Source organism: Mobula birostris, chromosome 6, assembly GCF_030028105.1.
Source record: "Mobula birostris isolate sMobBir1 chromosome 6, sMobBir1.hap1, whole genome shotgun sequence".
Taxonomy (NCBI): domain Eukaryota; kingdom Metazoa; phylum Chordata; class Chondrichthyes; order Myliobatiformes; family Myliobatidae; genus Mobula; species Mobula birostris.
This window is the reverse complement of record NC_092375.1, coordinates 35,010,137-35,082,225: the sequence shown is the minus strand read 5'-3', so window position 1 is coordinate 35,082,225 and position 72,089 is coordinate 35,010,137. Positions and strand designations below refer to the sequence as shown.

The window sequence follows — 72,089 nt, the reverse complement described above, 5'->3', positions numbered from 1 at the left end:
ATCTCCCCTCAGCCTCCAGCACTCAAGAGAAAACTACCACCTCTTCTGGCACCTACAACCCTCTGTAAGAAATTTTTCTTCTTTACTTGCTTTAAACCTTTCCGTAGCTCACCGTTAATTTTGACTAGCTGTACCTCTCTTCATTTTATATTCTATAATGTCACAACTCAGCCTCTGACACTCCAGAAAAAGCAGTCCAAGTTTATCCAATCTCTCCTTACTGCGATAAAGACTCCCGCCAAAGGGTTTCGGCCTGAAACATCAACAGTATTAAATATAGACATTCAAATAATACTTATAACTCTCAATAATTGTGCATCTATTAGCTTGCTACCTGATAGATTAAATCATAGAACTCACCAGTAGACTTGGAAGCTATTCAAATGAGATAAACTGACCAGGTTTACTGACAAGGTTGTTGCCATGAATATCTATTTACAGTCTGTACCTCGCAGTTTAACTGCCATAGGTGGTTTCTCACAGCAGCTCCCAGTTGTTAATACTTTGATTAGTCACTCAGTACTGATGTGACATTCCTCCAGTTAAGCTGTTGGCATTTCTCTTGGCATTTTCAGAGAATTTCACATACCATAAACTTGTGTGCAGTCAGAGTCTCTGCATCAGTTTGGTTTAGGATTGAGACTACATGGGTGCAGAGTCTTGACCCCCCAAATACGATCCATTCATTTGTCTCCTCAAGACATTGCCTGTCCCACCAAGTTCTTCCAGAAGATTTTTTTTTGTTCCACATTCCAGTACCTATAATTATTTGTGACTTCTTGCTGTCTTAACCCTTGTTTCCACAATAATCTGTCATTCATATGAAGTAGGCTTTCAATTCTTAGCTACTGGCCAGAAGCAGCTGAAGTTATTTTCCAGTTGAGATGGATTCAATTATGAAGGGCTTAAAAACATGAATAAGACGCACATCTTCTCTTGGCAGAGGATATAGATTTAAAGTAGTTGCTAGGACAATTAGTAGAGATCATAGCAGAAATTTCTTCATGTAAGAGTTGATGTGCACACAGAATGGTGACATTCAATGCTGCACACCCAGTCTTAGAAGTTGATGCAAGGCAAACTATGAAAGCATTAGGCAGGAACTAGGAGAGTTAATTGGGAACAGTTGCTTTTGAGCAATTCCGCATCTGACATGTGGTTGGTCCTTAAAGACCAACTGCATGGAGTACAGGACAGATACTATCTGCTCTGGTCAGAAGGAAGGACAAGATGACAAGACAAGAAAACTTTGGATGTTGAGAGAGGTGTTGAATTTAGACAAGAAAAAGAGAAAGTACTTGTATGTAAAGCTTAGCAAGCTATAATCAAACAGAGCCCTTAAGGATTACAAAAGAAGACGGAAAAGAACTGAAGAAGGGAATTAGGAAAACCAGGAGAGGCAATGAAAAGTCCTTGGCAAGCAGGATTAAAGAGAATTCCGAGGCATTCTATACATACAGCAAGAGCAAAAGGATAACCAGGGAGAAGGTGGGACCACCTAAGAATAAAGTGGTGGGGGTGAAGGGATGTTTGCTTGGATGCGGAGGATATGGGTGAGGCGCTTAATGAGTATTTTACATCAGTATTTACCAAGGTGAAGGATGTGGGAGATAGGGAGATCAGTGCTGAGAATATTGATATGACAGGGCATTTTGAGGTAAAGGAGGAGGTAGTTTTGGATCTCTTAAAGAGCATTAAAGTGGATAAGTCACAGGGTCTGATGGGATACATCCAGGGTTATTGAAAGAGGCGTGTGGCCAAGTGGTTAAGGTGTCAGTCTAGTGATCTGAAGGTCACTAGTTTGAGCCTCAGCTGAGGCAGTGTATGTGTCCTTGAGCAAGGCACTTAACCACACATTGCTCTGTGACAACACCGGTGCCAAGCTGTATCGGTACTAGTGCCCTTCCCTTGGACAACATCGGTGGCGTGGAGAGGGGAGACTTGCAGCATGAGCAACTGCTGGTCTTCCATACAACCTTGCCCAGGCCTGCACCCTGGAAACCTTCCATGGTCTCACGAGACTAACGAATGCCTATATTGAAAGGGGCAAAGGAAGAAATTACTGTGGACTTGAACAATGTCTTCAAGTCTGCTACAGCAACAGGTGAGGTGACAGAGGACTGGCAAGCAACTAATGCCCTTCCATTATTCAAAAAGTGAAATTGTAGACCAGTGAATCTCACATCACATCAGTAGTAAGGAAGTTACTGGAAAGAATTCTTTAGGTATAGGGTTTATGACCATTGGAAGACCATAGCCTAATTGGGGAGAGCCAGCATTACTTTGTGCAGCTAAGTCATGTCTTACTAACTTGATTGAATTTTTTTGTACTGGGACCTCTGCTCTTTGTTCTGTTATGACCTGAACGAAAATGTAAATGGGTGGGTTAGTAAGTTTGCAGATGATATGAAGATTGGTGTTGCTGTGGATAGTGTAGTTGACTGGCTAAGAAAACAACAGTTAGATGGATACCTTATTGATCCCAGAGGAAATTACAGTGTCACAGTAGCATTACAAGTGCACAGGTATACAAGGGAAGGGAAGAAAGAAACAATAATAAAAAAATAAGTTACCTCAAACAGTCTAACAGAAGGAGGTCATCATTTCCCTGGCTATAGGTTGACTCATTATAGAGCCTAATGGTCGAGAATAAGAATGACCTCATAACACTCTATGGAGCAGCGCGGTTGTCTTAGTCATTTACTAAAAGTGCTCCTCTGTTCTGCCAAGGAGGCATGTAGAAAGTGAGAAACATTGTCCGGAATTGCCAGGATTTTCCATAGGTTTCTTTGCTGTACCACAGCCTCCAGTGTGTCCAATTTGACTCCAATAACAGAGGAAGTCTTTCTAATCAGATTATTAAGCCTGTTAGCATCATTCGTGTTGATGCCATTGTCCCAGCACACAACAGCATAGCATAGAAGATAGTACTGGTGACAGCAGACTGGTAGAACATGTGAAGGAGGGGCCTCCAAAGGATATCAGCCTCCTCAGGAAATGGAGGTGATTCTGGCCTTCTTGTACACAGCTTCTGTGTTAGTGCTGCACTCAAGTCTGTCACCTAGGTGCACCCCCAGGTACTTGTAGGTCCTCACCATCAATATTAACACGGAGTAATGCGGGCTTAGTCTTCCTAAAGTCCATCACCATCTCTTTTGTCTTACTGGTCTTCAGCTGCAGATGATTCAACTTGCATCATTTGGCAAAGTCCTCCACCAGGGCCCTGTATTCATCCTCCTGTCCTCCCTTTCGTCGTGGCTATCCCTTGAGGTCAAGGATGATGGTCTTCGTTCTGTTGATCTATTTATGGGCTCTCAAGTGGCTTATGAGTCCAATCTTGGCTTTGAAAGTTCTTCCGCATTCAGGACAGGTAGTTCCAGATGGCAGATCGGGCTTTATACACCCGATTACTGAGTCACCAGGGAATTTCTGCAGATGACATGACTCTGTGTTGTATCGCAAGTCCAAGGTATACAGGATAAACAAGAAGGGATATAAATCAGTTGCAGATATGGGTAAGAAAAGGCAAATGAAGTTTAAACTGCCTAAATGTGAAGTGTTGCACTTAGCTAGGTCTAATGCAAAGGGACATTACACTGTTGAGGGCAAGATCCTTAACGGTGTCGATAAACAGAAGTAGCTTGTGGTTCCAGTCCATTGCTTCCTGAAAGCGTCTACGCAGGTTGGTAGGGTGGTTAAGAAGATGTATGGCATGCTTGCCCTTTTTAGTCAAGGCATTAAGTTCAAAAGTCAGGAAGTTATGTTGCAGCTTTATGAAACTCTAGTTAGGCCACATCTGGAGTATTGCATACAGTTGTGGTTGCTGCATTATAGGAAGGATATCAAGGCTTTGGAGAGGGTGCAGAAGTTGTCTACCAGGATGTTAGGCAAACTTGGGTTGTTTTTTCTTGGAGCAGCGAAGGCTAATGAGAGATCTGACAGAGGTTTATAAGATTATGAGAGGCATAGACAGAGTAGACACAAACCCAGTGTTTAAATATCTAATACCAGACAGCATACATTTAAGGTGAGAGGGGGAAATTTCAAAGGAGGTGTAAGAGTCAAGTTTTTTTTTACAGAGTGGTGGATGCACGGAATGTGCAGCCTGGGGTGGTGGTCGAGGCAGACACATTGGGACTTTTAGGAGACGTTTGGATAGGCACATGAATATGAGGACAATGGAAGGATATAGAAATTTTGTGTAGGCAGAAGAGATTTATTTAGTCAGCCATTTGATTACTACTGTAATTGGTTCAGCTAAACATTTTGGACCAAAGGGCCTGTTCCTGACATTACGCTAGGTAGCTCCTTTGGTATGAACCATATGGATGTGAAAAATCTGCCTGGAACAATGCTACAGCACTGATAATCCTCTAGTCTAATGTAATGGTTCTTATCTCGAGTCTGATACTTTAAGAAAAGGTGAATTTCCTTTAGTAGCAATAACATTTAATGTTCAAGGCAAGTTGGAATGCACTGGGTTTGCTGGGTTATATCTTTGAAACTATTAAAGAGATTGAGTTTAAAGCCAAAATTTTGGAAGCTACACTAATTGCATTGGGCTAGGTTGGAGAAATAGAATAGTTAAGGACTTTCTTCAAACTGTCTCCTGAATATTTTACATTGAACATGTGACTTAATCTATGGTATTGACATTTGCAGTGGTGTCAACATCAAGAGACCCATATTACCCTGTGGCATTGGTCATGTAATCGTAAAGCCATCCTCACGACAAGGTAAGAATTTATAATCATATAAACTGATACTTTGGTATTTTAGAGGACATATAAATAAAATAGTGGAGTAGTTCCTTGGCATAAATATTGCAGATTTTTCAAATAAAATATAACTTAACAGTGTACATTTTTATTTTTGGAATTACATAAGCATCAGCTATATATCCTTTTAAAACTATAACTTATTCAGCAAAATGTACAGTTTAGTTGGGTTAATATTGATCCAGAATTTTACACTGAATGTATTTATCAATTTCCACCCAATTAGTGATTGTTATACAGGAGATATCATGACTAAGGTATATTTTTGTTATTTTAATAGATGTTTTAAAATATAATTTAAAGTCAAATTGCCTCTGTTCTAGGACTAACACCTCACTCATAGTCAAGCGCATTAAATGGTGGAGATGGACCATCATCAAATATACGCCTAGCCTGAGCATCTCTGTGAGATCCCCCCAGCAACAGCAGCAATAAATAAATTGGTGACTTTTTCCACAGGAAATGATATGGGTTAGAACTAGTGGTCAACCAGCTACTAATCACTGCAGCAATGCACAAATTGTAGATGAGTGAATTACCAGTAATCTTAAACAGTTTTGTCAATTTATTATTCATAATGTAACATTTCATAAATAAGGTGGTATACCATTTGCTCTTGATGCAGATACAGTATTGCAGTTTATCAAAGTTCCCTCTAATTTGGAATGTGCGCAAAATTCTTGTGCTGTGCAATTTTTTGCCCAGAGACAATAACGTGTGTGCACTAAATAAATAATTTCACCAATAAAAACAGTATAAATAAGCCAGTTCTAGAATCTGCAGACAAATCATCAAAAACGCCACGGTGTCAACACCGTACGCATCAAAATCCAGTAAAGGAAATGTGATCATGTACAATCGTGAAATATACTTAACATGCCAACGAGATAGAGGGTGACTATTTTTTGTGCGCAATTTAAATTAAACACACACACATCGGCCGACAGCATTATGCCAAACCGATTAAATTAGTAATCAAACGGCCAACTAAACTAATCTCTGCCTACAAGAGTGTCCCTATCCTTCCATTTTTCTCATAATCATGACACCACAACAGGCTGTGAATTCCACTACCCTATTTAAAAAAACAACAACAACTTGCTCTTTACATGTCCTTTGAAACCACCCCATCTCACCTTAAATGCATGCTCTCTGGTATTAAAAATATTGAGAAAAAGACACTGTCTGTCTAATATATCTATGGCTCTCAGAGTCTTATAAACCTCTCAGATCTCTCCTCAGTCTCTGCAGCTCCAGAGAAAACATCCCAAGTTTGTACTACCTCTCAGTTATAGCATATGCCCTCTAATCCGGGCAACATCCTGGTAAACCTCATCTACACCCTCTCCAAAGCACTAACATCATTCCTATAAGGGGCCGATCAGAACTGTATGCAATACTCCAGTTGCAGCCTAACTAGAGTTTTATAAAGCTGCAACATAACTTAGAGACTTTTAAACTCAATGCCTCAACTAATAAAGGCAAGCATGCCATTTGCCTTCTTAACCACCCTATCAACCTGTGTAGCCACTGTAAGGAAGCTATGAACTTGGACCACAAGATCCCTCTGCTTATTGACACTGTTAAGGATTTTGCCCTTAACAGTGTACTATTTCTTTGCATTTGACCTACCAAGGTGCAACACTTCAGCATGGTTAAACTCCATCTGCCTTTTCTCTCCCATATCTGCAACTGATTTGTATCCCATTGTATTCTTTGTCAGTCTTCTGCTCTTCAACACCAACACTAATCTTCATATCATCTGCAAGCACACTAAGCTAGCCATCGGCATTTGCATCCAGGTCATTTATATACATAACATCATTAATCACAGACCTCCAGCTAGAATAATTCCCTTCAACCTTCTGTTTTCTATGGGCAAGCTCGTTTTGAATCCAAGTGACCAATTCACCATGGATCCCGTTCACCTTAATCCTCCCAGGAGCGACTGTGTCAAACTTACTGAAATCCATGTAGACAATGTCCAAACTCTACCTTCATCAATTACACTCATCACCTCAGCAATAAACTCAATCAAGTTAGTTAGACACAACTTAGTGGCTGTCTCTAATTAGGCTATGTTTTTCCAAATGCTCATAAATCCAATCCCTAAGAATTTTCTTCAGTAACTTTCCTATCACTGGCATGAGGCTCTCCAGTCTATAGTATATCTGAAACACAGTTACATTCAACATTCTCACATAAATTCACTTAAAATATTACAAAATATCATTTGCTATAGAACTCAACTTGTCAATAACCCAGCAGAATATTTACTTGAATAATTGATTAGCACTTCTTAAAAAGAGTTACAGAAATATATAACTGCATTATTTGGAATGGACTTATTTAAATCTATCGCAAAAGAAAAGTCACAGAAATATTATCTTATTGCCGGTTTCACCAGATTCAGGACTACTTTAGCAAAGCAGTTCATGACAAGGAACTAATTAAGGTTGGATCCAAAAATAGATTCACACATGAAATCTGGTATCATGATCCAAGGATAGATTCACACCTGAAACTTGGAATCCCTCCCCAGGTATGGGGAGGGTTGTATCCCAGGATCAGGCTCAGCCCTTGTCTTGTCACTTTCTCTTATCAGAATTCAGCAGGTATCTTTAACATCCAGGCTGAGGGTGTAGGGGAAGATTGCCAGTTTAAAAAGGAGAGAGGGACAGGGAGATAGAGAACTAGATGAGGGAGTGTGGAGGGGAACAATGGGCAGATGGACGTATGGGGGGGAGGGAAAGTGTTGAGTCAGAGGCTGAATGAAGATAGGTGGAAACATAAGTGAAAAAGAAAACAACAGCAGTTGGGGCAGGTGGGAGGGCAGGGTCGAGACCAAGGCTGGTAGGTGATGGATGGAATCAGAATGGAGGGTGCTGAGCAGTTGGAACCATTTGGGGGAAGGGTTATGAAAGGTGAAAAAGAGGAGAAGAAATCCAGTTGGATAGGTATGGGCAGATGGGGTGATGGGGCAGGATAATGAGTTCAGGCTGTAGGAATGGAAAAGGGGAACAAACCAAGTGATGGTGTGTACTGGTGGTAGCGGGAAAGGAACGCGGGGGAATGGGTTACCTAAAAGTGATAAATTTCATGTTCCTGCAATTGGGCTGCAGGCTACCCTAGCAGATGCTCTTCAAGTTTCCATTTAATTTCACGACAGTGAAAAAGGCTGAGGGAAGGGAAGTCAAAATGACATACAACTGGAAAATCATGATAGTTATCTAACAAGGACACTCTGCAAAATGATTGGCTCTCTGTGACAACTACTCAAGATAGAACACAGACATCCCTGAACTTTTTGGTCTGAATGCACGGACGTCAGAGACACTGCATATATAGATCATGCTCTCTATATTCTACAGCTGGAGCAAGCAGTAGAAAGCACCTTTCTAATACATTATTTCCTGGTGCAGTCCATCACATCTGGATTGAAAACAATCAGTGGTTGCAAGTTTGAGGTTCAATAAATACTTTTTTTTAATTTTATCCTTTTAACTTCCAGTGCGGAAAATTTAATTGAAATGTAGATAGGGAGCTATACTCATTTGAATATAAAATAATAAATTGAGAGATCTTCTATGTCACCACTCCCCCAGGATACTCTAATTCATTTGAATATAAAATAATAAATTGAGAGATCTTTTACGTTACCACTCCCCCAGGATACTCTAATTCAGCCCCAACAAGAATCTTAGAAGTCTCTTAATTACCCAGATGACCTAGTACTGACTTTATTGACACATTATTATTAATGTCTTGCTTGGGTGTATCTCCTTTCTACGGAAGTTAGAACTCCTCACTCCAGAAAGTACTGGCAGCCTAGTATTTTTTTTTACCTCCATGTGTCTCGCTTTACGTTCAGCCACAGATCTTGGGGAATGTGTTCGGGGAAAGCCAATGCTATCACCATCTGGCTTTTATTTTAAGAACCGGTGGACATCAACGACCTGTAATATTCGTCACTTTGACACTCCTGCAAAAATTACAAAGTGCCTTCGTGGGAAAAAAGTTCATCTGTTTGGAGATTCTACAATACGCCAGTGGTTTGAATATCTGACTGCTTTCCTTCCAGGTTAGTTTGATTCATCATTTTATCTTTGTAACAATGTTTCTCTGGCACATTTAAATATAAAACGGAAATAAAACAAGACATAATTGCACTACTCCTGTGGAACTTAGAAACAAGATGGAGAAGTTCACTCTTGTGGGGATGTAAATAGGCTTCCCTATAGTCAGCACAAACTTGAGCAGGTGTGCAGAGAAATTGCTCTGTCTTTTGTACACTGGTTCTTTGTCAGTCTTTGTTTATGTATAGTTTTCATAAATTCTACTGTATTTCTTTATTTTCCTGCAAGAAAATGAATCTCATGGTGACATATACATACTTTGATGATAAATTTACTTTGAATTATATATTGAATTGAATTTATTTAAATCTTACATCTATCCCACGTGAGGGAGTGAAAATCTTTGTATTATGACTCCATCGCAACGTACAGACATAAATTTATAAGTCTAACGGCTTGTAGAAAGAAGCTGTCCCATTGCCTGTTGGCCCTGCCTTTAATGCTGAGATAGCATTTGCTAGATGGAAGCAGCTGAAAGAGTTTATGGTTGGGTGTCCCCAGTGATCTTCCAGGCCTCCTTTACGCACCTGCTGTTGTGAATGTCTTCAATGGAGGGAAGTTCACATCCACAAATGTGCTGGGCTGTCCATACCACTCTCTGCAGTACCCAGTTTTCTAGGTTGATGTAGTTGCCACACCAGGCAGTGATACAGCCAGTCAGGATGCTCACAATGGTGCCCCTATAGAAGGTCTTGAGGATTTTGAGACTCATGCCAAACTTCTTCAGTCACCTGATGTTTAAGAGATGCTGATTGGTGGGGTACGAGGAAGTGTAATGGAACAGGGGTACATAGGAGTACAGATGCTTGGTTCATTCCAAATAGCATCACAAACAGACAGTGTTGAAAAAGATGTTTAGTACAGGCTGTCATCAGTCAGGGCATCAAGCATAGGAGTTTGGACGTTATGTTGCATTAAGTTGTTGGTGAGACTATACTTGGAGTTCTGTGTAGAGTGTTAATGACCTTGTGTGTGAAACTGTATCACACTAAATGTCAGAATTGACTTCATCAGTTGATACGTGGTTGATAACGGTAAGTTAACTGGCTGCTGTGAACTGCCCCTAGCGTGGATGAGCGATGACAGGAAAATGCCAAGTTGATGTGAAGCAGTGAACAGGCATGAGGGAGAATAAGTTACCGAGTAAGTGCGGGAATGTGATTGACAGGAATACTCTAAAAGCTGGCAGAGTCAATGGGCCAAAAGGCCAAATTCTGTGTCATTAAAGAATATGAAATATAGAAACTCTGATAACAGGAGCTCTCCAGGTTGCAGAAGACCTGACTTATGGGAATCTGACTTGATGCAAATTCCCCCATAAATTTTTAAAGCATTTGTCAAAGCAGCTATGTTAGTTGCAGAAAGAACTATTTACATGCAAGTTCCCTGCAGTAAATAATCAGACATGTTATCTTTAAGAATTTAACTTCTGGCTTACAATGGGAGGCCACTTAATAGATTTACATTGTAAACTGACAAGGCAAGCTCTTCTATTGATACTTACAAAATCCTTCATCAAATAATATAACCTCCATTGAATCCAGTAGGATGGTGGCATGCACTGTCACAGCGGCCCCTCTGGATCCAATCAAAGGTGTAATTGTTCATCCTCTGTCTTTTTCCAATCACAAGACACTTTCCTGGTAAGTTTCTGGATAGTGATCAGATGGAGCCTGACTTGCTGCAAATCGTGTTGTTGCCTGGACTTGTTGAGTATTGTCATGGCAAAGGGGTGCGCGGTCCAGTAAGTAGTGAAAGTTATTAACCTGGACATTTTTATTGTGATCACAAGACCCTGTTGGACATTGTGTTATCAATGAGCCAGCGAACTGGGATTTGGAGTATTCTACATTGCCAATGTTCATTGATAACCCCAATAGCAGTGGAACGACATTGCTTTGCTTGTTGCACAAAGCAGGTCCCCATGACCCAGTCTCACCTGCAGCAGCTGTCCAGGGGAGGAGACACTGAAGGTGATGTGGGAGGGAGCATAAGCCTCCGTGGGCACCCATCGCTGCTGTTCTCCAATGTTCGCTCAGTGGAAGGCAAGCTAGACTGCCTTCATCTGTGGTCCCACTAGTGCGTAATGAGCTTGTATTTGCAGTAGTGTGGCTCCAGGACAACATACCATGCTCAATCTATCTACACATCCCTCATGCTTGAGTTACATTATTTTTTGCGACTATTTTTTTCCTCGTTGTAACTGTCTGAGCTGTGTGTGACTGTTGACTGTGTTTTGCACCTTACCCCCCCCCCCCCCGAGAAACAGTGTTTCATTTGGCTATATTCATCTGTATGGTTGAATGACATTGAAGCGTGAAATTGAACTACTGTAAAGCCATCAAAATTAACCAATCGATTTGAGGCATTCTGACTGTGTACCATTGTAACTGCTCAGGGGAAACAAAAAATCAACCTGATTAACATCATTCATTTTTGACTTTTGGTAAAAAATTGGTATATGGATATTCTGAGGAAAAAATATCCTTATGTAACCTGTGGACTGGCTTGTATTCTGAAATGCCAACAGTGAACCAGATACCAAACCAAATAATGTTTGCCATGATCCCTTTTGACTCACCAAGCCCCTATTTCTCTCACTTATTTTAAACTTACCTGATTTATGTAATTAAATGTCCGGGGGGGGGGTAGATTCTCTCCAAATGGGGATAGTCATAGGTTGGCACTTACCATATATAATTGGAGGAAACTAAATGATAAAGGCTCTATGATTCCACTGTGAGAAATACACCTCTTTATTCAGCTGTGACCTTGTGAGCTAGTTAAATCAATACCTCCGTTTGGAGTTATGCTGTTTGTAATACCCATTCAATTTTCAAAAAGATTATCATCAATATTGTGACTTAACAAGTTAAATATATTTTATTTAGGTCTCAGAATGTTTGATCTTGGCAACCATATCAAGGCTGGCCCTCTGTGTGCTTTGGACATGGAAAACAACATTATGCTGGAATATTGTGCTCATGGTCCACCAATCCAATTCAGAAGCCTTTCAAGCCAGCATTTGTATTATATTTCAAATAAATTGAATGAGATTAAAGGAGGGAAAGATACAGTTATTGGCATTACCTTATGTGCCCATTTCAACACTTTCCCAGTAGAAGTCTACATCAGAAGGCTGCAGTATATCCGGAGATCGATTCTACAGCTGCTCAGCAGAAATCCAGATACAGTGATTGTTATAAAGACTGCGAATGTACGTGAAGCTAACCAAGATTACATTCTTAACTACAATGACTGGTTCTCTTATCAACTCGATGTACTGATGAGAAGAATATTTGCATACATAAACGTTGCATTTGTGGACGCATGGGAAATGACCGTAGCCCACTACCTGCCCCATAATATACACCCTCCACAAATTATTATAAAGAACGAAATAGATGGGTTTCTTTCATATGTGTGCCCTTCTGAAAAGGAATAAAGGTATTTGTTTACCATGCAAAGCAAAATCGACATAATGACATTGGAAATCTTAGATTTGTCTAAAATTGGTTCAACTTGAAACATTATTTGTTTTTTATTTAAAGATGAATTCTATGCTTGAATTAATTTGTCACTGTAAATAAATATTTTGTCACAAGTGATTCATTTTCATGCATTCTTTACTGTAAGCTTCAATAAAAGTAATAGTGTTAACTTTGAAAGTAAACCATCTGGTTAGGAATTTGGGTTTTGAACATCTAGGTCATCATCTTTGTGTCTTGAAGTTGAGCAGCAGGGCTATTATATAAAAGGAAAGAATGCCCAATCTATTGGAATATATTCATGACTTACGAAATAACAATTTATCAAGCAACTGACTATCAAATTGTTTATTCTGTAAAAGACTCATTGAATATCAGAGAACTTTAGATTTATTGATTTTGTGTCTTAAATTAGGTGTTTTTTGAAGATAACCTTTATTGACAGAAATTATTGGTTAATAAGTCAAGTATAGAATTAGACTGAAAGAATTCACAACAGACCAGAGAACTGATATGTGAGTGATGATAAAATTAGATTCTGATTTGGGTCTCTATTGTGGACTGAGAGTGGGAAGGGGCAGGGAGAGGGGAATCAAGGTTGGGAAAAGAGAAAGGGAGCAGAAAGCACCAGAGACATTCTGTAATGATCAATAAAGTAATTGTTTGGAACCAAATAACCTTGGATTGGTGTGTCTACCTCTGCACCATTCCCAACATCCTTTGCTCCCACCATATTTACAAACTCTCTTCTCTGCTGCACATTGACAAATACATTGCTATACAAAAGACAGTCATATATTATATACAGTGCCCATAAGTAGTATTCACCCTCTTTGGAAGTTTTCATGTTTTATTGTTTGACAACACTGAATCACAGTGGTTTTAATTTGGCTTTTTTGATACTGATTAACAGAAAAAGACTCTTTTGTGCCAAAGTGAAAATAGATCTGTACAACAGACATACAGATCCTAGAACTTTTGCACAGCACTGCAAGTCTTTCCCTCTTTCAGAGTTATCATAACCAAGTAAGCACAATAACTTGTATATTTTGTAGCCTGGGAAAAATACACACTCAAGCCAACAAATACTTGTTAGGGTCTTTAAGTCCCTTATCTGTTTTGATGCAGAAAGAGGGTATCAAAATAAAAACAACAAAATGAATTTAAAAAGAACAGTTCCTGATTTTATAATCTCAGTTTAATTTCAGTCCATTAATATCAACTAGTTACGTATGCAGTATCAAAGAAAATGAATCAAAATATACAAAACTAATAATGTAGTGGCAATTCTTAAAAAAATAGAAACATCAGAATCTCACCAACCCTGTACCTTATACACAGCATCAACATATAAGTAAATACATCTTATCTTAACTAAGTACAGTATACTCGCTTTGGGACGCATATGCTCACGTATAGGCTAGACACCGAAATGAGTTCTCCTCGCTCACGCTACGTAAACAGAAATGAACACATTCACATTACTCTGTTATACTCACATTCAGTCATGAAATAATAAAGTAAGACAAAAATAAATGTTTACAATATACTGCCTTGTAGCTAAATTACTAGAAAAACTAACCTACTAGGCTGATAAGGAACTTCGCACAACCACGCTATCCAGCACCGATGCCTTACTCACAAAAATCTAAAGCATCGACATGTAAAACATGTAAAATAACCAATATTCTAGATTTACAAACAAGCATACACAAATTTACATGGATATTATCAAATATTATTGACCTTTCCTCACCATGCCTGGGAAAAGCAACTCCCAGCTCTCGACACAAACAAGAGAAAATCTGCAGGTGCTGGAAATCCAAGCAACACAACAAAATGCTGGAGGAACTCAGTAGGCCAGGCAGCATCTATGGGGAAAAAAAAGAGTACAGTCGATATTTCATGCTTAAACTCTTCAGCAGGATTGGAGAGGGGAAAACGATGGAGTCACATGGTGGGAGAAACACAAGGTGATAGGTGAAACTGGAAGGAGGAAGAACGAAGCAAAGAGTTGGAAAGTTGATTGGTGAATGTTACAGGGCTGGAAAAGGGGGGAATCCAATTAGAGAGGACAGGCGGCCATGGAAGAAAACGGGGGGGGGGGAGGAGGAGCACCAGAGGGAGGCGATGGGCTGGCACGGAGTCAAGGTGAGAGAGGGAAAAGGGGATGGAGAATTGAGGGGGGGGGGCATTACCGGAAGTTCGAGTAATTGATGTTCATGCCATCAGGTTGAAGCTACTCAGACGGAATGCGAGGTGTTGCTCCTCCAACCGGAGTGTGGCTTCATCCGCGATGGTACAGGAGGCCCTGAGTGGATGTGTCAGAATGGGAAGGGAAAGTGGAATTAAAATAGGTGGCCGCTGGTAGGCGGAGCGTAGATGCTCAGCGAAGCGGTCTCCCAATCGATTTCGGGTCTCACCGACGTACAGGAGGTCACACCTGAAGCACCGGGTACAATGGATGACCTTGTTCTTTCCTCCATGGCCTCCTGTCCTCTCCGATTAGATCCTCCCTTCTCCAGCCCTGTAACTCTTTTACCAACTTCCCAACTCTTTACTTCACTGCCCCCCCCCGTTTCATCTATCACCTTGTGGTTTTCCCTCCAACTCTGACTCAGCTTTTTTTTTGCAGTCGTGCTGAAGGGTCTTGGCCCGAAACGTTGACTGTACTCTTTTCCATAGATACTACCTGGCCTTCTGAGTTCCTCCAGTATTTTCCATGCGTTCCCAGCACTCGACGTTCATTCGAGAGCATTCTAACTCTTCTTTCCACTCCGCACGTGCACACCGACGTCACCGGTTTCTCTCAAAGGCACTTTAGCATTACACGTACCATAAGTTAATATTAACCGTCACCTGGTTACATGTAACACAAAGCATGGCTAATAATTTATATTACAACATAACAAGGTGCTATAAAAGAATGATGTGCTATGAAATGCAAACTTCAAGTACGACAACTACGGAAACACAGCAACACACAATACTGGAGGTTCTCAGCTGGTCAGGCAGCATCTGTGGAGGGGAAATGGATAGTCAGTATAAAGAGGTGAAGGGAAGGGGTGCAGCAAAAACTGGAAGGTGATAGATGGAGGAGGGGAGAGTGGGAATAGCGGCGGAGACTGGGAGGTGATCGGAAGCAGCAACAAAAGGCTGAAGCTGATGACCACCTTTAGCCAGAGGGTGATGAATTTGTGGAATTTATTACAACAGGCAGCGGTGAAGGCCAGGTCACTGGGTGTATATAAGGCACAGATCGATAGGTTCTTAATTGGACATGACATCAAAGGTTACGGAGTTGAAGAGGGGGATAAAAGGATCAACCGTGATTGAATGGCAAAGCAGACTTGATGAGCCAAATGGCCTAATTCTGCTCTTATGTCTTATGGAAACTATTTGAGCTTAATAGCTTATGGCATGTAACCATATAACCACATAACAATTACAGCACGGAAACAGGCCATCTCGGCCCTTCTAATCCGTGCCGAACGCTTACTGTCACCTAGTCCCGCCGACCTGCACTCAGCCCATAACCCTCCATTCCTTTCCTGTCCATATAGCTATCCAATTTTACTTTAAATGACAATATCGAAGCTGCCTCTACCACTTCTACTGGAAGCTCGTTCCACACAGCTACCACTCTCTAAGTAAAGAAGTTCCCCCCCATGTTACCCCTAAACTTTTGCCCCCTATCTCTCAACTCATGTCCTCTTGTTTGAATCTCCCCCACTATCAATGAAAAAGCCTATCCACGTCAACTCTATCTACCCCCTCATAATTTTAAATACCTCTATCAAGTCCCCCCCCCCAACCTTCTACGGTCCAAAGAATAAAGACCCAACTTGTCCAACCTTTCTCTGTAACTTAGGTGCTGAAACCCATCATGCAAATTCTGTACAATATACAGTAGGTTCATTTAAATTCATGTAAATTATGGTTGTAATACACTGTACTGCTGCTACAAAGAGTTAATATTCAATATGCATGCCCATGACAATAGACTTGATCTTTAACTTGTAATTGAAAATACCTTGCCCCAAATGATATTTAGTACTTAATGTGATATGGACACTGTCTTCTTAACATATTACACATAAGAATAACATAATGGAAATTTCGATGTTCTGTCACTACGTTCGTAGCAATCTCTTTGACGGCAGCAGCTGAATTTCTCGGCCGGAAACGTCGTCTGTTTAAAAGTTTCAAAATGCATTTACTGTCAAATTACAGTATGTATAAAGAAGACAACCCCTAGGTCCCTCCTCCCACAGGCAGCTGTAGAACAAAGAAACGCCATGGCACCTGTTCAACAAAACATCAAACACCCAACTCGCAAAAAAAATACATTGTGCATACGGCAAAAGTGAGTGAAGAACACATAGAATATCAAACATCAAACCCGGAGTCCAGTAGTATTCAGTTTAGTTGAGTGCTGCGCCGTGCCGCTGGTCCACTGCTGACCGCAGAGCTATTCTTCAAAGTGCCCCAGGTCACATTGATCATCCTAATCAAACCACTCAAAAACAGCAAACAAAAAACTGGAATCCAGGAACATTTGCAACATTAATCTCAAAGTCTCCCAAAACAAGTCCACAGCCACGCTCTTCAATCCTTGCGACGTGGATCCCAAGGCTCGTGCACTTTACTCTGCCAGCAGCTAGCGAGCGGGAGAGGGAGGCTGGTGAAATCCAAGCAGACGCTCTCGTCCGCCTTGACTTCAGCCTTGCTCGATGCCTCAATTGGAGTGAAGCAATGGAGTTGAACGTGGGCTCACGCCGGCCTTAGTAACAGAATCATATGTAACCCTCGACCCGCAGGCTCGTAATGTTAGCTATTACCGTGAATCAAACCTTTCAGTAACATACTGTGACTCTGTAATGTGTGGGGAATACTGATGAGAAGGAGAGGGTCATTTCAGATAAATAAACACGTCCAGGGTAAACACAACACAAAAGTTTGAATGTCCCTTTAAGGGAAAATGAGGTTATCATTTGTCTGAACACTGAAAATTCACCGTTCGCCAGGGAGCAATAGTTTAACTCACAGCAGTATAAACTTAGATTAGAATTGTATGGACAGAATATTTTAAACTGCAACAAACAAGATAGAGAAAGGGGTCCGTTAGGAAATCGAGGGAATTGCGTACAGCGGAAGGAAAGCTCACTGTAATGCCTTAGTTGTAAAGTTGCCAAATAGATTGCTTTCAGATATGACAAATTATATCCTAAATTATAAACTAAATTACTGGAGTCAATTTGTTCCTTGTGAACTGACTGAGTTTCATCATTCGTAGATTTTCTCGCGATTGTCACCTGTTTGTTAACGCTGAGATCGAAGGGCTCGTTACAGGGAGTGGTCGAAATGGTAAACTTTGGCCGTTGAAGCGCCGAGGATATTATTACTATTTTTCTGATGGTTCGATCTTTGCTAACTTTACGAGACGAGCGAAATGTAATCCAGCCACGGCACCCTATTTCATAGTCCGAGGGAAATAATTGTAAATCGCAGGTAATTCAACATTGATTCTCATTTTTTTATTCTATCATTTTTGTAACGTATCCGAAAAAAGCAGTCCTAGTGAAAGCTGCCGGTTTGATCTCTCAAGAACAAACTGATGTGGGAGACAATAATACAAATATATTGTTTATTATATTTCAGATACTATTTAAATCTCCGGGTAGATCATAGTTTGTTTTTCTACATGACGCCAAATGTCGAATGGAAATCGTATATTAACGCGAATAAACTGCAAAGCTCGACGGAAGCAACATCACCTGCGGAAACATTAAGTACTTGCCTTGTGGCCATAGTTTCTATCGAAAACTATAGTTACCGCAGAATACGACACGCAAAACATTTTTTTAAAAAGTCATTCAAATTGTAATTTATGCCGCGCTTCTTTTAGTGTTTATGTATCCAGGGAGAAATAGAGCGAAAAGGTGGGGACTATCCTTATTTTCGCGTTAAGTCTGATTTGAATTGCTGTCTGTCGACACTGCTAGCTAGTCGTCCAAATATATTACCGAATGGGAATGATTCGCAGTTCTTCCCAGCTCAGGGTATCGAGGGAATGGCACATTTTGCAACAAAAACATGCCGGATCTGTGGAGAGAAACGACAATCGCGGATTCGGGTGGACTAGAGACGCCGATCGTCCATTTTGCTCCACAGATGTAGCCTGGCCTGCTGTGATCCCTCAGCCTTTAGTTTGTCGCTCCATTTTCCAGCACTTGTAGTTTCTTGTCTCCATTCCACTTTAAGTCAGTGTCTTGCGGGTCTTTAGGGCGTTCCGATAATAAGTACTCAGTGACGTGTAATGAGTTTAATTATGCCACTATATTTATATTGAAGAACAAAACTGTTAACAGGAAAAAGTCCCGATACAATTGCATTCAACAATTCAATGAACTGTTCACTTCTCAATTTTCTAGAGAAAGGGGGCTTCAAACTTTTACACATTGCTTTGAAACTTAGCTGCCCTGTCTCAATTTTTTTCTTGTGAAGATACGATTTGTCCCTCTAGTTCCATCTATTGGGATATTAAAGCAGTAAATGCTGGATTGAGGCGTCATCAGAAAAGAAAAAGAAAAAAAGGCAGTTCATGATCTGGATAGGTGACCGTCAGATCCTTTCACTCCTGTATGAAACTGCTTGCGCGTGATTAATTTGTTCACGGCATGTCTTTGTGATGGTGATTGCTGATGAGAGGTTTTCCAGCCTCTTTGACTCAAAGGATTTTGCAGTGTACAAAAAAGTCACTTAGCCTTCTCAATTCTTCCTATCCAAATGTTGACGCACTTCTCTTCCTAAAACCTCTTTTTTAAAAATTTTGCTTCAACCATTGTTTCATGTCTCTGTTTCCACAGCCGCCGTATATGGGATTGGCTGTTAGGACCGAATCATTGGAATTCTCAAATCGCACATGATGACTTAAACTCCATTTTCAATTAAAACAAAGACAGATGGATTCTTGAATATTTGGGGAGGTTTAACTTCGTGCTTGCTTGTATCTTTGACTTGAAATGTTCAGTGGATTTACAGTATAGATAGTTATTTTTGTAGTTTCTTTGCCTGCAGCTGTATCACACCAAAAATAAAACTGTCGCATGGGCTATTCTTATCAAAGGCATTTTCTTATCTGTCTAGTTTGAGCTAGTTTTAAATACGAGATTGCCACGAGTTATTTGCTATTTTTTTTTTGAATCTTTTCTTTGTTTCTTAGTGCTATGTGTAAAGTGAGTTAGTGTTATGAACAGCTAATAAGATGACTAACCACATAATATGCATCTCATTTTTGACTTCTGAAGAATCTTCTAGATAATATCATCTCCAGGTTCAACAGGAAGGAATGTCAGAACATTTGGATATGGCCAAAATGTGGAGAGGCAGAGAGACACGGAAGCAGGTCAAAATAATAGTCATAAAAAATTACAGCACAGAAACAGGCCCTTCAGCCCATTTAGTCCATGCCAAATCTCTTAACCTGCCTACTCCCATTGACCTGTACTAGAACCATAGCCTCCCATACCCCTACCATCCATATCCAAACTTCTCTTAAATGTTGACATCAAGCTCACATGCACCATTTGCGCTGGCAGCTCATTCCACACTCACGAACCTCTGAGTGAAGAAGTTTCCCTTCATTTTCCCCTTTCACCCTTAACCCATGACCTATAGTTGTAGTCCCACCCAACCTCAGTGGAAATGCCTGCTTGCACTTACCTTATCTATACCCATCATTCTTTTGTATACCTCTATCAAATCTCCTCTTGATCTTGTGCATTCCAAGGAATAAAGTCCTAACCTATTCAATCTTCCCATATAACTCAATTCCTTCAGACTCAGGAATACCCTTGAAAATTTTCTATGCACTCTTTCAACCTTATTTACATCTCTCCTGTAGGTCGGTGACCAAAACCACACATAGTACTCCATATTAGGCCTCACCAACGTCTTATACAACTTCAATTTGACATCCCATCTCCTGTACTCAGTGCTTTGATTTATGAAGCCAATGTGCAAAAGGCTTTCTTTACGACCCCATCTACCTGTGACGCCAGTTTCAACGAATTATGGGCCTGTATTTCTAGATCCTTTTTTTTAAAATCACACTCCTGGGTGCCCTACCGTTCACTGTGCAAGATCTACCCTCCTTGGTCCTACTGAAGTGAAACACGATGCATAGATCTGCATTACATTCCAACTGCCATTTTTTCAACCCATTTTTCCAGCTGATCCAGATCCCGCTGCAAACCATGATAGCCTTCCTTGTTGTCCACTACATCCACAATCTCGGAGTCATCCACAAATTTGCTGATCCAGTTAACTACATTATCATCCAGGTCATTGATATAGATTGCAATCAACAATGGATACAGCACCGATCATTACGGTACTCCACTAGTCAAAGGCTTCCAGTCAGAGAGGCAACCATCTACTACCACTCTCTGGCTTCTCTAACAAAGCCAATGTCATATCCCGTTTTCTACCTTATCTTGATGCCAAGTGACTGAACTTTCTTGAGCAACCTCCCATGCAAGTCTTTGTCAAATGCCTTGTCAAAGACCACATAGACAACATCCACTGCCTTGCTTTCATCAACTTTCCTGGTAAATTCCTCAAACTCTATAAGACATAACCTACCACGTATGAAGTCATGCTGACTATCCTTAATCAGTCTACAGTGGCGTGCAAAAGCTTGGGCACTCCCAGTCAAAATTTCTGTTGCTGTGAATAGATAAGCGAGTAAAAGATTACCTGATTTCCAAAAGGCATAAAGTTAAAGATGACAAATTTCTTTAATATTTTAAGCAAGGTTACTTTTTTATGTCTATCTTTTACAGTTGCAAAATAACAAAAAAGGAAAAGGGCCCGAAGCAAAAGTTTGGGCACCCTGCATGGTCAGTACTTAGTAACACCCCCTTTGGCAAGTATCACAGCTTGAAAACGCTTTTTGTAGCCAGCTAAGAGTCTTTCAATTCTTGTTTGGGGGATTTTTGCCCATTCTTCCTTGCAAAAGGCTTCGAGTTCTATGAGATTCTTGGGCCGTCTTGAATGCACTGCCCTTTTGAGGTCTATCCACAGATTCTCGATGATGTTTAGGTCGGGGGACTGTGAGGGCCATGGCAAAACCTTCAGCTTGCGCCTCTTGAGGTAGTTCAGTGTGGATTTTGAAGTATGTTTACGATCATTATCCTGTTGTAGAAGCCGTCCCCTTTTCATCTTCAGCTTTTTTACAGATGGTGTGATGTTCGCTTCCAGAATTTGCTGGTATTTAATTGAATTCATTCTTCCCTCTACCAGTGAAGTGTTCCCTGTGCCACTGGCTGCAACACAAGCCCAAAGCATGATCGATCCACCCCTGTGCTTAACAGTTGGAGAGGAGTTCCTTTCATGAAATTCTGCACCCTTTTTTCTCCAAACATACTTTTGCTCATTGCGGCCAGAAAGTTCTATTTTAACTTCATCAGTCCACAGGACTTGTTTCCAAAATGCATCAGGCTTGTTTAGATGTTCCTTTGCAAACTTCAGATGCTGAATTTTGTGTTGAGAATGTAGGAACGGTTTTCTTTTGATGACTCTTTCATGAAGGTCATATTTGTGCAGGTGTCACTACACAGTAGAACAGTGCACCACCACTCCAGAGTCTGCTAAATCTTCCTGAAGGTCTTTTGCAGTCAAACATAGAAACATAGAAAACAGGTGCAGGAGTAGGCCATTCGGCCCTTCGAGCCTGCACCACCATTCGGTATGATCATGGCTGATCATCCAACTCAGAACCCTGTACCTGCCTTCTCTCCATACCTCCTGATCCCTTTAGCCACAAGGGCCATATCTAACTCCCTCTTAAATATAACCAATTAACTGGCCTCAACTGTTTCCTGTGGCAGAGAATTCCACAGATTCACCACTCTCTGTGTGAAGAAGTTTTTCCTCATCTCGGTCCTAAAAGGCTTCCCCTTTATCCTTAAACTGTGACCCCTCGTTCTGGAATTCCCCAACATTGGGAACAATCTTCCTACGTCTAGCCTGTCCAATCCCTTTAGAATTTTATACGTTTCAATAAGATCCCCCTTCAATCTTCTCAGTTCCAGAGAGTACAAGCCTAGTCGATCCAGTCTTTCATCATATGAAAGTCCTGCCATCGGGGGTTTTGATTTGCCTTTCTAGCAATCCTACGAGCAGTTCTCTCAGAAAGTTTTATTGGTCTTCCTGACGTCAACTTGACTCCACCGTTTCTGTTCACTGCCATTTCTTAATTACATTACGAACTGAAGAAACGGCTACCTGAAAACACTTTGCTATCTTCTTGTAGCCTTCTCCTGCTTTGTGGGCATCATTTATTTTAATTTTCAGAGTGCTAGGCAGCTGCTTAGAGGAGCCCATGGCTGCTGATTGTTGGGACAAGGTATGAGGAGTCAGGGTGTTTATAAAGCTTTGAAGTTTGCATCACCTGGCCTTTCCTAACGATGATTGTGAACAAACCATAGCCTTAACAAGCTAATTAAGGTCTGAGACCTTGGTAAAAGTTATCTGAGAGCTCAAATCTCTTGGGGTGCCCAAATGTTTGCATGATGCTCCTTTCCTTTTTTTCACTCTAAAATTGTACAAAACAAAAATAATACACTAATCTTGCTTAAAATGTTGAAAAGAATGTTTCATCTTTAACTTTATGACTTTTGGAGATCAGTTCATCTTCTACTCACGTAACTATTCACAGTAACAGAAATTTTGATCGTGGGTGCCCAAACTTTTCCATGCCACTGTATGTCTATCCAAATACGTATATATTTGATCCCTTAAGGTGCTTTCCAATTTTCCCCCTGTTGAGGTCAGGTTCACTGGTTTATTTTTAGATCCTTTCTTGAACTGCAGAAGAACATTGGCTATCCTCCATTCTCTGGTACCTCACCTGGCACTAAGGATGATCTATATACCTCAGCTAGGGCCCCAACAATTTCTACACTTACCTTCCGCAGGGTCTGACTGAAACACCTTGTTAAGCTCTGGGGATTTAACCACCCTAGTTTGCCTCACAACAGCAAAGATTTCCTCCTGTAATCTGTACAGGTCCATGAAGCTGATGCCACTTTGCCTCACTTCTGGACTCTGTATCCATCTCCTGAGTAAAAACAGGTGAAAAAAAATCCATTTAAGATCTCCCCCATCTTTTTTGACTCCACACATGGATTATCATTCTGGTTTTCCAGACGACCAATTTTGTCCTTTGCAAGCCTTTTGCTCATAGCGTATCTGTAGAATCCCTTTGGATTCGCCTTCACCTTGTCTGTGAAGGCAACTTCATGCCTTCTTTTAGACATGCAGATTTTTTCTTGTGTTCTCTCGCATTTCTGATTCTCCATTAGCACCTCATTTGTTCCTTCCTACCTATAACTGCAATGCACTTTTTTTTCAAATAAGAACGTTCGGATATGGCCCATGTGGGGAGAGAGAGAGCGAGAGAGACTGACTGAAGTAGGTCAACAGTTTACTGTCTTTAATGAGAATTGTTGCAGAATTTAAAAGAAAGGGGGAAGAAAACAATAAACGCTAGGCCAACAGGACTGCTAATTAAAGCTCAGAAACTGAAAGCTAAATGCCAACACTGATAACTGAATGCTAAATGAATACCGTGCTTTCATAGCGTGTCAAAACGGTAGTTATCTTTTCCGGACATGGACGAGGGTAAACGGGAAGCGTAACATTGCTGGGTCAAGTCAAAAGAAAGGAGTTAAATACCACCATAATGAAATGGTGATTAGCTGGAATGTACATACTCACAAGCGCATTTGCCAACCCTGGTGCTCAGCCTGCCTGCAGGGGTGCAAAGACCCTACAGTGGAGTACATGTTTGTGATAGGGACAGAGGGAAGGGGAACTACTGACTTGTCAGCCTAACATAACACCTCACATGCTCTTCATCATTTCATTTCACTGGCCCTGACCCCCTCTCTTCAATATGGCCATCCAATCCCTATCCTCTTCCATTCTCCATCAGGAAGATCCTAAGGCTCCATGCTTTCCAAACAACAAACCTAAACAGTTCTATTTCACCATCACTCTCCTCCGTTTAGCAGAACAGATTCTGACACACAACAATTTCTCTTTGAGTTCTTCCCACATTCACCGAGCCACCAGTATCATCATGGGCATAGGTATGTCTACCTTTTCATTGACTATGTAGAAGAGTCCATGCCCCAATGTTCCTCAAATCTTATTCAACTACACTGATGCGGCTTCATGCACCAATGTCAAGCTCATCAATTTAATCAATTTTGCATCCAACTTCTACCTCAACCTCAAATTTTCCTGGTTCATCTGTGACACATCGCTCTTCTTTCCTGATCTGTTGGTCTCCATCTCCAGAGACAGACTATCTATGGACATCCTTTACAAATTCACTGACTTTCACAGTTATCTTGACTATACCTCTTCCCTCCCTGTCACCTGAAAAATTGCTGATCCCTTTTCTCAGTAACTCTGCCTCCTCCACATGTGTTCTAGAATATCGAGGAGTCATCATTTGTCAGAAAATGGGGCTTCCCTTCCATCACTCCACTATCAATGCTGCCCTCACCCATATCTCCTTGATTTCACCTGTCTGACTCCATCCATTCCGCAACTTGTCACAACAAGGATAGAGTTTCCCTTGTCCTCACATCCAATAACACCCCACAAGCCTCCGTATCCAGCACTTCATTCTCTGCAAATTCTACAAGATCCAATAGGATCCTACCACCAGACACAACTCTCTCTCTCTCCTACCCCATTACCCCCTCCCCCACTTTCCACAGAAAACACTTTCTATATGAATCCCTTGTCTACTTGTTCCTCTCCATAGATCTCCATCCTGGCACTTATCGCTGCAACCATGACAAAAGTTACACTTGCCTCTACACCTCTTCCCTCACTACCATTTAGAGCCAATCCAGGTGAGGCAACTCTTCACTTGTGAATTTATCGTGGTCATTTATTGTATCGGGTGCAACCTCCTCTACACTGGTGAGACCTAATGCAAACTGGGAGACTGCTTCAACAAGCACATTTGTTCTGTCCTCCCCAAATCCCAGGATCTCCCAGTGAATCTGCCACTGCTATTTCCATTCCAGCATGTCAGCCTATGAACTTCTGCCATGATGTGGCCAAACGAAGTTGGAGGAGCTACAACTCAAATTCCTGGGTAAACAACAACATTGATTTCTCAAACTTCACCATGATTCCCCAGTTTTTAGTCCCCTCTCTTATTTCCCATATTCTGGTAACCCTTTCACCTCATCTGTTCTCTCTAATCCTCATGGGCTTCCCTCCAGTTGTCCACCCCCTTCCCTTTCTCCACTGTCCTCTCCTATCTGCCTCCTTCCTCAACCCTGTGCATCTTCCACCTATCACTGTCCAGTTTTTCACTTTATTCCCCTCACTTGCCCACTCACCTTCTCCCTCACCTGGTCTCACCCATCGCCAGCCAGCTTGTACACTTCCCCTTTCCACTAACTTCCTAATCTGGATTCTATCCCCTTCCTTTCCAGTCCTGATGACCGGTCTCAGCCCATTCCTCTCCGTACTGTAGATGGTGCCTGACTTGCTGTGTTGCTTCTGCATCTTATGTGTGCCAGTGTCACTTCATGTTTTTCACTTACCAAGCCACACCTCCTCCTAACCCCTTTCTTTTCTCAACTTCTGTCCAGCTCCACTGTAACATACTCATCTCTATAGTCACCCCACTGAAAAATAATTAGCTCACCTTATCATCCCATTCCCACAACTCCAGCAAGGAAGAAAGCTTATCCCTCTACCCATTCATGAATTGTGAGATATTTGAAGACATAAACATATTCCTCAGTCCCACATAGTTAAAGACAGATCCCCACCATCATGTCCCACTGCTGTACCATTGCCCATTGCGTTTGCATTTATCCATGCTACCTTTGCTGATAATGCCTGCTCTTCCCAAACATCCTCCTCTAACTGTAACTAAACTAAGATTGATTGATTGATGGAGAATTAGCAGAATTACCGTGGACATTCCTTTAGATGGTAGCCAGGTTCCAGTCCTCTAGAATAAGCTTAATTGGATCTGTGGAAAATATGGTCAAAGTTTTCACTTTGAAAGGAATGGAATGGAAGAAAGCAATATCCATCATCAAGTTCCTCCACCATCAAGGATATGCACTTTTCTTATTATTACCATCGAGCAGGAGGTACAGGACCCTTAGGTCCCACACCACCAGGTTCAGGAACAGTTATTACCCTGCAACCATCAGGCTCCTGAACCACTGTGGAGAACTTCATTCACCTCAATGCTGAACTGATTCTGCAACCTACAGACTCACTTTCAAGGACTCTACACCTCATGTTCTCAATATTATATTTTTTTATTTGCACTATTTGTCTTCTTTTGCCCATTGGTTGTTGTCAGTCTTTGCTTATGTATAGTTTTCCATAAATTGTATTTCTTTGTTTTCCTTTAAATGCCTGCAAGAAAATGAATCACAAGGTAGTATATGGGGGCATACATGTACTTTGATAATAAATTTACTTTGACATCAAAACTCTCAGGTTCCAATTGTTTGTCTTAAATTTATTTGAATCATTTAAATTTCAGATTTGCTGAAAAAGAAGCTTTAAACAGACCAATGTGCAAGGGAGCACAGCAACCTTCCAATATGAATGACCAATATACAATCAAAGTGCCTCTTTATTTCAATGCCCAGCGGCTCCTTTACATGTTTCTGGTATCGCTGACACTGCTTGTGGTAATTATAAACTTTCAGCTCATCAAGGTGTGTAAAATGGTAAATGCAAAGCATTCTGAAAAATTGATCGATTAAACTGAGCATGAAGAAACAATATTTAAAAGCTGTTCTTTTTAACACCAGATCCAAGAGGAAAGGATCAGATTGATCACAGTTCTGTTGTAGCCATTTTGACCAGGAGCTGTGTTTCTCCCTTTTCACCTCGGTGGTTTATGAGAGCAGGCAGAGGGCCCAGACGCTCTTTTGGACCATCTACCAAGAGATGTATGAGAATGTCTTGTCCTTTTACCACATTCCCTTTTTTATTACATTTCAAATGTAGACATGACGCCACCATTTCAATGTTGCATTGGGATCTGGGTAGTGAGGATATGTCTTCCTGCTGAGTGTTAAAGCATTAGTAGGAAGCAGGCATTTTGATTCATAGTCCCCATGTCCTTTGGTTTGGCAACTAAGTGCATGTGAGCTAATTTTATTGTAATAAGATTATCCAGTTTTAAGTCTCTTAAATAGCACAATTTCCTTCTGATATCCTCCTCTAATACATGACTTCAATGTTACATCCAGTCGGGCAGTTCCCAAGTACGCTTTCCATCTGTGCCGGGTTGAGTGTTGAGCTTTCAACTTGACCTCGTAAAATACAGAAACATACTGTACTGCAAAATGTCTGTGTGAGGAGTGATGTGCCCCACAGTCTCTCATTCTGCGCCTTGTAAGGCTGGCCTCTCGGGCCTGAGTCGACGTCATCATCATCATCAATGTTCCACATTGAAGAACAGAGGTGGTGGTAGCTTTGCAGCATATAGATTCAGTCTGCTGGTTTGCCTTCTGTTGTCTATATTTCTGCTATTACTACTCACAGGGGGTTAAGTATTTGGTGCTGTTAGATATTTCAGACTGGGAATAATTTGCTCAATTTACTGTTCAGGAACCACTTTGAATAGTTAAGTTTATGAATCATGTAGGAAAACTAATCTTGATAATGAACAGCCCAGTAGTGGTTACTGATACTTTGACTAAATTATTTCCCACTGTGTAACCTTGACTAGTAACCTGACCAGTAACATGGTGCATTGATAAAGCCCCATCCTGTTTTTTTTTTCTTTTGCCATACAACAGATGTTATTGGGCAGTGATCAGGTATGGAAGCAGTGTGTAGATATTTTCTTTTCTCTCAGCAACTCTGGAATTCTGTAATACCTTTACACAGATTGGAATTCACTCTGGGGCACCTTCAGTCTGATAAGTTCAGAATCCCTTTTTCATAAGTGCCACATGACTTGAGATGGGTGTTTCTTACGGATGCTGCAACCTCCAAAGGAAGGCACAACTTCGGTAACCCTGTTCTGCTCGGGACTCGATGTGGCTTCATCCAGAAGACAGTGGGATTCATAGCTCTGGATAGTCTCTCTGAATTCCCTTGTAGCTGACAGATAAATCTTCTAGGAATATAGTCTCAGTTGCCAGCATAAAATATTCAATATTGAATTGTTTTTCTTTTCACAGTCAGATATACATTCATTTTCTCAATCAGACTCCCAGTGGAGCAGGTATCCACCTCTAAGGAATTATTCCACAATACAGCAAGACATGGAAGTGCTGAAGCCAGATTGGACACACAAGCTGTTGCAGTACGGGTACCAGAATCACAGCTTTACCCCTGAGGAAAGATCAGAAGGTGCAGCTATATTGAAAATGATTGAGTGGCCAAAGCCTCTGAACTCCAATGTGCCTTTCCGGAACAGCAGCAACCCATCACTTGCACGTTTTGTTATTTTAAATTCTGGAAAGACTTTCTATGTTGGAGATCAGTTGCAGGTGATGGTGCGTATGTACGATTTTGAAGGAAATCCAAAGCAATACGGAGGTGACTATCTCCAAGCCCGGATCCACTCCCCTGAGTTGAAAGCCGGTTCAGCAGGAACAGTTGTAGATCACCAAAATGGGTCTTATTACATAAATTTCATTTTATTCTGGCCAGGGAAGGTAAAAGTGTCTGTTTCATTGGTTCATCCCAGTGAAGGGATCCAAGTACTTTGGAGACTTCGTGAAGAACAGCCATTTAGAGTGTTTTTGAAAAGTACCTTCAAATATGGGACTATTTCAGAGACTACAATATGCAATGCATTTTTACCTCAGACTAAACCACTTTGTAATTTTACTGACCTCAGGACTGGAGAGCCTTGGTTCTGTTATAAACCAAAGAAGCTTCTCTGCTCTTCTCGTGTCACCTATAGCAGAGCAGGATATCAAAAACTGAATTTGGAAGGGGAAGATCTTAAATTTTTCCAAAGGTATGTTATTTATTTCCTTTCAATTATAACTTTGTTTCTTGATTTAGCAAGACTGTAGCAAGATTGCTCTATGTGTGCTTCAACATGCTTGCTGACAATTTTTCTTTTTGGTAATCCGGATCAGTGGATAAATGTGCTGAAAAATGGCAAATGTGATTTAATGCAGACAAGTACAAGTTGTTGCACTTTGGTAGGACCATCCAGGGTAGGTCTTGCACAGTGAATGGTAGGGCACGGAGGTGTGCAGTAGAACAAAGGGATCTGGGTATACAGGTCAATAATTCTTTGGAAGTGGTGTCACAGGTTGATGGGGTCATAAACTAAGCTTTTAGCACATTGGTCTTCATAAATCACAGTACTGAGTACAAAGTATTGATGCTATGTTAAAGTTGTATAAGATGTTGGTGAGGCCTAATATGGAGTACATTTGCAGTTTTGGTCACCTACCTATAGGAAAGATGTAAATAAGGTTGAAAGAGTACAGAGAAAATTTACAAAGATGTTGCCGAGTCTAGAGGACCTGAATTATTTAGTCTTTGTGTGTCTTTTCACAGGTTACATTCCTGCCAAATTTAGCCACCATTATTTCAGACCCTTCATCAGCATCCAAAGTGTAGAAAATTGATGACTAGTAACTTGCCAACTAGGAAATTATCCATTTACTGTATGTAAACTCTTGGTTTTCTGTGAGTCGGCTAATCTTCTACACGTTGTAATATGTTCGCTCTGGACTTTTGAGCTTTTCCTTATATTTGACTATGAAGGAGGTAATCTATAAGTTTACTTTTTAACTGGATTGTCTTTCAGCAACTCATCCAACTGCAAGTCTGAAGGACACTATCTGTTGCTGGTTATTGTCGTCTCCAATTGTATGTAATGTTGTTCAGTAGAGGGAGTGAGCATGATTATATTACATTTGTGAATTGCATATAGCTGATAACAGTAATAAAAGAGAACAGAAGAAAACAAACTTAGAAAATAATTAAGTGAAATGGCAGGAACAAAGCTGATAAAACATCATGCAGGTAATTGTACATTGGAAATAAATATTGAAAGAGGTAATATTTACGGAATGTGGTATAATTATAGAAATCCACATGAAAAGCCAGACCCTTGCTTATACAGTGGATTTAGTTATATAGTTAATTAGCCGAGTTTCATGAAAATACTTGAAAAGGTATAACTGAGTAATAATTTTATCTTTAAATAAAATATAGAACAAATTAGAACACTGCCAATACTACTACACAATGAAACTGTATATCAGTTCCTAACAATTATTGACAGTGGAATTCATCCAGAGTACGCTGCTGTGTTCTTTTGATTGACCATAAATGAACAAAATTAGCACATATACCTAGTGTGGATAGTGGATAATGGATTGCCTTCATTGCCTTTCTGCACCTTGGCAAGGATCTTAATTTTTTTTTTAAAAAAAAGCAACAGTATCAAAAATCACTGCTTTTAGAATCAATGTACATCGGCCCAAATGCACAACATAAAAACTGTTCACTCTAAGCATGATAGCATGATGTAATGGTGAACAAGTGCACACAACTGACACTAGTTGGAACCTGTTTAGCAACAATCTCCTGTCCCAATTAAGTGGCAGAGTGTCCCAAATAAACAAAGGGAATCCCAGCTATTTTCTCGGTTAGTTTTTGTTCTTTAAGAGTTGTCCCAAATAAGGGGCTGCCCCATTTAATTGTCGGCCCATTAACTGGACTTAGAACCTGAAGGTGGCAGGTCACGTTGAGAAAATTTTTCAATGGACAAAGATAATCCTAGGCTTAAAAATAAAAGAGGTTCAACTAATATTTTCATAAATTATGGTTTTGGCCTCAACTGAAGAACCAAGTCCAATTCTGGGCTCAAGGGTCTGCTGCTTCAGAGCCATGTGAGCCACATTAGGTACCCAGAGAGATAGTGACAGGAGAGGATGCAGCTAAGAATTAGTGGATAAATAAGAATAGAAAAATAAGCATTTTACAGATTAAATAAGAAGAAAAGTTTGCCTTTGTTGAGGAATTGGCAACGGAATGTGAAGGTTCAAAACAACTGGCAAAAAGGCCACAAATACAATGAAAAAAATATTTACTTGCAGAATGGCTTTAATGCACTGCCTAAAAGGGTAATGATACAAAACTGTCAAAAGGAATTTGAATATATCATTAAAGTGAGAATTTTGCTGAGCTGGTGGCTAAAGCATAAATAGGGAATTTACTGAATAAGTCTTTCAATGAGCTTGTATAGATCTAGCTTGTTTTGATAACAAGAAGCTGCACATGCGTGGCATGCTAATGTGAAGACATTCTGTAACTGCACTTGGTTCATGGTGAAAACTTGCTTGCCTAAAGATTGGAATTCACCATCTTCTGGTGCGCTGAATTTGTGCCATCTACAACATTAACATTTACTTGGATTTCCCGATAAGTTCATGAAGTTAGACAATCTCTGTTAAAAGCAACACAATGTGAACCATGAGACCTGTGCTGTTCGTTATGGGGGATGTACAAGGAACCCTCAGCTACCTTGTCAGTGTCACTGCAGCTTAAAGTAAGAGAATAGTCGAACATAAGTTTTTGAGCTGTATGTAGTAAGCATTCTCTTTATATATTGATGCAATTACTTATTCTATTAAATATTTCCATTTACAGTCAAGTCAATATCAAGAAGCCTTTACTTCCCAGTACCAGAGATTATATAACTGTAAAACCTTCACCTCGTGCACGTAAGATTATTTTTATCCATCACTATTAAGTTAATAGTTTGGTAAGAACTATAAGCTGGGATCATTCCTTGCTGTGAATATACAAGTCTTCAGTCATTCCAAACAAAATATAAAGATCCATGTAGTTATTTCCTGAATTCTATTAGCATATTATGTTCAGCTTAATTGAAGCATTTAAAAATTATCCAGCCAAATATATTCATGAATTCACATAGGATTTAAACTGAGGCATAATTTGAATTCTATACAAACCATTCAGAATTTTAGTTAGTATTATTTATGATAGATTAGTTTGATTTCTCATTGTCCAGGATGTAACATTACATTCTGTATGTTTAGAGCCAGATTTCCTCAACCTTTGCTGCAGCTACAAAGAGGGTGAGAGATGGATGGAAGTAGACCATCTCTGTGTGACACAGCAGTCCTGAATATCACTCCTATCGACTTCACCCGATCACTTCTACAAATCAAGCATTCTGAATGTGCAGCCAACATATCTGCAGCAACTATGTGGTGCTATCACGTCACCAATCTCTCAGGAACATTTCCAGCACTGTATTGAATCCATACCATGAAGAATTCAGGCTGCTTTGCTAGTAAAGGGCAGCCCAACCCCATACCAGAAAGGTGCACCTCATGAAGCAGCCAACGTTTTCATGAATTCACATAAGATTTGTATTGATACACAAATTCAATTCTATACAAACCATTCAACAACATGAGTATTAGTAAAGAAAAGGATATTTGGGTACTTAAAAATTTTTAACTAATGATTTGAAAAGTATGGTAGATTAGTACATATGGTAGATTAGTTTTATTTTTCATTGGAGTCCAAGATTTATATTAGAATTTATAAACATTTGCTGCAGCTACAAAGAGGGTGAGAAATGGTTGGGAATGGACCATCTCTGTATTATACACCAGGTCTGAGTGTCACTTCTATTGACTGGACCTGATCACTTTGACAGAATCAAGCATTCTGCAAATCCAAATATTGAATTCAGGAGAAAGGAAATATCAGCTTGGAGGCTACCCAGACAGAATATGAGGAAATGCTCCTGCACCCTGCATTGGACTCCTTGTGGCAGTCATGTCAGAATGGGGACAGGAGATCGAACTGAAATGGATAGCCGTCATGAGATCCTGCCTTTTGTGGTGGACAGAGCAAAGAGGCTTGATGATCTGGTCCCCAATTTCTGTCGGGTCTCACCGACATAGAGGAGGCTGCACCAGGTGCACCGATAACCCCAACATTCTTGCAAGTGAAGTGTCATCTCACCTGGATGGATTCTTTAGAGCTCTGGTGGTGAGGGAAGAGGTACAGGGGCAGGTGTGACATTTGTCATGTTTGCAGGGGTAAACACCAGAAGAGAGATGTGTGGGGAGGGGTGGAGTGGACAAGGAAGTCATACAGAGAGCAATCACTGCAGAAAGTGGGTGGGGAGGGAGGGAGAGTTATGCATGATGGAGGATCTGTTGGAGATGGCAGAAGTTACAGAGAATGGTGTGCTGGATACAGAGGCTCATGGGGTGTTAGGCAAGGACAAGGCGATCCCTATCTCTGTTATGACTAGCCGGAAGAGGTAAGAGTAGATGTGGGGAAATGGAGAAGGTATGTGTGAATGTAGCATTGATAGTGGTGGAAGGGAATAAACTGCTTTCTGAAAAAAAGGCAAATCTTGATGTTCTAGAATGGAAAGCCTCATCTGAGAGCAGATGTGGAGGAGTCAGAGGAACTGAGAGAAAAGAACAGTATTTTTACAAGTAATAGGGTGGAAAGAGCTATAGTCAAGATAACTGTGAGAGTCAGTGATTTGTATAACAGATAATATGTCTCCAGAAATGGAAACTGAGATCAAAAAAGAGGGGAGTGGAATCAGAGATGGACTAAGTACATTTAAGGCCAGCGTGGAAGTTGGAGGCAAAACTTGATTAAATTGATGAGACCAGCACTAATGCAGTCATCAATGTAGCGCAGGTTGAGTTAGGGAACATTGCTGGTGTAGACTTGGAACATGGACTGTTTCAGGTAGCTGCCAAAAAGGCAGGCATAGCTAGCTGGCTTAGAGAAAGTGAGAGGTGCCAAAAGAGAGATTGTTGAGGGTAAGTGCCAGTTCCTCCAGATGGAGGAGGGTGATGGTGGAGGGAAACTGATTAGGTCTGTTTTTCAGAAGGAAGCAGTGAGCTTAGAGGCCTTCCTGATGGGGAATGGAAATGAATGGGGACTGGACGGCTAGCGTGAAAATAATACAGTCAGGGTCGTGGAACTGATCAAGAGCATGTGAAGTGTCATAGATGTAGGTGGAAGGGACTGAACCGAGGGAAACAAAATGGAGTCAAGGTATGAGGACACAAGTTCAGTAGGGCTGGAGTAGGCAAAATCAGAAGGCTTATCAGGGCAGTTAGGTTTGTGAATCTTGAATAGGAGGTAGAAAAATGGGCAATGTAGGATATGGGAGCTATGATGGCAGTAGATGGGAGAGTGAAGGGCAGTGCATTCTGAGGGGATGAGGTTCGAGTAGGCGAATGGAATTTTAAAGTCAAGACGGATGATATCACGTACACAATTAGAGATGGAAAGATCACAAGTGCGCATAAGGCCAAAGTGGAATGTCCAAGAGGAGGAAGTGGGTTGAAGAAGGAGAAAGGGGTGGGGAATCCTTGTCCAAGAAGTAGGCCTAGAGATGGAAGTGATGGAAGAAGAGCTTGGTGTCATCACCAGGTCTTCACCAACATCTCAAGTGAAAGTGTGGGTGAGCAATAAATACTACCCCTCACAGTGATTCCCACAACCATTAAATGAATAAAACCAAACTTCGTGGTAATTGCTAAATAACCTTCTTGGAAGACGTCACTGCCATTGAAACTGTGACTAACCCATTATGGATGCATTACTAGTTCAATGTACATTACACCACAGTCTCTGTACTTCTGTTCACTTCATTCTTAGCTGCAGTTCCTGGTGAATGTGTCCGGGGAAAACCAGTGATATCACCGTCTGGCTTTTATTATAAAGACCAGTGGATGTCATCAAGCTGCAAAATCCGTCGCCTTGACACTGCTGTAAACATTACGGACTGTCTCCGAGGGAAAAGGATGTACCTGATTGGAGATTCCACAATACACCAGTGGTTTACATACTTGACGCGAGTTCTACCAGGTTAATCTGTCTATCTCATTTTGGTGGATAATACGTTAAATGCATATGTTATACTTGAGATTGGTTTCTGATATGGCAGATTATATAGGAAATGCTAGAGATAGAGGCTATTCAGCCCAACAGTCCACTGTGGTGATAAACCTACACTTGTGTCCTCTCACAAAAATCCATCAACAGAAACTTCTGCTCCCTTTGCCCTCATTTGTTTGTCCAGTCCCTCATACAATGCATCTTCTATCTTCTTGAACCACTCACCACTCTAATTCTTCACAACTCTGTTGGCAGCAACGTTCCTTCTGAATTCCCTTTGGAATATCAGGTGACAATCTGAGCAGAGTCTCAGAAAGGCAGCCCTTAAAGACCTCCAGCACCCAGGGCATGCCCTTTTCTCACTGTTACCATCAGGTAGGAGATACAGAAGCCTGAAGGCACACACTCAGTGATTCAGGAACAGCTTCTTCCCCTCTGCCATCCGATTCCTAAATGGACATTGAACCCTTGAACACTACCTCACTTTTTTAATATATGTTATTTCTGGGTTTTTTTGCACGATTTAAAATCTATTCAATATACGTATACTGTAATTGATTTACTTATTTATTATTATTTTTATTTTATTGTTTTCTTCTCCTATATTATGTATTGCTTTGAACTGCTGCTGCTAAGTTAACAGATTTCATGACACATGCCAGTGATAATAAACCTGATTCTGATTCTGATTCTACGTTGTGTCGAAGGGCTCCCATTCTCCAAAGGGAAAATTCTCTCTCTACTCTAATCTTAAAGACTTCGGTAAGCTCACTCTACAGCCTTTTATCCTCAAGAGAAATGTGACCTATTCTGTTCACCCTCTCTTGATATGCATATCTTTATATTCATGCTGTCATCTTTGTAGGTCTTCCCTGCTTCTTCTTTTTGCAAGATGATGATCAAATAAGTGTGATCCAGCGAAGGCTTGGTACAGATCTAACATAACTGCCCTGGATTTCATTTCTGTCCTTCTGACCCTGGGTTTGATTTATCAATACCAGCCATGGCATGACTACAGTATTTATGCTATGGGATTCCTCTGCACTTCTAACCACACACTTGATCACTGCTTAGAAATGGTGGAAAAGCTTTGGGGACATGACCTTTATGTTTCAGCCCAATGATAAGTTCCAAGATGTTAATCAAGGCTCAGCAACAGTAAGTCAAGTTCAGGTGGTATTGGTTTACTGTTGCAACATGTGTCAAGATACAGTGGAAAGTTTTGTTATGTGCATACTGTATAATGCCATATGTAAATACGGTACTGTGTAAATGTTGTAGGCACCCTAGCTTTTGTTACACAGTTTCAGATGTATGGCCTCCAGAGAGCCCTGATCACAACATTGAGGCCGTCTGGGATTACCTGGAGAGAAGGAAGCAAGCGAGACAGCCAAAGTCTGCAGAAGAACTGTGGCAAGTTCTTCAACATGGTTGGAAAAACTTTCCAGCCGATGTTCTTATAAAACTGCATGACAGTGTCCCTAAGTGAATTGATACAGTTTTAAAGGCAAGGGGTGATCACACCAAATATTGACATGATGTAGTTTTTTAATGTTCATGTTCTTTATAGTAATTTTTTGATTTTCAGAAACTTTTCATTTTATTATTTTTGAAAGCATCTTCGCTTTACAGATTTTTGTTACATGTGCCAAATACTTTTGCATGGTACTGTACATCAAGGGAACATAAAGGAAACAATGCAGAATATAATGTTCTGCATACTGAGAATATAGTGTTTTTGCTACTGAGAAAGTACAGGCAAACAAATAATGCACAGGGTCCTAAATGAGATACACTGTGAGGTTAAGAATTCCTCTTTAGCGATTGAGAAGTTTGTTCAAGAACCTGAGAAGATTAGAATAGAAGCTGTCCAAGTTTGGTTGTTGATAGTATCAAGCTTTTGCATCTTCTGCCTGACAGAAGAGAGGAGAAGAGAAAATGACTGAGGTGGAAGAGTCCTTGACTATGATGGCTGCTCTCTGAGGAGGCAGGGAATGTAGACAGAGAGACATCAGAGGAGATGCTGGAGGTGTAACGGTCTTGGCTGTGTTCGTAACTCTCCACAGTTCCTTGCTGTCTTAGGCAGAGCAATTACCAAACCATCCTGTAATGTATCCAGATAGGTTGTTTTCTATCATGCATCTGTAAAAATTGTTGAGGCGTCATCAAAGTAACTGGAAGGAAATTAACATGATTCAAATGCTCCATTATTATTTTAAAGGTAACACACACACACACAGAATGTCAGAGGAACTCAGCAGGTCAGGCAGCATCTGTGGAAATGAATAAGCAGCTGACATTTCAGGCCAAGACCTTTCTTCAGGATTGAAAAGGAGGTGGGAAGATGCCAGAATAAAGGTGTGGGCTGGAGAGAAAGGAATCTGATAGGAGAGAAGAGTGGACCACAGGAGAAAGGGAAGTAGGAGCAGACCTGGGGGAAGTGATAAGTAGGTAAGAAGAGGTATAAACCAGAGTGGGGAAAAGAAGAAGAGTGGAGGAGGAGGGAATATTTTTTTACCGAAAGGAGAAATCAATATTCATACCATCAGGTTGGAGGCTACCCAAATGGAATGTAAGGTGTTGCTCCTCCATTCTGAGGGTGGCCTCATCTTGGCAACATGTCCAAATGGGAATGGGAATTGAATTAAAATGTTTGGCCACTGGAAGTTCCACTTTTGGCGGATGGAGTGGAGATGCTCGACAAAGTGGTCCCCAGTTTATGACTGATCTCACCAATGTAGAGGAGACCAAATTGGGAGCATTGGACACAATAGACAACCACAACAGATTTGTAGGTGAAGCGTTGCCTCACCTGGAAGGACTGTTTGGGGCGCCAAATGGAGGAGAAGGAGGAAGTGAATGGGCAGGTGTAGCACTTAGGCTGCCTGCAGAGATAAGTGCCAAGATGGTGATTGGTGGGGAGAGATGAATAGGGAAGTGAATCTTGGAGGGAGTGATCTCTGAGGAAAGTAGTGGGTGGGGGAGAGGTAAAGATATGTTTAGTAGTAGGATCCGTTTGGAGATGCCAGAAGTTGTGGAGGATGATGTGTTGAATGTGAAGGCTCATGGGGTGGTAGGTAAAGGCAAGAGGAATTCTATCATTGTTAAGGCATTGAAAAGATAAAGGCAGTGCGGATGTTCGGAAAATGGAGGAGATGCAGATGAGGGCAGCATCAATAATGAAGGAAGGGAAGCCCCGTTCTTTGGAGAAGGAGGGTATCTCTGATGTCTTGGAAAGAAAAGAAGCATCCTAGGAACAGATGAGGTGGAGGCAAAGGAAATAAGAAAAGGGCATAGCATTTTTTTTTACAAGAGATAGGGTTGGAAGAGGTATGGTGAAGACTGCCATGGGAATTGGTAGGTTGATAAAAGATGTCACTTCATAGTTTGTCTCCTGAAATGGAGACAAAAAGATTGAGGAAGGGGAGGGAGGTGTCATTATTATATTTCTCTTACGTCAAAAGGCAAGGATCCTATGCCAGATTAGTATCTCTTAGCTCCTTAATTACATTGACAAGGTGTTAAATCATTTATTCTATTTGGTGCTGTAAGCCTGAAAATTAAATGTGATGTCCATTTACATGCGTATACATTTTACTAAATGATGGCCATTCAAGTTACATTTATTTTATTCCTTTTAGGTCTGAAAGTATTTGACCTTGGCTCTTCTGGAAATGCCGGCCCTCTCCTTGCCGTAGACAAGGAGAACAACATCATGGTGGAATTTCGTGTACATGGACCCCCAATCCAATTCTACAATATCTGGAACCAGCTATTGCGGTACACTTCAAATAAAATAGATGAAGTTAGAGGAGGGAAAGATACAGTCATAGCAATTACCTTATGTGCCCATTTTGCCACTTATCCAATAGAAGTGTACATTCGGAGGCTGCAGTACATCCGGAGGTCAATCCTACAGCTTTTGGGCAGGAATCCAGATACATTAGTGGTAATAAAGACGGCTAATGTACGGGCCCTTACACCAACCCTCAGTCTACGCCAGAGCGATTGGTATTCTTATCAGCTTGATTCAGTACTGAGGAGGATATTTGCAGGCATGAATGTTGCATTTGTGGATGCGTGGGAAATGACCATAGCCCACTACCTGCACCATAACATACACCCTCAACAAATTATTATTAGAAATGAAATGAATGTATTTCTTTCATATGTGTGCCCTTCTGAAAAAAGTTGATGGACGTTTGAAGCATGTATCAATGTTTGCTTTAAGATAAATCATCTTTGAATTTTCCACATGTAGGGAGTATGTACTGGATACAATCAAATTGTTTTGCTATGTGTAAATAATCCTATGTTCTTTTTTGTTCCAGTATTAGTGGGAATTCTGTATGTAACTCAATACATTATGTTGGCATTGTTTCCATTGGCTATCCACTTTCTCATCAAATAAAAATGGTTTGCTGTGTATTCTCAACATTTTCTGTTTTAATTTCAGATCTCTGACTCAGCAATTATTTGGTTTTCACACATTCTAATGAACTAGTTTGTTAGTGCTACTAGGGAGGATTCAGAGTGGATTGACAGAGTGGTGGGAACCAGAGTACCAGGACAGAGGGATTGAAAGGAAGAGAGATGGCTAGACATGGAAGATCAGACAGGAACAAGGTTATAGACTCAATAGGACAGACTGATTGAAATGTGTGTGTTTTAATGCTAAGAGTATTATGGCTGAGGGTGATGAGTCTAGAGTATGGATCAGTATATGGAACTATGTTGTTGTAGCCATTAAAGAAACTTGGTTGAGTGAGGGATAAGAATGGATACGTGATGTTCCAGAAGATAAAAGCAGATGGGTGATGTAATAGTTGTGCAATTAATGGGGGACAATATCACAGCTGCGCTCATGACAGAGGGCTCATCCACTGAGTCTAAATTAACAGAATAAGAAAGATGCAATCACACTGATGGATTATACTAGAATAGTCATCAGGACATTGAGGATCAGATATGCAGGCAGATTAGGGAAAGATGTGAAAACAACAAGGTTGTTGTAGTGTGTGACCTCAAATTCTCTCATATAGACCGTGATATCTTTGGTGTAAGAAGTTTAGACAGGGCAGAATTTATTAGGTGCATCCAGGAAGGTCCAACAAGAGAAGAGGCCAACATGGATGTGGTGTTGGAACATGAGCCTGAGGAGGTGATGGATTTTAAGTGGGAGAGCAGTTACCAATTACAAAACAGTGATCAAAACTCCTTAAGCTTTAAGATAGCCATAGATAAATACAGATGTTGTGAGACTAGGGAGTTAATTGGAGCAGGGGAAAATTACAAGGGGATTAGGCAGGAACTAGGGAGTTAATTGGGAACAGCTGTTTTTGGGCAAGTTCCCATCTGACATGTGCAGAGTGTTTAAAGACCATCTGTACAGAGCACAGGACAAGTGCATATGTTCCAATAAGAAGGATGGCAAGTTAAGGGATCCTTGGATGTTGAAGGAGGTGTTGAATTTAGTCAAGTAGAAAAAGGAAATGTTGAAGGCTTAGGAAGCTAAAATCAAACAGTACCCTTGAGGATTATAAAGAAGCCGAAAAAGAACTCAAGAAGGGAATTAGGAAAGCCAAGAGGGGCCACGAAAAGTACTTGGCAAGTAGGTTTAAAGAGAATTCCAAGGCATTCTATACATTCTGTACAATCAATAGCAAGAGGATAACTAAGGAGCGGGCAGGACCACTCAAGGATAAAGGTCGGAACACGTGCTTGGAGGCAGAGCATATGCGTGAGTTCCTAAGTAAGTATTTTCCATCAGGGGGTGTAGAGGATAGGGAGATCAATGTAGCATGTGCTTATTTTCTAGGACTTTGAGATGAAGGAGGTAGTTTTGGCTCTTGTAAAGAAAATTAAGATGGATAATCATCCCAGGTTTGATAGGATGTAGAAACATAGAAACATCGAACGCCTACAGCACAATACAGGCCCTTCAGCCCACAAAGCTGTACTGAATATGTTCCTACCTTAGAACTACCTAGGTTTACCCATTGCCATCTATTTTTCTAAGCTCCACGTATCCATTCAGGAGTCTCTTAAAAGACCCTATCGTTTCCGCTTTCACCACCGCCGCCCGCAGCCCATTCCATGCACTCACCACTCTCTGTGTAGAAAAATTACCCTTGACATCTCCTTTGTACCTACTTCCAAGCACTTTAAAAGTATGCTCTCTTTTTCCAATTTTTTTTTATTGATTTCTGTATAGAAGAATACAGGGTTCAAGAGAAAACATTTATAAAAAAAAAAAAAATATATAATATATTGAATCATATTGTATTATTGAATATTAAATCACATTAATGAACTCCATAGTCTATATTCATATAGATTAGATTAATTTGTATATTAGAATACAAACAATTTTATTGATAAGAAGGATCTACACCCACTACCAAAGTTGAAGCTGTTTGGGGAAAAAAAAGAAAACAAAACTTATCAAATAATAAAATATACTATTAACCAACCTCTGTACTTTAACAAGAAGTCAAAGATCATGAAAATAATTTAAAAACGGCCCCCACAAATTTTGAAAATCTTGGTTAGATCAGAAATTGAACAATGAATCTTTTCTAAATTTAGGCGTGCCATAACATCCTGCAACCACTGAGCACGATTAGGTGGAATATCATCCTTCCATTTAAACAAAAGTGTCCTCCTAGCCATAAGAGAGATAAAAGCCAGAATGTGCAGATCAGATGTCTTCAAAATGATATATTTCCTTCCAACAATACCAAAAAGGGCAGTCAAAGGATTAGGCTTAATATTTACTTTAAAGAGTACAGAAAAAGTTTGGAATACTTCCTTCCAATATTTTCCAAGACATGGACACATCCAAAACATATGAATAACTGAAGCTTCTCCATTGTTACACCTATCACAGTAGGGAGATATATCCCTATAAAAATGAGATAACTTATCCTTGGTCATATAAGCCCTATGAACCATTTTAAATTGTAGGAGGGAATGACGAGAACATAGCGATAAATTATTAACCAATTTGAAAATCTCATTCCAAGTTTCTTCAGAAACTGAGGTCAGTAAATATTGTTCCCAAAGATTTTTAATCCTGTCGAAAGAATCATTTCTCATTCCCAACAACATATAAATATTGGATATTGAACTAGTATGGAATGGTTTCATGTTAAGAATTTCATTTAATATGTTCTTATCAGGTCTATTAGGAAATGTATATAATTCAGATCACAGAAAATCTCTGATTTGTAAGTACCGAAAAAATGGTTTTTTGGTAAACTATATTTAGTTGACAATTGTTCAAATGAAGAAAGATTTCCTCCCGCAAACAGATCCCAGGAGCATGTAATGCCCAATCTTTCCCATTGTTTAAAGACTGCATCAGTCATAGAAGGCTTAAAAAAAATAACATAAAATGGGACTAGAAAGAGAGAATCTCAATAAACCAAACAACAGGAATTCTGCAGATGCTGGAAATTCAAGCAACACACATCAAAGTTGCTGGTGAACGCATCAAAGTTCCTGATGAAGGGTCTCGGCCTGAAACGTCAACTGTACCTCTTCCTCGAGATGCTGCCTGGCCTGCTGCGTTCACCAGAAACTTTGATGTGTGTTGCTTGTTATCTCAATAAACCAAAGTGTTTTCTAAATTGTATCCAAATCCTTAAAGTATGTTTGACTACCACATTTTCAGTTATCTTACTTAAGGATAAAGGAAGTGAAGATCCCAATAGGGATATAATAGAAAATTTATTAACTGAGTTAGCTTCTAAAAGAAACCAGCCCGGAACAGACCTCGTGGTTAATATAGTCTTACCAAAACGTGAGATTCCATATATTAGCTGCCCAGTGAGAAGACCTAAAATTTGGTAAAGCTAAACCTCCATTCTTTTTAACTTTCTGGAGATGGACTTTATTCAATCGAGGATGTTTATTTTTCCATATGTGGGAGGATAAAATAGAGCCCAGAGAGTCAAAAAAAGGATTTAGGAATAAAAATGGGTAATGCCTGAAAGAGGTATATAAATTTAGGTAAAACATTCATTGTAATAGAATTAATTCGGCCAATCAATGATAATGAAAGGGGTGACCAATTTGATAATGTTCTTTTTATATAATTTAATAAAGTAAGAAAGTTTTCTTTAAATAAGTATTTATAATTCTTAGTCATTGTTACACCCAAATAAGTGAATTGGTTTCTTACAATTTTGAAAGGATGGTTAATATCAATTAATGGCAAAAGATTCAAAGGAAAAAGTTCACTCTTGTGTAGGTTCAATTTATATCCAGAAAACTGACTAAAACAAGTTAGTAAAGAAGCACAGAAGATAATGAAGTTTTGACATTAGGAATGTAAAGCAATAAATCATCTGCGTAAAGTGAAACTTTATGAATAGTACCCTTCCATAAAATACCAGTGATATCATTAGATTCTCAAAAAGCAATAGTTAAAGGTTCTAAAGTCAAGTCAAAAAGCAAAGGACTCAAGGGTCAACCTTGTCTGGCTCCACGTTGAAGTTTAAATGGTTTAGAATTCTGAGAATTAGTAAGAACCCGAGCAAAAGGGGATAAATACAGTAATTTAATCCATTGAATAAAGTTGGAGACAAAATTAAATTTTTCTAAGATTTTAAATAAATAATGCCATTCAACACGATCAAAAGCCTTCTCAGCATCTAAGAATATCACACACTCTGATATCTCCTTAGAAGGAGAATAAATAACATTTAATAATCAACAAATATTAAAATGAGAATATCAATTTTTAATAAAACCAGTCTGATCGTCAGAAATGATAGATGGTAAGGTATTTTCCATCCTACGGGCCAGAACTTTAGATAAAATTTTAGCATCAACATTAAGTAAGGAAATTGGTCTATATGAAGAACATTCAGTTGGGTCTTTATTTTTTTTAAGGATAAGCGAAATAGAAGCTTTGTAAAAAGATTGCGGCAACCTACCTGACTTCTTAAAAGAATCTGAAAAAACTGAACATAAATGAGGTATGAGCAAAGAAGAAAAAGCCTTATAGAATTCTCCAGAAAATCCGTTAGGACCTGGAGCTTTTCCTGAATGCAACAAACGTACAGCCTCAGCTATTTCTTCGTGAGAAATACATTGATCCAACTGTTTTCGGTCATCAACAGAAAGCGTAGGGATATTTATTTGGTCTAAAAAGTTATCCATTACAGTATTATCTTTAAGAAGATCAGAACTATAAAGTTTGGAATAATATTCTCTAAAAGTATCATTTATTTCGAAATGATCAGTTGTCCTAATACCGTTAGCTTTATAAATTTCTTTAATCTGTCATTTAGCACTAGAAGTTTTAATTTCATTAGCCAATAATTTACCTGTTTTATTTCCATGAATATAAAATTGACTTTTATCCTTTAGGAGTTGAATTTCAATAGGGTATGTTAATAAAAATCATATTTAGCTTTAATTTCAACCCGTCTTTTATATACAACAGGATCTGAAGTCAAAACATATTCTTCATCTAATTGTTTCAGCTGGTTGGCTAAATTAATTCTCTCTTTATTAGCTTTTTTCTTAACACGGTATAAGAAATGATTTGTCCTCTAATATATGCTTTAAAGGCATCTCATATGAGAAGGCTAGAAGTCTCCTCCATCGTATTCTCTCAAAAAAAAAAGTGACTTGCCTTTCCAAGAACTTTAAGAAATCCTTGTCAGATAACAGTTAAATTAAAATGTCAGAATCTGTTTGTCTGAGGAAAACCAGGAAGATTTATGGATAAAAGCACAGGAGTATGGTCAGAGATAGCAATCTCTTTATATTCACAAGATTGAACTAACGGAATCATTTGGTTATCAATAAAAAAAGTCAATTCTGGTATATGGATGATGAACATGAGAGAAAAACGAGTATTCTCTATCCATTGGATTTAAGAAATGCCATATATCAACAATACCACATTTCGTTAAAAATGAATGGATAAACAAAGCTGATTTATTAAGTGTCACTAGTTTAGTAGAGGACCGATCTAAAACTGGGTCTCACCAGCAATTAAAGTCTCCTGCCATCACCAATGAATACACACTCAGATCAGCAAAAACGAAAAAAATGGCTCAAAGAATCCTGGATAATCTATATTTGGGGCATAAACATTGGCAAATACCAACAATTTATTCCCTAATTTCCCTGATACTATAACAAATCGTCCATTAGTATCAGAAACTACCTTGTGTTGAATAAACAGAACTGTATTTTCTATAAAAATTGAGACACCTCTAGCCTGAAAACTTGAGTGAAAGTGCAATCCTCTCCATCGGCTAAAAAGGCTGTTATCAGATTTACGTACGTGTGTTTCTTGTAAAAAAAAGTAATTGGGACCTGAAATTTTTTAATATAGGCAAAAATCTTATTTTGTTTCAAAGGATGATTTAATCCTTTCATGTTTCTTTTTTTTTAAAATCTTTTTATTAAATAAGTATACAAAAGGTAAACCATATAAGCACTAATACACTGTTAGAAATTACAGGAGATATTAATACAGAAAAAAATTGATACAAACAGTGCAGTTTAAACATAAAATAATAAGGTAAATTAATAGTATACTAATTTTATATATATATATCAATAGAGAAAAGGAAAAAAAACCCCAAAAAAAAAACCCACCGTGCAACTAAACTAAAAGCAAAGCAAAGCAATGGGCTAACTTGGAAACAGGTAGAGTTAAAAAACTTAAAATCACATCTTCAAACCCGACCTCCATTAAAAACAGTTAAAAAAGGCAAGAAGGGAATATAAATATGAAACAAAAGAGAAAAAAAATAATTACATTAAATGAAAATATTGAATAAAAGATCTCCAGGTCTGTTCAAATTTAAATGAGGAATCATAAAGATTACTTCTTATTTTCTCCAAATTTAAGCATAATATCGTCTGGGAGAACCAAAAAAAGGTAGTTGGAGCATTAGGCTCTTTCCAATGTTGTAAGATACATCTTTTCGCCATTAAAGTAAGAAATGCAATCATTCTACAGGCTGAAGGGGAAAGATTACTGGAAATTTTAGGTAATCCAAAGATAGCAGTAATAGGATGAGGAGAGATATCTATATTCAATACCTTTGAGATAATATTAAAAATGTCTCTCCAAAAAGTTTTCAGAGTAGGACAAGACCAAAACATATGAGTTAAGGAAGCTATCTGCCCCTGACATCTATCACAAAAAGGATTAATATGAGAATAAAAACGAGCTAATTTATCTTTGGACATATGTGCTCTATGAACAACTTTAAATTGAATTAGGGAATGTTTAGCACAGATAGAGGAAGTATTGACTAATTGTAAGATCTGCCCCCAGTCATTCATGGAAATAATAGAACCCAATTCTTGTTCCCAATCTGACCTAATCTTATCAAATGGAGCTTTCCTAAGTTTCATAATAATATTATAAATAATAGTCATTGCACCTTTCTGACATGGATTAAGGTTAATTATAGTATCTAAAATATATGTAGGAGGAAGCATTGGAAAGGAAAAAAGTAGAGTACTTAGGAAATTTCTAACTTGAAGATATCTAAAAAAATGTATTCTTGGTAAATTATATTTTTTAGATAATTGTTCAAAAGACATAAGGGAACCATCTAAAAATAAATCCAAAAACCGTGAAATACCCTTAGTCTTCCAAATTTGAAACGCACCATCCGTGAAAGAGGGAGGAAAAAATATGTTACCTAAAATAGGGATCGCTAGCCCAAACTGGTTAAGATCGAAAAATTTTCTGAATTGAAACCAAATACGTAAGGTATATTTAACTATCGGGTTAGAAACCAGTTTGAGGCGTTTCAAATCGAAAGGAAGAGAGGAACCTAAAATAGAGCCAAGTGCATAGCCCTGAGCAGATTGTAATTCCAAAACTACCCATTTAGGGATGGATAGTGTATCTTGGTCAAGTAACCAAAATTTCATATGTCGAATATTAATTGCCCAGTGATAGAATCTAAAGTTAGGTAATGCTAAACCTCCATCTCTCTTAGCTTTCTGTAGATGTATTTTACCCAGTCTCGGGTTTTTATTTTGCCAAATAAATGAAGAAATTTTAGAGTCAACTTTATCAAAAAAAGATTTTGGAACAAAAATCGGTAATGCCTGAAATATATATATAAAATTTTGGCAGAATAAACATCTTAACTGCATTAATACGACCAATCAAAGTTAAATATAATGGAAACCATTTAGATGAAAGTTGAGTAATATGATCAATTAAGGGTAAAAATTAGTCTTAAATAAATCTTTGTGTTTATAAGTAATTTTAATTCCAAGATATGAGAAATAATTATTAATCAATTTAAACGGAAAGTTATGATACAAGGGAAGTTGTTTGTTAATCGGAAAAAGTTCACTCTTACTAAGATTTAATTTATAACCTGAAAAAAGACTGAATTGTGCTAATAAATATAAAGCAGCAGGGATAGATTTTTGAGGATTAGAAATATATAAAAGTAAGTCATCAGCATAGAGTGATATTTTATGGGACTTTAAGCCCCGAGTTATCCCAGTAATATTTGGAGATTCTCGAATGGCAATTGCAAGAGGTTCTAATGCAATATCAAATAATAAAGGACTAAGAGGACAACCTTGTCGAGTACCTCAAAAAAAGAGGGAAAAAAGGTGAGCTTAAAGAGTTAGTACGGACCGAGGCCATAGGAGAATGATATAACAGTTTGATCCAAGATATAAATTTCGAGCTAAAATTAAACATTTCAAGCACCTTAAATAAGTAAGGCCATTCTACTCTATCAAAAACTTTTTCAGCATCTAAAGAAATAACACACTCAGGAACATTTTGTGAGGGGGTATAAACAATATTTAACAGTGTGCGAATGTTATAGAAAGAGTAACGACCTTTAATAAAACCTGTTTGGTCTTCCGAAATAATAAAAGGGAGAACTTTTTCTAATCTGTTTGCTAATAATTTAGAAAAAATTTTAGAATCAACATTTAATAAAAATATTGGTCTATAAGATGCACATTGAGCCGGATCTTTATCCTTCTTTAATATTAGAGAGATTGACGATCTATAGAAGGATTCGGGAAGTTTACCAAGTTTTAATGAAGCCTCCAAAACCCTACCGAACCAAGGGATTAATGAAGGTGCAAAAAACCTATAAAATTCCACGGTAAACTCATCAGGACCAGGAGCTTTCCCCAGGTTCATAGAGGAAATAACATTCTTAATCTCATCAGTGGTAGTGGGAGTATCTAGCATAGAAGACATATCCTGTGAAATCTCAGGGAAATCTAGGTTATCTAAAAAGTCATTCATATATTTAGAGTCTCGTAAAGACTCAGATTGATATAAGGAAGAATAAAAATCAAAAAAGGTTTGATTAATCTCTGCATGATCAAATATCAATCGATCATTTTGATTATAAATCTGATTAATTTGCAATTTAGTATAATTGGACTTCAATTAGTTAGCCAACAATTTGCCAACTTTGTCACTGTGTACATAAAATTCACTTCTTGTTTTCTTTAATTGGTTTACAATCGAAGACGAAAGTAATAAACTATGTTCCATTTGAAGTTCAGTTCTTTGTTTATACAACTCCTCAGAGGGAGCTGTAACATATTTCTTATCAATTTCCTTAATCTTGTCCACAATGACCAGCTCCTCCTGCTTCAGCTTCTTCCTCAAAGCAGCAGAATACGAGATAATCTGACCACGAATATAAGCTTTAAAAGTATCCCAAAGAATGTTCACAGAAATATCCTCTGTGTAGTTGATTGTAAAAAAAAGATCAATCTGTTCATTCATAAAGTTAACAAAAACCGAGTCCTGAAGCAACAATGAATTAAAACACCATTGTCTATTATTTTGTGCATTGACCTGGATTTTAATAGAAAGCTTAAGTGGAGCATGATCCGAAATGGTAATAGAGTTATAATCACATTTAATCACTGAAGAGATAAGCCAAGAATCAATAAAGAAATAATCAATTCTTGAATAGGAATGGTGAACATGTGAAAAAAAAGAAAAATCTTTTTCCTGAGGATGCAAAAAATGCCAGATGTCCGTCAACCCAGAATCAGAGAGGAATGAGTTAATCAAAGTTGCAGATTTATTGGGTAAAGTCCGTAAAGGAGCCAAACGGTCCAAAACTGGGGATAAGCAAGTATTAAGATCTCCACCCCAGATCAATGAAAACTCATTCAAATTCGGAAACCGATTAAATAATGATTTATAAAATTCCGGACAGTCCATATTGGGTGCATAAACATTGACCAAAACTACCTTTTTATTAAATAGTAGACTACTAACCAGTAGAAATCTACCATTCGGATCAGAGATAATATCATGTTGTACAAAAGTAACTGAGGAGTCTATAAAAATAGAGACACCTCGAATCTTAGCGTTAGAATTCGAATGAAACTGTTCTTCCTTCCAGAATTTAAAAAAACGTAGTCTGTCCCCCCTCCGCACATGGGTCTCTTGTAAAAATAGAACATGTGCTTTAAGTCTCCGGAATACTTTAAAAACTTTTTTCCTTTTAATAGGATGATTAAGACCATTAGTATTCCAGGAGACAAAATTAATAATAGACTCCATACACCCTAAAGTCAACCCGCAAAAAAAAGGATTGACGATAGGTTCGACCCACGAACCCGGAAAGGGAGCAGAACAAACCAGAGATAACAGGAAGGAGAACGCAACCAATACTTCAGTAATGTAAGTAGCCCAAGAAGAAAAAAACTAAACCGTGAAGCCCCTCCCACCCCCCCCCATCCCATGACCCCAAGGCTAAATCTAAAGCAGACCCGCCAGGAAGAAGCAAGCACTAAAACTACCTTCATGACTTCCGATAGACGCTCACTAAAAAAAGTGTAAATATAAAAAAGATCAGCTAGTTATAAAACAGTAGAAGAATAAAAAAAGGTAGATCAATTAAGACAAGCACAATGTAAAACAGAGAAAAAGCCAGAAAATATAAAGAAAACCGTAACAGACCACAGATCCAATGATTAACCAAAAAAAGAAATGAAATTATTAATATAAACTAGTTAAGAAAACCTACAAAAAAAAGTACATTTAAAGACTACGAAATTTAAGGCCTCAAAGGAAATATGCAAAATGATACTAAGGGAATAACCACCCATAATCCCCAAGGAAAAAGAAAGGAATGACGCAGTTAGAAAGTTTGACAACCATATTAATTAATCAAAAATAAACTTTTCTGCCCATATAAAGCAAACAAAAATTAAACCCGACAGATTCACAACCTCTGATCAAACAGAGATAGTTAAAAATTACGATTAAGATGTTGAAGGTGAAAATGGATCCAGATAACTCTGGGCATCCGATGGAGATTCCAAAAAACGGAAAGCTCCGTCAGGCGTGCGGATCCTTAAACGCGCAGGGTAAAGCAGAGCTGGTTTTAAATCCATCTTGTAGAGTTCCGACATCACAGATCTGTAACGAACCCGTTGATCCCGAATCTGTTTGCTGAAGTCCTCCACGAATCGGAACTGAAGATCCAAAAAATCAATGTAACCTTTAGATCGAACAAATCGAAGCAGTTTCTCCTTATCTTGAAAGTATTGAAAACGTAAAATGACATGCCGAGGTTTATCTTAGACGAATATGATGGAACTCTGTGAGCCTGATCCAATAACGGTGGTTGATCAGGAAATACGGTAAGAAATGCATCTTTTAAAAGTTGAGAAAAAAACTTTATAGGGTTGTCAGATTCAGCAGCTTCACAAACACCAATAATTCGAATATTCTGCCGTTGCATTCTGGATTCTAAGTCAGAGTTTTTAAAAATCAGAAAGTCAAGTTTTTTCTTCATTATAGTAATTGTTTCTTCAATTTTCTCCATCTTGAGTTCATTTTGTTGCGTGGATTTTTGAAGATTAAATATAGCCGACTGAAATCCTTTCATGTTAAGACTAAGTAATTTAGTATTATAGTCGATTTTATTATTATTTAAAAAAGAAATTAAAAGGATAATCCCTAAGAAGATTAATAAAACTAAACAATGACCTATGAGACAAGAAAACCAAACAGCAGGTTTGACTAAAAATCCCTAACAGCTTCCAAGAAAAAAAACCCAAACATCTTCCCCCCTCCCAAAGAGAGAAAGTCGACCAAAGAAAGTCAACGCCTATAACTAATGAAAACATCCCCCCAAAAATCCTGCCGGCTTAGCTCCAAATAAATTACAAGGTTAGAATATTCCAATTTAGTCATAACAACAGATAATAAAAAGACAGTTAATTCTGGTATCAAAAAAAACTCTATAAAAGTAAGTATAATATATAATAATATGGACACACAGAATATTGGCTCATTAAAATCTTAATCTCAAAGTAAAACCTTAAGAGGTTCTGAAAGAAAATTGACTATAAGATTCATCAGAGGCAAAATACACAATTATTCATGTAAGTTTTTGTTAAACAGCTCTAACATGACACTTTTAAACTTAACAGAAAGTAAAAGCACATTAAAGTCTTATTCTCAAAATAAATCCTTAAAAAGTTCAAAAGGATAGAGTTAAGTACAAAGTTTAGCAATGGTAAAATAAATAGTTATTCATGTAACAGATAATAAGCAGTCACTTTACTGACTAAATATTCCTGAGCCTGGAGACTCGAACGGAACCAATTTTGCGATCCATCCTGCAGTGTAATTCTGAGCCTCGCTGGGTACCGTAAAGAAGGTTTCAAATCTTTTTTGTAGAACCCTGACATGACATTTTTGAACTTAGCACGTTCCCTCATAATCTCTGCTGAGAAATCTTCAACGATTCTAATCTTTTTCCCATTAAAGTCAATCCTACCTTTCCGACGAGATTCACGAATTATAAGGTCCTGTGTTTGAAACTCATGAAAAGCGATTATCACTTAACAATGTCTGCTTGTAAACATTCTGTTCCTAGGTATTCTATGCACTCAGTCGATCATTGGTGTCAATTTTAAAATATCCGGAAATAACTGAACGAGAAATTTGCAAAAAATCCGTAGGACAACCACCTTCTGTTAACTCCTCAAGACCAAGAATTCGTACATTATTCCTTCTACTTATGTTTTCTAAATCAATAATCTTCTGTCTTAAGTTTGTCGTTAACCTTGGATTGTTCTTCATAACGCTTTTGCAGGTCGTCCATTTTCTCATCCAGAATCGACAGGATTTCTTCATTCTATTTTATTCGTTTATCGCGCTCAGTTAGGGTTTCTTGAATAGGATCCAGTTTTGTGCTTAATTGCTTAATTTCAGAGCCAAGTTGTTGAAACTCTTTGGAGGATTCCTTTCTGAATCGCTGAAATTCCTCGGAGGATTCTTATCTGAATCGTTGCAATTCCTCGTACACTTCCTTTCTGTGCTTTTGCATCAATTCAGTAATAGAATCCAAAGATGTAGAAGAATCTTCTTTTTCACCTTTAGCGGTTCTCGTAGTCATAGTGTCAGATCAGGTTAGAAAGTAGGAAAAGTAAAGTGAACTAGAAGCGGCTGTAAAATGCTGTTATTCCATCCACCGCCAACAGGAAGTCTCCTGCTTTCTCATGCTAGTCATTTCAGCCCTGGGAAAAAGCCTCTGACTATCCACATGATCAATTCCTCTCATTATCTTGTACACCTCTATCAAGTCACCTCTCATCCTCCGTCGCTCCAAGGAGAAAAATCCGAGTTCACTCAACCTATTCTCATAAGGCATGCTCCCCAATCCAGGCAACATCCTTGTAAATCTCCTCTGCACCCTTTCTATGGTTTCCACGTCCTTCCTGTAGTGAGTTGACCAGAAATGAGCACAGTACTCCAAGTGGGGTCTGACCAGCGTCCTATATAGCTGCAAAATAACCTCTCGGCTCTTAAAGTCAATCTCACAACTGATGAAGGCCAATTCACCGTATGCCTTCTTAACCACAGAATAACCATATGCCCCAGGTTATTGAGAAAGGCAAGATATGACATTGCAGGGGCCTTGAGCAATATCTTTGTGTCTTCTCCAGCTACAGAACAAGTCCCAGGGCACTGGCAAGTAGCTGGGAAATGGGTTAATCTTGGAGACTGAGGACTGGTGAGTGTTGGAGAGGATTCTTAGAGATAGGATTTATGAGCATTTAGAAAACCATGGTTAGGGACAGTTAGCATGACTCTATGTGGGTTAAGTTGTGTCTCATTAACTTGATTGGATTTTTCAAGAAGGATGAAGTTAAGGTTGTGGATGTTATCTACATGTATTTTAGTAAGGCTTTTGACAAATCCCTCATGGGGTGGTCATCCAGAAGATGAAAATACATAGAATCTATGGAGAATTGGTTGTTTGAATTCATAATTTGCTTGCTCATAGAAGACAGGGTAGTGGTAAATGGGGTTTATTCTAGCTGGAGTTCAGTGACCAGTGGTGTCTCACAGGGAACCTCTACTGTTTGTGATACTGTTCTATATCTGACAGCAAAATTCTTATTGTCTGCATGAATATAAGATAGTCTGTACAAAAACTATTTGACAAGTATCATCACTCATCATTGGGAAACAAGTGCGGATCCCCATGAAGGACTACTTGTGAGCTAATTATTTTTCAGTTCTAGACCAGTGAGGGAGCGTTGTTGAAGATGAAATCCCAAATGAGACAGCTCTTACTCTTGGGGCACAGTTTCACTTTGTACAGTAAATTTGTATTGGTACTACTATTTAATTCTGTGTTATGTATTCTAAGTGTAGCCCCCCCCACCCCCCGGCCACCCTCAGGGTCGTCGGCTCTCTGTCGTCTAGGGAAACAGCCCTCAGCCCTGCCAAACTGGGTAATTGGTTTGTGTGGATGCTGTGTGATGTACCCCACCCCACCCGAATAACAGACAATACACCAGATACGATTAAATGATTTACAGTTTATAGATATTACTGGAACTATATAGTTAATAGAGAATAAAATATAAAAGGAAAATAAAAGGCACCACACTTATCAAAGTTCAATCTCTTCATGCACAAAACAGTTGGAGCTCAAGAACCTTCTTCTTCACCCTGCGACCCCTCGGACCCCCTCGACCAGCCAGCTGGGACCAACAACGGTGGTCAACCGGACGCTCCATACGAGTCAGTCTCCGTCTCCTCGCAGAACGCCCTCCTCGGGGTCTGATCTCGTTAGCGGACATCACAACACCTGGTCCATCCTCTGTCTCTCTCTCTCCTGCTTTCTACCTCAAAACCCCGCGCGTACAAATCTTCCAGGTACACCAAAGTCATAACAACTATCCCAATTGGTTTGTAACATCCTCTTATCACCCCTTAACCCACAACAAGCTGCTAGCGCAAAGCTTTCTCAGCGTTTAACATAACAAAGAAGCCATTTTAAATTTAACATACAAAAAAAAAGAAAGACCCTGTACACTCTCCCCCCACCAAATAAAAGTCATGCCCTCATGACTTCTAAGTAACTCGCCACCCAGTCCTACAGACACACAACACACACATACACAGATACACACAGTGACAGTGTTCCCCAAACAGTGGACCCTGCGCCCGTCCCACGGGTGCTACATAGGCCAACCTATCTGGGAGCTTTTTAACCTTCCGAGACCTCTGTACCCCCTCACCTAAACCCAAAAGGCTCAGACACTTCTAGGGATACCTCGGGCCTGCTTGCCAATTCCTCTCTCACTCAAACAACAGGAATTCTGCAGATGCTGGAAATTCAAGCAACACACATCAAAGTTGCTGGTGAACGCAGCAGGCCAGGCAGCATCTCTAGGAAGAGGTGCAGTCGACGTTTCAGGCCCAGACCCTTTGTCAGGACTAACTGAAGGAAGAGTTAGTAAGAGATTTGAAAGTGGAAGGGGGAGAGGGAGATCCAAAATGATAGGAGAAGACAGGAGGGGGAGGGATGGAACCAAGAGCTGGACAGGTGATTGGTAAAGGGGATATGAGAGGATCACGGGACAGGAGGCCCAGGGAGAAAGACAAGGCGGGGGGAACCCAGAGGATGGGCAAGGGGTATAGTCAGAGGGACAGAGGGAGAAAAAGGAGAGTGAGAGAAAGAATGTGTGTATAAAAATAAATAACGGATGGGGTACGAGGGGGAGGTGGGGTATTAGCGGAAGCTAGAGAGGTCAATGTTCATGTCATCAGGTTGGAGGCTACCCAGACGGAATATAAGGTGTTGTTCCTCCATCCTGAGTGTGGCTTCATCTTTACAGTAGAGGAGGCCGTGGATAGACATGTCAGAATAGGAATGGGATGTGGAATTAAAATGTGTGGCCATTGGGAGATCCTGCTTTCTCTGGCGGACAGTGACGGAACCTTCTTGACCAGCCTCCCAGGCAGGACCTTGTCAAATGCCTTTCTAAGGTTTATGTAAACATGCACTGCCTTTGCCTTCATCCACAATCCTGGTAACTTCCTCAAAAATTTCTATAGGATTGGTAAAATATGACCCACCATGTCTATCCACATACTTGTATATCCATTCCCTTAGAATACTTTCCAATGACTTTCTCACAACTGACATTAGGCTCACCTGCCTGTAATTTCTTGGTTTATTTTCGAGCATTTTTTAAACAGCAGAGCACCATTGGCTATCCTCCAATCCTCTGGTACCTCTCCTGTCACTAAGGTTGTTTTAAATATCTCTGCTAGGGGCCCAGTAATTTCTGCACTTGACTCCTGTAGGGTCTGAGGGAAAATCTTGCCAGGCCTCAGGGTAGCAAACACCTCCTCCTCTGTAATCTGCACAGGGTCCATGAAGTTGACGCCACTTTGCCTTACTTTTATAGGCTCAGTATCCACTACCTGGGTAAATAGAAATGAAAACACTTCATTTAATATCTTCCCCATCTGTTTTAGCTCCACGCATGGATTCCCATTCTGGTCTTCCAGAGGACCAATTTTGTCCCTTGCAATCCTTATAGTTTTAACATATCTTCACCTTGTCTGCTGGAGCAACTTCATGCCTTCTTTTAGCATTCCTGATTTCTTTCTTAAGTGTTCTCTTGCATTTCTTATACTTCATAAGCACCTCATCTGTTCCTACTTGGCTAAACATGCTGTGCATCTCCTTTTTTCTTTTAGCCAAGGCCTCAAAATCTCTTGCAAACCAGGGTTCCCTACATGTGTTAACTTTACCTTTTATTCTGACAGGTACATAAAAGCTTTGTACTCTTAAAATTTCATTTTTGAAGGCTTCTCACCCTCCTTGTACACCTTTGCCAGAAAACAGTCCGCCTCAATTAACACTTGCCAGATCATTTCTGATGCCGCCAAAATTGACCTTTCTCCAACTTAGAATCTCAACCTTCTGATCAGACCCGTTTTTGCATATTTATGTTGAAATTAATGGTATTGTGGTCACTGGATGCAAAGTGTTAACCTACACAACCTTCTGTCATCTGTCCTGTCTCATTCCCTAATAGGAGATCCAGTATTGCATGCTGTCTTCTTGGGACGTCTGCGTACTGATAAAGGAGTCTCTATCCCATCTAGTCCTTTCACAGTATGGGATTCCCAGTCAATTTGTGGAGAATTAAAATCATCTACTATAACAACCCTATGTTTCTTGCAACAGTCTGCAATCTCTCTACAAATTTGTTCCTCTAAATCCCAAGTACTGTTGTGTGGTCTGTAACATAGCTCCATTTACTTGGTCATAACTTCATTGTTTCTCAGTTCCACCCATAACGCCTCACCAGTCGAGTTCTCCAGTCTGGCCTGATGGAGCAAAGCCGTGACATGTTCCCTGACTAGTAACACCACCCCTCCTCCTTTAATCCCTCCTGCTCTGTCACATCTAAAACAACGGAACCCCGGAATACTGAGCTGCCAGTCCTGCCCCTCCTGCATCCAAGTCTCATTAATGGCTACAATGTCATACTTTCAGGTGTTGATCTATGCCCTGAGCTCATCTGCCTTTCCTTCGATATTTCTTGCATTTTTAAATACGCACTATGCTCAACTTTTTGATTCCTGACTTTGTCTGAGGTCTTACCAACATCTGCCTCCATAACCTCTCCACAAATTGTTCTGGTACTCTGTTCCCATCCCCCTGCAGTTGTAGTTGGAACCCCACCATGCAGCATTAACAAACCTTTCTGCAAGAATGTTAGTCTGCCTCCAGCTCAGGTGCAAATTATCACTTTTGTACAGCTCCCACCTTCCCCAGAAGAGAGCCCAATGACCCAAAAAATCTTATGTCCCCCCCTCCTACACCAACTCCTTAGCCACATGTTAAGCTGTATAATCTTCCTAGTTCTGCCCTCACAAGCACATGGCACGGGTAGCAATCCTGAGATCACTACCCTGGATGCATTGCCCTTTAACTTAGCCTTAAATCCCTGAACTACCTATGCAGAGCCTCATCACTCGTCCTACCCATGTCATTGGTATCTTCATGGACTACGATCTCTGGCTGTTCACCCTCCCACTTAAGAATGCTGTGGACTCGATCTGAAATGTCCCAGACCCTGGCACCTGGGAGGCAATACCATCCGGGAATCTTATTCTCACCCATAGAACTTCCTGTCCATTCCCCTAACTAATGAATCCCCTCTCACCGCAGCATGCCTCTTCTCTGCCCTTCCCTTCTGAGTCACAGAGGCAGACTCAGTGCCAGAGACCAGACCACTGTGACTTTCCTTATTAAGTCATACCCCCAACAGTATCCAAAGTTGTATACCTGTTGTTAAGGGGTTGGCAACATGGGTACTCTGCACTGGCTCCTTAAACCCTTTCCCCTTTCCTGTACCTTGTATGTAACTATCTCTCTATATGTCCTATCCATCACCCCCTCAGCCTCCTGAATGATCCGGAGGTCATCCAGTTTCAGTTCCAACTCCCTGATGCAGATTGCTAGACGCTTCAGTTGGATGCACTTCTCACAGTTGTAGTAATCAGGGACACTGGAGGTCTCCCTGCCTTCCTATATACTGCTAGAGGAGCATTCAACTCTCCTGCCTGGTATCTCTACCATCCTAGCTGAGCAGATATAGAGAAGGGAAGGAAAAAAAAACTTTACCTAGAGCTTTTCTTTTGTGCCTTCTCTGACTGAAGCCTTGAACAGCTAAAGCCTCAAGATCACCACTCTAACACTGTCCACTCACGCAATGGCCACTGACTTGCCCAGGCCTTCCTTTAATTTGCTCTTGACAATCAATCCCTAACAAGGATTGGGCACTGGTCAGAGCTCAGTTACGCAGGCGAGATCCACTGCTGCCTTTTTCTACTCAGGCAGTGGACCTGAGTGAAATCCCCTCCTCTCAAACTTCTGATGTCTGGATTGGTCGCTGGTCAGAGCTCAGTTATGTTCTCACATACATTATTGAGGATATATGGAGGTTTTTTTTAACCAGGCTGGTGTGTGTGTGGAACAAGACAGGTGGTGGTAGTGATGATTTGAGGCAGATGCATTAGAGACACTTAAGAGACACTTCGATAGGCTTCTGAATAAATGAGTAATCGATGACTGTGGAGGAACCAATGTTAGATTCATCTTGGAGTAGTTGAAAGGTCGATACAACATGATGGACTGAAGGGTCTGTTCTATGTTCTAAGATATTCAATAAAATGTCTTCTGTTGGTGTTGACTACTCGAGCAGTGCCTCGTGTGATTGTGTCTTGAACTTCTATGTGCAAGTTTCTGCCTCTCCAACAGAAAGCAATAATTAAAATTTTAAAACACAAGCGATACTAAAGTTGCTGGAAATCTCAAGCAACACACAAAATGCTGGAGGAGGTGATAGATGGAAGATGTGGAGATATTGAGATTAAGTGCTTCATGTTCCTAGGAGTGAACATCATCTGGTTGACCTGTCCCAGTCCAACCATGTAGATGCCACGATTAAGAAAGCTCGCCAATTCCTGTGCTTTTCTCAGAAAGCTAAAGAAATTTGGCAGGTCCTTATTGATCCTTACCAATTTTTATAGATGCCCCATAGAAAGCATCTTATTTGGATGCATCGCAACTTGGTATGGCTCTGCCCATGAGTGCAAGACACTGCAGAATTATGGACATAGCTCAGCACATTATGGAAATCAGTCTCCATTCCATAGACTCTGTCTATACTTCACTGCCTCAGTAAAGCAGCCAGTATGATCGAGGACCCCAAACATCTCAGATTTTTTCTCTTCTCCCCTTGTCCAGTGGGCAAAAGATACAAAAGCCTCTAAGCATATACAACTACAAGAACTGAATTTTAGCAGGGAGGTCTCGTAATCACCACCTCAGGCTTAAGGACATTAATGATGTCCTCACATCATCACTACCACTACCCTACTATTATAAGACTATTTTTGTTTCCCGGTATGAAAAGATGAACTCGTGACCTCATGATCTACCATTTTATGGTCTTCCACGCAAATGTCTACCTGCACTGCACTTTCTCTGTGCCTGCTACACTTTATTTAGCATTCTGTTCTTGTTTTACCATGTTCTGCCTCAATGCATTATGTGACAATTAGATCTATATGAACAGTCTGCAAGAAAAGCATTTCACTGTACCGCAATACATGTAAAAGTAATACGTCAATTCTAATTCATGGGTTTGAGTGATTGCAGATACTGCCTCGCCTGATGAGTTTTTCAAGTGGTTTCTGTTTATTTCAGATTGCAGTATTTTTTCTATCATTCAGCTCAATGTTCAATGCTATCCAGCATCATTCTTCTAAACTCCAGTGAGTACAGGCCCAGAGCCATCCAGAGCTCTTCATACATTAACCCTTTCATTCCTGGGATCATTGCTGTAAACCTCTACTGCACCCTTTCCAAGGCCAGCCATCCTTTTCTTAGATATTGTCTTACAATGCTTTATAAAGTCCTAGCATTACATCCTTGCTTGACACAAAATGTAGAGGAGGCTTGACCAAAATCAAAAACTGTGGAGATGATTTAGTGGTGAGTCACCACTTTAATAATAAACTCCAAAATGTGAAGCCACAAGGGGCCACAAAACGAGAGGGAATAGATACTAAGGAACAAAGGGCATCAAAGGTTATGGTGAGAAGGCAGGGGAGTGGGACTAAATGGGAGAGTGGATCAGCTCATGATAAAATGGCGGAGCAGATTCGATGGGCCGAATGGCCAACTTCTGCTCTTTTGTCTTATGGTCTTAAAACAACAAGGAAACTGAAGAATTGGAGCAACTGGTTAAGACTGGCTGATTTGATGGGTGATTCAGACTGCAGATGAGAGCTGGATTGAAATGGGCTTCTGGTGATGAGTTGGAAACAAATGGCAGGTGACTCCTGTTAGCTAGGTGGAGACTGGGAGCTGCCTGCCTGTGGAGGCCTGACAGGACTCAACCCATCCTAGATGCCTGATGTCCCAGGACAATCCAGAGAGGTCTGTTGGAACTCCTCGATTAGGATGGATCCAAGATGTTTCATCCAGCGGTACCCTTCCCAGTCAACCTGGTAATGCACACCCCATCCATGATGACGTGAATCCATCAACCAGTGAACCGTATACACTGGACCACCTTCCACCATTCTAGGTTCTTGAAGCTATGCTTCAAGAATGCTTGAAACTATCATTAAAGAAGAAATAGTGAGGCATCTGGAAACAAATAGATCCATCAGGCAGATGCAGCATGGGCTCAGCAAAGACAGGTCCTGTTTGACAAACTTCTTGGAGTTCTCTGATGATATAATGAGCACAGTGGATAGAGGGGAACAAAGAAACATTATATACTTGGATTTAATGATCCAAAAGAGGGGACTAGGTGTAGTGTATCTAAGTTCGCCGATGACGCCGAATTGAGTGGAAACGCAAACGGTGTAGAAGATATGGAGAGTCTGCAGAGAGATATAGATAGGTTATGTGAATGGGCAAAGGTCTGGCAGATGGAGTACAATATTGGTAAATGTGAGTTCATCCATTTTGGAGCAGATTATTATTTAAATGATAAAAATTTGCAGCATGCTGCTGTGCAGGGGGACTTGGGAGTGTTTGTGCATGAATCACAAAAGGTTGGTGTGCATCAATATCTCTCACAAAAGGTCCGAAGGGGTTCGGATGGTGGAGGATGGAGGTGAAGTGTCTCGAGCTCCTCGAAAGCATGGTCCACAGCAGCAAACCAGATTATTCATGAGGTAGGTGATTTGGTGCGGGAGGTGAGAGAAGCAGCGATTTGGCTGTGATTCCCGATGAAAAGACGGTATAAGTTGGAGAACCCAAGTGCTGTAGCTGTTTGAGAGAGTGCAGACAGGGCCCATCAATGCACACTTTTTCTGGGTCCATGGTTATGCATTCTGATGAAAGGATGTAACTCAACAAGGAAATGACTGGGGTGTGGTACTGGCATTTCTCTAATTTGCAGTACAGTTGGATTTTGAGGAGATAATGAAGGAGGGAGCGAACATGACAGACATGATCTTGGGAATCCATGGACATGATGAGGATGTCATTGAGCAGATGAACACATACCAGTGCAGTGTGTCTTAGAAGATCTTGAAGGGTCACTTTTGAGGACTCTTCATCTCATATTCTCAATGTTTATCGCTTAGCTATTTATTATTATACTTTCTTCTTTTTGTATTTGCACAGTTGTTTTGCACATTAGTTGAATATCCTAGTTAGGCAGTTTTTCATTGTTATAGTTATTATTCTATAGATTTGCTGAGTATGCCCACAAGAAAATAAATCTCAGAGTTGTATATGGTTTCATATATGTGCTTTGATTATAAAACTTATGTTGAACTTTGACTTGAAGAAAAGGCTTGGAAAATGGCTGGAATGCTGGAAAATCTAAAAGGCATCACCAAGTATTCGTAGTGGCCAGTGAATGTAACGAGTCTTCCACTCATCCCCAAAGCAGATGAAGATCAGGTTGTACACCCTGCACAGATCCAGTTTGGTGAAGGTCTGGGCCCCATGGATGTGTTATCCATCAAGTGGAGAGGTTTGCAGTTCTTAAAGGTGATTTTGTTGAGTCCATGGCAGTTAATGCAGGGACAGAGACCTCTATCTTTCTTTTTGACAAAGAGGAATCCTGCACCAGCTGGGGATTGGGAGGGTTGAACAAAGCCATGTTATATTGCTTTGGTGATGTAGTCATTCATGGCTTCGGTTTCAGGACGGGAGAGGGAGAACAGCAGACCTTAGGGAAAGGTGGTACCTGGGAGGAGGTCGATCATTCAGTGTGTAGTCTGTGATGCGGCAGAGTGCTGGCTTTCCTTTTACTGAGGGTGATGGCTAAATCGTGGCATTCCTACAGGAGTTTGGTGAGGTTAAGATTTTCCTCCACCGCCACGGATTTATGGGGTGAAGTCAACTGAGATTGTAAGCAGGTGGGTCTCCAATTCAGTAGTGAACCGGATGACCAGATGAAGTGAGGGTCGTGACTGGAAAGCCAGAGGTAACCCAAGGTGAGAGAAGAGTGAGTCAATGAGGAATTAGGTAGACTAGCAGTGCTCTCCGACGCTAATGTGCACAGGCCGTGTCTGCACTTTGACAATCCCAGACCTCAAAGGATGCCTGTCAATGGCTGTGGTGCAGAAGGGGTGAGAGATAGGCTCCTTCGGGAGTCCAAACTTCTTACTCAGAGTCCAGGCCAGAAAGATGCTTGCTGCACTGGAATTCACCTGTGTTTCTTGTGTGCATAGAGTCATCAGTGTGTGGGGGAGGAGTGAGTCAGGCTATGGTGCCATTACGAGGGGCCAGGGTGAGCTAATATAACAGAAGGCTCCCATGGCTCTGCCTGGTGTTGCCGTTTTGCTGGACACAGTGGGTGTATGATGTGTGGGTGATCAGCTGCTCCACAGTAGGCGCACAGGTTGTTTTCCCACTGACACTCGTTCTTTGGGATTAATGGAGCTCGTCCTAATGCATGGCTTCTGGAGGCATTCCTGATAAGGGTTGCTGATTCTGCAAAGGGAACTGGAGTCGGAACTGGTGATCTGGAGAGTCATTCTGTTGAATTAACTGTTGTCACCGATAATAACTAAAGTTAAAAAGGATCTAGTGCTTTCCCGATGTCTATGATGAATAAACTCTTTTCAGGCTTCCAGCCAGGTACAGGAATCGATTATAACCCATTTTTCAATGACCAACTCTGCCATCTTCATAAGGTATGATGCCTGGGCATATCTAGTCCAGTGGTATTTATATCCCTGTAGTCCGTCCCACCTGATTGGTGAGTCATCATCGGAATTTTTGTTAAAATTCTTCTCCTCTAGTTTTATTTCAATGGCTTTTTTTTAACTGGTGGTCCTAAAAGTCGTTGGTGTGGCACATTAGTTCTGTGCAGTCAAAGTCAATCCAGCTCTAAGTAAGTGAGACATGAGTTCATGATTATGTGGGCACATGGCCAAGTGGTTAAGGCATTCAACTAGCGATCTGAAGGTCGTGAGTTTGAGCCCCAGCCGAGGCAGTGTGTTGTGTCCTTGAGCAAGGCACTTAATCACACAGTGCTCTGCAATGACACTGATGCCAAGCTACATGGGTCCTAATGCCCTTCCCTTGGACAACATCGATGTCGTGGAGAGGGGAGACTTGCATCATGGGCAACTGCCAGTCTTCCATTCAACCTTTCCCAGGCCTGCACCCTGGAGAGTGAAGACTTTCCAGGCGCAGATCCACGGTCTCGCAAGACTAATAGATGATATATATATAGCCTCATGAACTTCAAGCACTCCAACAGTTCCATCTTAACAGTAGATATCCAAACATTTGATTTATGATAGAGATGGAGAGGATTAGTCGCCTCCTGTTCTTGGACATTCTAATACAACAGAAACTGGAGAGTACTCTCAGACATGGCATCTTTCGGAAATCCACTCACATGGACTTATACCTCAACAATAACAGCCACCATCGTGCCTCCCAATGTAGAGCGGTTCTTTCTACTTTGATTAACTGTGCAAAAACGATTTTGGACCCGGAGAGTCTCCCCGAGGAAATAAGACGATTATGCACAACATTCCTACAAGTAAAGGTAATCAATTGCACCCTTAGAAGGGCCAATGGAAAATCCAGGAAACCTAACAATGAGGAGGAACCCGTCACTACTGCCTGTCTTCCCTATACTTAGTCATAGTGTAAAGTTCCGTTATATTGGCTCGTATATGTCTAGGGGAAATATACCTCAACACTCCCCATAGAGTCAGTCGCAGCCCGAATCAATCCCAAAGATCAATCATCAGCCAGCACACCCAGTAAATTTTAACAAGTACACTTTATAGATATTACTAATTCTATGACATTAATATGAATTTGATACAGAGAGGAAAGTAATGAAAAAAAAGGCGCCAACACTTATCAAAGTCCAAGTTCTTCGCGCGCTACCGTTGGAGCTCAATCAATTCCTGCCGACCACCCGGATCCTGTCGACTCACGGCTCAGGACCACCCGGAGTGATCGACCGGAGCCTCTCCGCACGTCCGCCGTCCTCCCCGTCTCTCCTCCGTCTCCCCGTCTCTCCTCTGACTCCCCGTCAAAACCCCCATCCACCGTCCTCCCCATCTCTCCTCCAACTCTCCCCAAAAACTCTGTCCACCGTCCTCCCCGTCTCTCCTCCAACTCCCCATCTCTCCTCCGATTCTCCGTCTCTCCTCTGACTCCTTGTCTCTCCTCCGACTCTTCGTCTCTCCACCGTCCTCCGTCTCTCCTCCGACTCCCCGTCCTCCCTGTCTCTCCTCCGACTCCCCGTCTCTCCTCCGACTCCTTGCCAAAACCCCATCCACCGTCCTCCCCGTCTCTCCTCTGACTCCCCATCTCTCCCCCGACTCCCCGCCAAAAACCCTGTCCGCCGTCCTCCTCGTCTCTCCTCCGACTCCCCATCTCTCCTCCGACTCCCCCCCAAAACCCCATCCGCCATCCTCCCCGTCTCTCCTCCGACTCCCCATCAAAACCCCTGTCCACCGTCCTCCCCATCTCTCCTCCGACTCCCCATCTCTCCTCTGATTCTCCGTCTCTCCTCCGACTCCTCATCTCTCCTCCGACTCCTCGTCTCTCCTCCGACTCCCCGTCTCTCCTCCGACTCCCCGTCCTCCCTGTCTCTCCTCCGACTCCCCGTCTCTCCTCCGACTCCCCGTTTCTCCTCCGACTCCTTGCCAAAACCCTGTCCACCATCCTCCCCGTCTCTCCTCTGACTCCCTGTCTCTCCCCTGACTCCCCGCCAAAAACCCCGTCCGCCGTCCTCCTCGTCTCTCCTCCGACTCCCCGTCTCTCCACCGTCCTCCTCGTCTCTCCACCATCCTCCCCACAAAAACCCCGTCCGCCGTCCTCCCCGTCTCTCCTCCAACTCCCCGTCTCTCCACCGTCCTCCTCGTCTCTCCTCCGACTCCCCATCTCTCCTCCGACTCCCCATCAAAACCCCGTCCACCATCCTCCCCGTCGCTCCTCCAACTCCCCGTCAAAACCCCCGTCCACCATCCTTCCCGTCTCTCCTCTGATTCTCCGTCTCTCCTCCGACTTCTCGTCTCTCCTCCAACCCCCCCCCAAAACCCCCGTCCACCACGTCTCTCCTCTGACTCCACGTCAAAACCCCATCCACCATCCTCCTCGTCTCTCCACCATCCTCCCCATCTCTCCTCCGACTCCTCATCTCTCCTCCGTCCTCCCCGTCTCTCCACCGTCCTCCCCGTCTCTCCTCCGACTCCCCCCCAAAAACCCCGTCCTCCCCTGACTCCTCGTCTCTCCACTGACTCCCCATCTCTCCACTGTCCTCCCCATCTCTCCTCCGACTCCCCATCTCTCCTCCAACTCCCTGTCCTCCCCGTCTCTCCTCCGACTCCCCCCCAAAAATCCCGTCCTCCCTGTCTCTCCTCCGACTCCCCGTCTCTCCACCGTCCTCCCCGTCTCTCCTCCAACTCCCCGTCTCTCCTCCGTCCTCCCCGTCTCTCCTCCGACTCCCCGTCTCTCCTCCGTCCTCCTCATCTCTCCTCCGACTCCCCCCCAAAACCCCGTCCACCGTCCTCCCCGTCTCTCCTCCGACTCCCCCCAAAACTCCAGCTACAGTCATATCATACAGCATGGTATCCAAACACAAAACGATACATAACCACCCATTGGCTAATAGAACCCTGCTATCTCACTTTAAAGTAAAACAAACTGCTAGCACAAACTCTCTTCAGCGTTTAACACAACAAAGCCGCATTCCCCAGATTAACATAACAAAGTCGCCATTTTAACTCTAACAAAAAGAAAGACCCCGTACAATAGTCACAGTCATACTTTATTGATCCCAGAGGGGAAATTGGTTTTCGTTACAGTTGCACCATAAATAATAAATAGTAATAGAACCATAAATAGTTAAATAGTAATATGTAAATTATGCCAGTAAATTATGAAATAAATCCAGGCCAGCCTATTGGCACAGGGTGTCTGACCCTCCAAGGGAGGAGTTGTAAAGTTTGGTGGCCACAGGCAGGAATGACTTCCCATGACGCTCTGTGTTGCATCTCGGTGGAATGAGTCTCTGGCTGAATGTACTCCTGTGCCCACCCAGTACATTATGTAGTGGATGGAAGACATTGACCAAGATGGCATGCAACTTAGACAGCATCCTCTTTTCAGACACCACCGTCAGAGAGTCCAGTTCCATCCCCACAATATCACTGGCCTTACGAATGAGTTTGTTGATTCGGTTGGTGTCTGCTACCCTCAGCCTGCTGCCCCAGCACACAACAGCAAACCCGATAGCACTGGCCACCACAGACTCGTAGAACATCCTCAGTATCGTCAGGCAGATGTTAAAGGACCTCAGTCTCCTTAGGAAATAGAGACGGCTCTGACCCTTCTTGTAGACAGTCTCAGTGTTCTTTGACCAGTCCAGTTTATTGTCAATACGTATCCCCAGGTATTTGTAATCCTCACTGACCCCCTGGATGGAAACAGGGGTCACCGGTACCTTAGCTCTCCTCAGGTCTACCACCAGCTCCTTAGTCTTTTTCACATTAAGCTGCAGATAATTCTGCTCGCACCATGTGACAAAGTTTCCTACAGTAGCTCTGTACTCAACCTCATCTCCCTTGCTGCTGCATCCAACTATGGCAGAGTCATCCGAAAACTTCTGAAGATGACAAGACTCTGTGCAGTAGTTGAAGTCCGAGGTGTAAATGGTGAAGAGAGACAAGATAGTCCCCTGTGGAGCCCCAGTGCTGCTGATCACTCTGTCGGACACACAGTGTTGCAAGCACACGTACTGTGGTCTGCCAGTCAGGTAATCAAGAATCCATGACACCAGGGAAGCATCCACCTGCATCGCTGTCAGCTTCTCCCCCAGCAGAGCAGGGCGGATGGTGTTGAACACACTGGAGAAGTCAAAAAACATGACCCTCACAGTGCTCGCTGGCTTGTCCAGGTGGGCGTAGACATGGTTCAGCAGGTAGATGATGGCATCCTCAACTCCTAGTCGGGGCTTCATATTTCCACAGTTTCTTGAAGGATCATCAGGATCCTGAAGAATTACTGGATTAGTATCATCCACAAACCCATAAGGAAGTTCAAATCACAGCTTATGCAGGTCAAAGATGACCTGGGACTCAGGTCGGCTGGTGCTTGCAGGATTCCCTGTAAATGTGGAGCAGCATATATTGGCCTTATGGGACGCAAGGTGGAAATCTCTATCAAGGAGCACGGGAGGTGTATTTGTTTGGGTTACCTGGAGAAATCTGTGGTAGCAGAGCACTGCATTTGCAATGGCCATAGGATTGACTTTGATGGCGCAAAACTACTGTGCCATACCAATGGCTTTTGGGACCACCTGGTAAAGAAAGCCATTGAAATAAAACTAGAGGAAGATCACACAAAGTGTTTAAAGCAGATACAAAATCTTCAGAGTTTGAAAGAGTGATGATTTGAATACACCGCTGCATTTTTAAATCCTAGGTTTACAGGGCCCTGTGACATTATGGACAAAGCAAGTCCATCAGTGTAGAGGATGCAAATTTCTCCAGATAAAAATGGATGGTATCATATCAACCAGTTGAAAATGGAGGAGGAGAAACAGGATTGTTATCACCATCAGCACATAACAATTGATGTACATAATGGTCCTGATTTCAGAGACGTGAGAATCGATATCCGTTGATTTGGAAGATTTGTGGTTGGAACAGCTATTCCAAGAAGATCTGACCAAGGGGGTTATTTTTTTCCAAAAAAATTACTAATTTGTCAAGAAAATAAAGAAAAGGAAAACATGCTTCTTCCTGCCCTCCCTCATCGTGAAATAAAATTGGGTGAACAAAAGATGAAGCCCAAAGACATTTGGGAGTCTGGATTAGATAGGCTAGAAAACCAGACAGAAAATATGGACAAAATAATTGAAGATTGAAAAAACACTGGTGTGTTACAGGTTTTTAAAAACAATATATTTATTGAATTTTACATATATTTCACATATACAAATAAACAATAATAATTAATCTAAATAGTGAAATATGTCCTCATGTTTTTCACAATTATCAAAGGAAAAGAGATATAAAATTTCATATGCTTCACATATTTTATAAAGAGGTAAAATAAAAACACATCAGAAAAAATATAGGAGCACTCAACAGCACACAGCTATTTCAAAATGACTGTGCACCTAGACGTCCAAGAAACTCCAATAAAGGTTTCCACACATTTTCAAATCCTCCTGCCATTCCCCTGGTTATGTAAGTCAGCCTCTCCAATACAATACGAGATGCCATCTCCTTCATCCATACATGTATCCAAGGTATATCTATTTTTCTCCAAGCTATCATCCTCCTGGCCTGTAGGAGTCCAAAGTCAATTAAAGTTGACTGTTTTGGACTAACAGTAAAGTTCTTTGAATATATACCTAGTACGCAGATTTTTGCCTGGTGAGGCACCTTTACTCCAACAACCTCAGATATAGTCTGAACAACTGTTTTCCAGTTTTTTAAAAAATTTTGGACAGTCCCACACACAGTGAAACAGAGTACCCTTTTCTTCTAAACATTTAACACAAGTGTCTGGGATGTCAGGGGTCCAACGGTTCAGTTTGACCAGGACGATGCAAGTTCTCATTAACCATTTATATTGTAATAGCTTCATTCTCATATTAATTGATTGTTTTGAGGCTTTTAAGCATGCTATTTCCCACTCAGTTTCTTGTATGTCCTCTTGAACATCCAGTCTCCATGCCTCCAGCCTGTCAATGGTGGACTCTTTATCATATGACATCAAAGCTGTATAGAATAAAGAAATCTGACCTCCCTTTTAGGTTTAGAAGTGTAAGATTTTCAAGATGTGATAGTGGTGGTTCAGATATTAAATGCTTATATTTTGATAATATGAAATGTCTCAGTTGCAAATATTTAAAAAAGTGTTTTTTAGGAATATGGTATGTCTGACTCAATTGATCAAATGTAATAAGATTACCATTCATATAAAGGTCCTCTATTTTCTGCACACTCTTGTCTGCGCAGATTCTGAAACCGCCATCTGCTCTTCCTGCCCTGAAGTATGTATTGCCCCATATTGGGGAGCAGCAAGAGATGGGAGGAGTATCTTTAATATGTCAATGTGCTTTATACTAGATGTCAATAGTGTTTTTGAGGAAAGAGTTCTCAGTTGTTCTTTTCAGATTTTTTGGGTCTGCAGAGTACAGGTAGAGCTTTAATGGGAGGTTTGATAATGATGCCTGTTCAATATTCACCCAGGCTGGAAGGGCCTCCATTGAGAAATAAAACCTTGCAGAATGTAACTGAGCAGACCAATTATACCATTTCAGGTTCAGGAGCCATAGCCATCCCCTTTCATAAGGCAGGTATAGCAACCTAAATCTCAGTCTAGATTTTTTTATTATTCCAAATTAATTTACTAAAATACTATTAAGCATCAAAAATGATTTTGGTAGCAGGAGAGGAAGTGATTGAAAAAGGTATAGAAATTTTGGTAATATATTCATTTTGATCATGTTTATACGGCCAATCATTGACATGGGCATTGTTATCCATCGATCCAACGACTCTTTCACTTCGCCCATCTCATGCTGGCACTAGTTTGATCTGTATTCAACTCGAAATAACTGTCTATTTTAGTTCCCACAATTTTAACAAAGTCTGGGTTTTATAGCCATCTCACCTGAAATCGCCAGTTAGGGGGACTGTGAGTAAATTTCTCTACGCAAACCTAACTCCATAGGCAACTAGTGGTGTCCATCAACCATGCACTTTATTATATCTTAGAACATTATATACTCAACCCATTTAGCATAAAAATACAATCAAAGTAGCCACTGAACTGTATTGCCAGCATTGCCTATTATAAATATTCATTCAGGTCCATAGAGTCCCATCTCAATAGAATTAAGGTTTCAACAAACAAAAATGTTGTAAATAATACAAATAGGCAAAATAATAAAGCTATTTTGGTGGTATAAACAACCTCTTAAATACAGTATCTTTTCAAGAATATAATAAAAGAGGCTAAAGTGGCAGTTCTAGTAAAAGAAAAATAAAGGAAGAAAAAAAGGTGTCTTCTGGGACTCAGTGTAGGCTTATACCTGTTAAGCAGTCAGTATCAGCGGATTCTCATGGTTATGGAAGTAAACAAATCTCACTACTACCTTAATCAGACCCCTCAAGTGTGTCCTCGATGGAAATCTTCTGCCTCTTTTGGTGATGAAAACAGGTGTATTTTCCTATTGTGGAGGACTCTCATCTTGCATGGATTATGTTGAAATCCGCAGAAAGTTCCTTTCTCAATGACCATTCTTCTGACCATGTTAAACTCGTTTCACTGTCGCATGGTCTCAGCTGAGAAGTCCTGAGCGAAGAAAAGCTTGTTTCCCTCATATGTAATATCATGCTGTTTAGTGGAGTGGAAAACAAACTCCCGATCTTGAAATTTCAGAAACAGAATGAGAACCGTTCTATTCTGGTTTGGTTTCGGCAGTGCTAGAGTTTGGTGAACTCTTTCTAGGATGAAGGATCTGTAGGTGTCCAGCTCCAGCCAGCACAGCAGCATGTTTTGTGTGAACTCTGGCAGTGGTTGGTTTCCCTCAGCGCCCTCCCAGAGGGCGTACAATCGCTAGTTTTTCCTTCGACTCCGATTCTCCAGGTCTTCAGGCTTGGATTCCGGGTAGGCGATTCGTTTCAAGGCGTTGGTTAGTTCAACTTTGTTCTTTTCCAGGTGCTCCTCTGCCGACATTATTCGGTTTTCAGCCTCTACCATCCGTGTGGACTCAGAAGCAACATTTCGCTTCACCTCCGACATATTGTTTTCCAAGGCAACGATAGAGATGGCCATCTTACCCAGGCGGTCATCTATACTGTCCAGTTTGGATCCAAACTCAGAGCGAAGTAACTTTAATTCAGCTAGCACCGCCATTAGCTCCACCATGTTGCTAGAAACTTCCTTGTCTTGCTTCGTTGGTGGAGTGTTGATTTTCGATTGTTTGGAGCCGCATTTTCAGGTGAAGATATCACAGTCCTTGATTGTAGTCGTTTTTGACATAGCCTGAGTTCAGATGGTGTTGTTAACTTAGGGTTTTAAAATTGTTTAGTGCAAGGTTGTACGGAGTCTCCACGTTGAGCAGCCATCTTGGTTCGTGGCTCCATAGCACCGACACAGATTTTGTTGTGATCAAGTTAACCACAACTGGAGCCATGGTTGGTTGGACTCCAGAACCATTACAGCAGGCAAGCTTGTCCACAGTGATGTCATTACATGGAGAACATTCGGTGATCAAAAATAATTTTTCTCAATGGACAGGGGTTTTACTGGCTAATGATGGATAATAGAGGACTCAAATTTGTATTATGCTGGGGAAGATGGCTTGATGTGTGTGGACAAAACCTTAAGTGTTCCAGAAGGTACAAAGGT

At 40.7% G+C, this 72,089-nt stretch overlaps 2 protein-coding genes across 12 annotated transcripts in view; both read left to right on the top strand.

The window, feature by feature from the left end:
* The window catches only part of LOC140198936 (NXPE family member 3-like), a 21,247-nt gene extending 8,263 nt beyond the window's left edge, over positions 1 to 12,984 (top strand). The window contains exons 3-5 of the mRNA XM_072260218.1: positions 4,663 to 4,736; positions 8,650 to 8,859; positions 11,806 to 12,984. Coding sequence (XP_072116319.1) covers positions 4,663 to 4,736; positions 8,650 to 8,859; positions 11,806 to 12,359 — 838 coding nt within the window. The 3' untranslated portion in view covers positions 12,360 to 12,984. The remainder of the gene's footprint in view (positions 1 to 4,662; positions 4,737 to 8,649; positions 8,860 to 11,805) is intronic.
* A 4,814-nt stretch (positions 12,985 to 17,798) lies between these two features.
* On the top strand, positions 17,799 to 39,801 carry LOC140198934 (NXPE family member 3-like). Of its 11 annotated transcripts, none has more exons than XM_072260211.1 (8): positions 17,799 to 17,913; positions 18,064 to 18,194; positions 25,476 to 25,585; positions 27,008 to 27,185; positions 28,665 to 29,452; positions 32,110 to 32,183; positions 35,134 to 35,343; positions 39,015 to 39,801. In XM_072260211.1, exons 3-8 carry the CDS (start codon positions 25,539 to 25,541, stop codon positions 39,566 to 39,568), a joined length of 1,851 nt encoding a protein of 616 aa, XP_072116312.1. In that variant the 5' UTR covers positions 17,799 to 17,913; positions 18,064 to 18,194; positions 25,476 to 25,538; the 3' UTR covers positions 39,569 to 39,801. The 11 variants fall into 11 exon arrangements, with proteins under 11 accessions (XP_072116312.1, XP_072116309.1, XP_072116308.1 ...); XM_072260208.1 differs by having other exon boundaries at positions 25,247 to 25,585; XM_072260207.1 differs by lacking the exon at positions 25,476 to 25,585 and adding an exon at positions 19,713 to 19,810 and having other exon boundaries at positions 18,064 to 18,611; positions 27,008 to 27,158.
* The last annotated feature ends 32,288 nt before the right edge of the window (positions 39,802 to 72,089 follow it).

Coding starts and splice junctions, on each gene's coding strand:
- LOC140198934 (XM_072260206.1), top strand. CDS start 18,432: ATGGGAATGATTCGCAGTTCTTCCCAGCTCAGGGTATCGAGGGAATGG. Junction 18,612..19,712: donor CTGTGATCCCTCAGCCTTTA/GTTTGTCGCTCC, acceptor TGACTTCTGAAG/AATCTTCTAGATAATATCAT. Junction 32,184..35,133: donor AAAACCTTCACCTCGTGCAC/GTAAGATTATTT, acceptor CTTCATTCTTAG/CTGCAGTTCCTGGTGAATGT.